General features: G+C 31.7%; 2 protein-coding genes across 5 annotated transcripts; one reads left to right on the top strand and one right to left on the bottom strand.

The window, feature by feature from the left end:
* The first annotated feature begins 21,316 nt into the window (after positions 1–21,316).
* Osi1 (Osiris 1) lies at positions 21,317–30,500 on the top strand. Its single transcript, XM_085954926.1, has 2 exons — positions 21,317–21,764; positions 30,040–30,500. The coding sequence occupies exons 1-2, from the start codon at positions 21,317–21,319 to the stop codon at positions 30,498–30,500; spliced, it is 909 nt and encodes a 302-aa protein (XP_085811052.1).
* A 6,922-nt stretch (positions 30,501–37,422) lies between these two features.
* Positions 37,423–48,083, bottom strand: LOC147067223 (uncharacterized). 4 transcript variants are annotated; one of them, XM_085953917.1, is made up of 7 exons: positions 47,983–48,083; positions 45,735–46,069; positions 43,911–44,553; positions 42,854–43,043; positions 41,426–41,636; positions 39,608–39,735; positions 37,423–38,135 (listed from the first exon to the last, which is right to left on the bottom strand). In XM_085953917.1, the coding sequence occupies exons 2-7, from the start codon at positions 46,042–46,044 to the stop codon at positions 38,055–38,057; spliced, it is 1,563 nt and encodes a 520-aa protein (XP_085810043.1). In that variant the 5' UTR covers positions 46,045–46,069; positions 47,983–48,083; the 3' UTR covers positions 37,423–38,054. The 4 variants fall into 4 exon arrangements, with proteins under 4 accessions (XP_085810043.1, XP_085810041.1, XP_085810042.1 ...); XM_085953915.1 differs by having other exon boundaries at positions 47,562–48,022; XM_085953916.1 differs by having other exon boundaries at positions 47,839–48,022.
* Positions 48,084–72,089: the final 24,006 nt, after the last annotated feature.

Here is a 72,089-nt window from a genome sequence, read left to right as displayed (position 1 = left end):
TCGGCATGGTGTAGGAAATTTAACATTGTGTCCATTTTGACGCCTAGATAGGTGACGATCTTCGACACTTTCACTCTCGTGTCACCGAATCGGACTGTGGGTAGTCTCGAACAGCTAAGTCGTCTCGGTCCTTTAAGGACAATGGCTTCTGTCTTGGAAGGTGCGAATGATAGTCTAGTTAATCTACCCCAAGCCTCAATTGATGCTAAAGCTTCGCCAACGGTGCTCTCAATCTTTGCCCTGCTGTCGGCCTCGACCAGCAGCAGCGCATCGTCTGCGTAGGCAATGACAGTACAGTCGGTTGGAAGCGGAATTCTAAGGAGATCGTCGAAGAGTACGTTCCAGAGAAGGGGCCCGAGGACTGAGCCCTGGGGACATCCCATGCTGGTTTTCCTCTCTATTGTTGTTGATCCAACACGAAACTCGATCGATCTATTCGTGAAATAACTTTGAATTGACGCGAACAAATTTCCTGGTAGTCTCTTCAGCCGGAGCTTTCGAAGTATAAGAGGCCAGGACACACTATCAAACGCACCTGCAATGTCCAGGAAAACTCCTAGGACGTATTTACGGCGAGAATTTTCAGCAATGGCAATCACGTTCCTAATGGCGTCGACTGTTGATTTGCCTCTTCTGAATCCAAATTGCTTATCGGAAAGCGGCGAGTGTGTCTCCAGGTGGGCTTCAATCCTGTGGCACAGTAGCTTCTCCAGCACTTTGCCCAGAGCGGGCAGAAGTGTTAGAGGGCAGTAGGCTTTAGGGCTAGACGGTTCTCGGCTGCCAGCTTTGGGGATTACCTTAAGTAAGCCCCTCTTCCAGCAGTCGGGGAACGTGCCGCTTCTGATGCAGTCACTGAAGAGGGCTGTAATCTCTGGCGTGGCGATGGCCCATGTGCGTTTGACAAGTAAATTGTCAATGCAGTCCGGGCCCGGGGCCTTGCCAGCAATCAACGAACGCACGATGTGGTTGATCTCCTGTTCGGAAGGCAACGATGAGTGATCCGTGTCGATGGGAAGAGAAGCCTCAAAGCGGGCCATCCTCATGGCGTCATCGTCCCTGGATTCATCATCCAGGGGGATGAGGGCCTCGAGTAGGACCGCAGCCGTTTCAGACTCGGTACTGGTGAATCCGCCACCCGGTTTCTCGATGCCGCACAAGAGGCTCGTCAGTCTGAGTCCCAGCCTCAGTGCGCGATATGGAGGACCCCAGGGGTCCGAACCTCCCTCAATGGTGACGAAATTACGCCAGTAGTCTTTCTTGGCTTGAGTGATCGCTTTCTTGTATTCCGTTCGAGTGGATTTGGCCATGGTTGCAAGGGGATCGATGGAGGCAGGTGGTTGCTTGCGCAGGCGTGCACGTTGATGGGCCTTACGCGCTTTTCTGAAAAGATCACGCAGGCGAGAAACATGCTGCGTTCACCACGGCGACTGGCTTGGTGGTTTGGGCTTGCAGCGTCCGAGTGAAGCTTCGGCTGATCAGGTGATGTCTGCAGTCAGTCGTGAGGCGGCCGAGTGTAGGTCCGGAAATCGGGTTCTGGATGTCCTGTCAAGCTTTTTGGAAAGCGCCTCTTCAAACTTTTCCCAATTCCCGTCGCGCGTTCTAAATCGCGAACAGTCATACTCGCGCTCCGATACTAGTAAGTAATTCCGATACAATTCCGCCACTTTTCTTCGCCACTGTATTCCACCACCCTCGCCGATTCGATTTTAATGCGATCCTGCGACCTTCATTGAAACGATTTCGCCATTTTCGCCGTTTCAACCTGCCACCTATAGACCGTTATTATCGCCCATCCGGAGGATTCCTGACGAACTTTTGCCGTCACTAATAGTCTTTTTTTAAGATAGTTATCGACGGTCGAATGATTTAGAACTCTTCTAAAGCCTTCATAGCGGGGAACAGACCCGTAGCACAACGCCAATAATCACATTCAGTTATTGTTACCGGTATTTGTGCATCAGTTCGTCAAAGCAAGCCAAGATGAGCAGGATCCCCTCGCTCACCGGTTTGCTGAACCAATCGCGAACCGGACGAAAAAAATACAGCCCTGTTAAACCGTTTATGATAATTAATAGGTACATTTTGTTTCCAACCAGTGAGCTGATTTTTTTAATGGAAAGATATTTCCGTTATTAGGGGGGCAGGGGGCCCTGGCACCCCCAAACATGAAAATTATCAGAATGATTGAAATTGAAAGCCGATAAACTATACCTTTGGGCTTAGACAAATAAAAACACGACAAAAAAATGATTTGTAATTCTCCAGCACCCTTTTTAGAAAAAATTCTTAAATTTTAATATCTAACACAAAAATTTCGAAACACTAATGTCAGGTTTTTTTAGAAACCCAATCCCTAATAGAACTGTAAAAATTTTTTTGGTATCCACCCGAATTCCGGAGTGGTGTTGGTTATGGCTGGGGAGGGCTGACAGGGCTCTAGCCTGGGGGCCCGGGCTGTGGGGGGCCCGGCGTGTCGGGTAGACCAGATAAGTGAGATAAACACACATCATAAATTAGCTTTAATAGTAAAAAAAGTCGCCTGTGGCGCTATTATACTTCATGGTCATGAACAATTTCAATTATATAATTGTGCTATATATTTTTTGATTATTTTGTGTCGATACTCGACAGCTCCAAGTAAAGTAGTAAGTAACCTTAATTTGAACTAAAACACAATTTGAAAAACGTTAATGTAGTGTTTCACACTGCCTTTAATCTTAGCGGTAGGTTAGGGGCCCACCAAATATCCTAGCCTGACGGCCCGTTTCAGGATGTGCGGACCATGGTGTAGGTACACCGAGAGCAATAGACAAAAGGCATATTCTCTCAGCCGGCACAATTTTCATTTGACTAGCATCAAGTAGAGTAGTTTGCGTGCCAAAGTCATTAAGAAACCTCGATAGTAATTGCGAGGTATCCATGAAGGCATCTAGGAAAAAAAAAATAGACAAAAGGCCGATAAACGAAAAATTAGGCTGTTAAGAAGAAAAAGAGCCTATGGGACTAATTTACATTCTCCTCCTTGGCCCCCGCCCCAATCTTAAATCCTGGGTGCGCTACTGTCCGTTATTACTAAGTTTAGGTAGGTACCTATTCCTATATATATTTATTGATTCTCTTCGATTTGCCGCCCTTCGAGTAACTGCTGCCCCCAAGCGACGCTCAATCTGCCTACCCCCACGGGACGTCACTGCCATTAGTATATATTTTATTAAATTAAACAAAAAATGCTGATTTATACGCGAGTGTATGTTTCTTCTCAATAGCAATTGTTTGGTCCATTTTGATCTGGAGGATTTATTTCTCTTTTATTAACAAGTAAACAGTAGAAAAACGATTATGAAAAAAACAAATCGTCACTTGACACGACATTGTTGCGATTCCGAAACACAGTATTTTCACGACGACGACTTCTGTTGTAAACGTAATGAGGTTTGCGCGGTTTTACCTGTGCCGTGTGGCCACGCGAGAGTGTTCCGTCTTTTTTGCACAGGCAAGACCGCGCAGGCAAGTCGCTGCCGTGTAGCCGGCGCATAAGAGGAAACTACGTAGAGAAATAAAAATATTTTTTCCCAAATTTTTTGTGTTTTCTTTATTAGGTCGGGTACTTATGGGACTACCGTCGTATTAACTGATTATTGTTTTTACGATAAATGAATGTTAGCAACTTCATCAACCTATTAAGTCCATACTCTGACTCCAAACACACATTGAAAAACAATTCGTGCATTTGCCAGACCCAGGATTCGAACCCGGGACCCATGAGCTATAATATATACCCTATTCTAAGAATTTATCAAACCTAACTATTATTGTCAACATTGCGGCACTGGGACAACTGGACGCTAGGACAAGTGGGCGCCGCACTGTGAAATAACTTTCATGAATGAAATAAATAGACGTTCGTTATGCTGGGTCCATACTGGCAACATGTCGCGCGACAACCTCGTTAAATTTTACGATAAATATGATAATTATCGTAAAATTTAACGAGGTTGTCGCGCGACATGTTGCCAGTGTGTACCCGGCATTAGGATTTGATACATAAAGTAGACGAGGAAGTTTAATAATGTAGGTATACCTATCTACTTTAAAATTGATTTTGCTCTTAAAATAATGTTTTTTTTATTACGGATTGACAATTATTATTGCCAGACGCTTCCTATAAAAATAAAAGAACTCTCTTCTTGTTGGAACTTAAACATTTGCACAATTATAATAAATAAATATTATTTATATGTGCATATTTAAATTTTTACCAGATATTAAAAAAACATAGAAGATTTAAATGTATATTTTAATTTATATTGTATATTTATATTCATTAATTCATTTTCGAATTTCATTCGATTGCGTAGCGCTCAGTTGTCCTGGCGCCGAATCGTGGTAGGCACATCAGTGCATTACCAACGATATGTTAGTTTTTTTTGCCTTGGGATAATATGCAAATGCTCCCGATTTCTTATATAATTAGGCACATTCAGACCAAGACTATAAAAAAGAATGGAAGAGTTCTAATTTATTACCTCGAATAAAGAGCATTCTTACAACATTATGTATAACAATTTAAAGAAGAACATAATAATATTACACCATTTTCCTTGTTTATTTTTTTAAATATAGAACATTAGTAAATTTTAGCTGGATTTTTTCAAAAATGATCAGCTGTTATAACAATTGTGTATAGTTTAGTTGGGTCTATTTTTAGTAGGCATTACCTTTGTTGCCTACCCTGATTTTACCCTGTTACCCTATTTTACATAATATTATCTACACTACACGCATTTGGATTCAACTTTCAAATTCGTTTACCTCAGAACATCCCATTTACATCATGTTAGAACTAGAGTGGCGATATGTAAGTAATTTTATCACACTTAGTAATTAAACATGTCGATGCTGCCGGCTGCAGAAATCCATTAAAACGAGTCAGGTTCTGCATGAATACGTCGTGGTTGCTTCAATTACACGGCGTATGTGATTATAATTAATCACAAAACAGGTAGCTACTTGAAGAGTTAATTTGATTATGTTTTGTTTTCTTTCTATTTTGTACTAATTAAAATTATCTTTATTGGAGTAGGAAAATTTACATTAAGACTATAATACACGGTTTTGCGGTCTGTTCAAGACGACCGCAATAAGCGGTTCCATCAGCTGTTAACGTGTCACAATTAATACTGGAAGCTTAAATTAAACCGCTACTACAGCGATAACGTCGACGCCGAATATACGTGTGTTGCGATTGTAGGTAAAATTCAAGGTGTGACGACTTTATACGGAAATGATAATGAGTATCATAACATATTATCGATACCTGAAAGCAACAATAAGATACATTGAAAAAAATTCGATTTTGAGATAAGTATGCCAATCGATCACTGAAAGCTATACCTTTATAAAAATGGAATACCCCATTTAAAAGAATATATACCAATGTTACATTTATTAAAAAAATGTCCTAAAACTTCAAAGTAACAGTAGGAGATCTGAAAAAATAACCTATTGTTAATAATATTATACAAAAAATCTTACCACTAAAATCTTTTATGAACCGCGGAAAAAACAATATAAACATAGGTAGGTACCATGGACCCCGCAAAGGGGGGGAGGGGGCTGACAGGGCTCTAGCCTGGGGGCCCGGTGTGGCAAGTCGACCGGTTAAAAACATACACCACAAATTTACTCTAATAGTAAAAAAAGTCGACTGCGGCGTTATTTTCCTTAATAGTTATTAACATTAAGAAATATGTGGTTGTGCAATGTAATTGATGTGATATGATGGTTGATATAATTAAATGATAATTCACGTGCAGAATTTTGTGTGTTTCCAATATGGCGAAGGGTTCCATGTTACTTGGGAACAACAAAAGAAGGTCTCGATCAATGCTTCATAATGTGCTTAGTGCCGACAACTCAATAAATCAACTGGATTTATTTAAAAATCGCTAAAAATACACGGAATGCCCTTAACCCTGGGAACCACTTAGGGAACACTACTGTAGAAAATCATACTATCCTTAACCTTAGCGATAGGTTGGGGGGACCGCTTCAGGATGTGGGGGCCATGGTAGGTACAGTTAAAGATTTGGCTTGTATGAAATAAATATTCAATTATTATCTCGAAACATGTATTTTTTACTTATCCTACTGTTGCGTTCATGTAGCATGTACACTTGGGTGAGAATAATTAAATGAACATGTACTCAAAGAGCTATTTTGATCTTTCAAGTGAATAATTCCAACATATTATGAATAACCGATATTTTTGTAAGTTTGTAGTTTAAGTTTGTAGAACTGTTTTCACATTTAAACGTATTCGAAAAATTATTATTAGGTACCAATAAATTTAGTTAGATTTTCTTAATCTTAATTTACTTTTATTATTGTTATGTTATTATCTAACAATCCATTCAATTAATTATTTTTTTTTTAATAACCCTTATTAATGTTGAGCAAACTTACTATATTACGTATATTAGTACGCTTTTTAAACACATATTTTAATTCCATCTAAATGCATCTTATGTAGTGCTGAAATTGTATTATTCAGTTCATGGTTTCAAAATGTATCGTGGATTATGTAGGTAGGTACGCAATTAAAATAATTTAATAATTACAAGTTTTAATTTTTTATTCAATAATTTCTGAGCATACACAAAATTTAAGAATGGTAAATATAGTTCAGATCACTGATAATACACAAACTTGAAATACCTCAGCGGAGCTTATTTTATGCACAAGGCGGCTATCGACGGTAGTTTATCATATCTATTAATTGAGGCGATTAATTTTAATAATGAGTTAACCGTCTAAACTGCAAAAAAATAATAAAATAGGTAGGTTTATAGGTAGGATAAGGTAATAAAGACGGCGTTCTACGTGTGCACAAGGGTGGCATTTTGTCTAAGGACCGATACTGGGTGACACAGATAGCCATCGAATCTATAGTCTATATAGTAGTCATATATAGTATATATAGTCTAAGCATCGAATCGTAGAGCCAATATCCAATAGCTTGATTGATTGATTGCTTATAATTAAACTTATTAGAGGGAATAAATACTTTATAATTAATACAGTGATTCTAATATCTACAATTCCTAATATATAGTGAATACACAGAAAAATATTGAATATTTACTTTTTGTTCTTTTTTAATTAAAAAAATCTAGAGGTTTACCGTACATAATATATTTCATTAAAGAAACGGCTATTGCACAATATTTAACAATAGGTATGTAAATAGAGTAGGTGGTATTAGACGTAGGCACATAAATAATTTACTTTATTCAAAAATTTTAGCAGATTAATATTAATTAGGCTGTTGGTATACTCATAAACACGAATCATTATTCTTATTGTATCAGCTGTTATGGTTAATTTTTATTTTGTTGATTAATTGTCATTTGCAAGTGATTTGGCACCCATCCAAAAATATATTGTATATTTGTGCTAATTATGCAAATCCTCTCATTTGATTTACACACGATAGTCGTAATAATACTAAAAAAACTATGTAGAATGATAATTTTAGTCAGACACCAAAATATTTTATTTAAAACACTTAAAACGGTGGGAAAGTGTATTAATTATATATTGTAATATGTATGTACCACATATTTTTGACGACTTTATCTTATTAATTCATAACCGGGTGGGGCTGTACAAGAATACTGAAAAATAATACATTTACTGTTTAATGCTTAATTGATTAAATTAATATTTTTAATTCATTTGTAAATCATGCATTTTTATAATATGTACAAATTCAGATAATAAATAATTTGGATAATCGAGGTTTACATACTAGAGCGGTGTTTCTCAACCAATTCAAGAGTCTAGTGTGCATCCTTGTCGATTTGGTGCATGGAAAGTTGATCGCCGCAGGCAATTGGGTGTAGACGAAAAAGCTATTTTCATATTTTACTTCCGGAATTATTTTACCTATTACTTATTGGTTGAGGCATTATTCATACCAATTAAAAGAAATAAATCCACACGTGTGAATCCTCTCGAACATGTGACTTAGTTATATTTTATTTTACAAGAAATTGATGCTAGCCAATTTGTTCAACCAATTAGGTACCACGAGTCTGAACACAAAAAAACATTATGTGAATTTTCCATTCCGGGATTTAAGCCCAAGACCCGCGACTTGGTAAGCCAGCATGATACTGCTTGGTAAGCGCGGTCATTATCATAAATTTTCATCGATATAAGTACATTTATAGCGGTGAGTAGGTAATAGTTTTTTTTAAGCTGGCTATGTTTGGAACCAGCGCGTTAAATTACCTTTAATTTTAATTAAATACACATACAACGTAACAAATAATTACCATCCGTTCCTCAGTCACAGCATATGGACATCAAGAATACCTGTCGCCCGTCAATCTTCCTGCATCTTCTGAGACCATGCTAACATCCTGTAGCGCCGGCGTGTAAATCATGTGGATGGTATAGGTAAATCACTCAACAGTGACACTATAGGTACGGCAAAAGCGATTCGAAGTGGTATTTGTAATGATCATTGAAAAATGCATTGCTGTTAATTGCCCACCAAACCATTCCACCCCGCACCACACCCGGTGTTAATCGGGCGTATCATGCAACACTACGTTTGGATGTAAAGCATCCGTATTTTTTATGACTAGGAATGTCTCAGGAGCAGTTACCCAAGACAGGTCACCATGCACTCAAGTATGCTCTAATGTACATAACTTTAAGTTAAAAGTGGCCATTGGAGATAGGAACATATAAATTAAGACGAATTTAATAAAAATGGGAAATACAAAAGCTATTACAAACTGCCGAATGATCTAAGTAAAGAGATCTTCACGTTGACAGAATGACGCCGAAAATATTTAAATACAACAAAATTGGCCTTTATGGTGATCAGGTCGGATGGTCCGATGGGTCCTACAGCTGGTTTAATTGACTTGAGCAACTCTTCCTTTTCCGTATACATTTTAGGATATTCCCAGAGGATGTGGTTTGCATTCAGTATTTCTCCACCACATTGACATGCAGAACGAGTAACAAGACTAAGGTCATGAAAAAGGCATTATAGGAAACAATATTAATAATATGCGAATCGCCCATGGTGCCACTGTATAATGATTTACCTATACTTAGCGTTCTTTTAGGGTTACCTTAAAGAAAAGACGGGACAAGTGTAAGTATAACTATTTAAAACTATGAACCGATAACTCAAGAGTTGTGTGAAATGCTTCTGACTAAAAAAAAATATTATGATACAAAACATTAACACGTGATATTATTTTAATTCTATAAAATTTTATCATAAAAGATTTTATAAATTGGCCATTCGTTCATCATTAAAAAAAGGTGTTTAAGTATGTAGGTTGTTTATCTGTGAACACTAAAAAAAGTATTTTCTTAGTGAAATCAGTAAAATGTTATCTAAAGAAAACTATCCTAACGTGAATTGCTAAAAACCATCATCGGTTTGAGGTCAAATTCCGTAAGGCACAAGTAGGGACGGATCGGCGGTCTTGGGCCGGACCGGAAAATTATTACTTATTATTATAAAAATACAACCAACCCTAAAATTAAATAATGTATACATAATTTACATAAGTAAATACATAAAGGTGAGTATTTTTAGTACGAACAGCACTGTAACAACGTTTCGCAATAATTGTTATGGTATTCTGCGGTAGTATTGAAATATAGTGTACATCTATAGGTATATGAATTACTATACATAAAATCATATGTTTAACCCTTTTTAAATCAATTTAATACACTCACATATTCATTCATGTAAAAATTTAAATACTCAGACAAAATTAAATATAATATAACAGGTAGCTACATAGTTAAGATCAATAGAATAAAGCTCCAGTTATGTAATGAATCAATTGCCGATAAAACAGTTTTATATAATTATGTAGATAGATAATATTATCATTTATCTTTTTGTTATTTTTTAATACTTGAGAAAGTAGGTACCTCTACTAATTATTATTTTATTATGTTTTCGTGACACAATCGAGAAAACTCCATAATTTATCCAGACTTCTTTAAAAATGCCATATATATTCATTTGACATTTCATTTTATTTTTGTAGTTACCTATGTAAGTATATATTGTGCCTACCTATACAGTTTTATTTTTGTGGATAAGTATTGTAATATGCAATACGACTTAAAGCGGACTTATTGCTTATGATTTAGTATAGAAAAACGTTTCGATAGTAAAAAATATTTACTTTTGGCTAAAATAGTTTTATTGTGGGATTTGATTTTAATAATAAAATTGTTAAAAATATTTAACTTGCTCACACTCCGTCTCTATTAGGGAATCCAATCCCGAGCTAAAATTCTGATCCCGGGATTTCGGAATTACAATTTGAAAATCCAGGGATTGGCATTTTTTTCCATTGTTAATATAAAAATTTTATATTTACAAAAATAAATCTAGTATAATTTATACTATTTAAGACATTTATTGTTAATATTGCATACATTCAATCTTGGAAATACATAAGTTTAATGGAGTAAATAATTTGTAATATAAATAATAATGTGAATTTAATATGAGATTGCAGTTTTTGATAGTAAAGCAAATCATGGTGTACTTGTGTACTTACGGCCTTTCCGCTTTATAAATCTAATTAGTCAGCCAAATATGAAACTGCCGTAAAACGTATGAGATCATGGTGAAATTATTTTGTTAATAGTGTGCAGCATTGTTTTTTTCCAATCTTTCTCATTTTTATTAATTTATGTGAAAAAATAAAATGAATCGGCAACTTACGGATGGGTATAAATCAAACTTCATTCAAACTCAGTTTATTTCTAATGTAATTATTTGTTATTAAAAGTATTTTTTCTGTTCTATTTTCGTTTTTATTTTATTTTCCATAAAAATTGATAAAACAATCCCGAAAATTTCGGGATTATGTTTATCAATTCCGGGATTCAAAGGTATCGAAAATAGCTCGGGATCCAGGGATTGGAATCCCTAGTCTTAACTATCCGCTAAACCAATTTAGGTAAGCTAATAATAGTAAATCTTGCTAATTGGAATTTATGGACATGATTATACATGTAAATAATACATACTACGCTCACGATGGCCAAGTAGTTACGAGTCAGGCTTATATTGTCATGGATCCCGGGTATGAATACCGGGTCTGGAATATTCACATATTGTTCTTCATCAATGTGTATTTAGATCCAAAGTATGGACATACTAGATTGAGCAAATGGCTAACATCGATTTCTCGTAAAAATAAAAATAATAAATCAGTCAAGATACAACCTCCACCCTGTGGAGGCTCATATGATTTTCTTAGGATAGTACCTACATAAAAAAAAAACTAATTCGTGATATCGAGTCGGATCGAAGGTTGAAGAGGGCGAGAAAGACTTCCTTTCAGATTTCCAGATCAAATCAAGAGTGCCGCAGGTTTCATAATATTGAAGAAGTCCCTGTGTGGTGCTGAATGTTGAGAAGGATAGAGGAAAGCCGTAGAGAAAATGGTAATTCTCAGACGAAGGAAGAGTAACAGTGGAGGATATCTTCCATCCTTGAGACATGGCCTACCTAACGAACTCATTACACTTTCTCTTGTGTATATTTCGTGATTGTACCATTTTCGTCACAAACTGCCATAAAGACCCTTTTCAATATTTTCCTTTCAAATGTATCCTGCTTCATTTCGTATTTTTTTGATAAGGTCCAGCATATTAATCTATTTATGTTGATGATAGTTGTGTAAAGTTTGATCTAAAGAAGTAAATCTTATATAGATCTCAGTAGAATTGTTTGCCTTCTAAGAAGAGTCGAAGAGTCTTCTACTAACTTCATAGTTCATGGTCATGTCGTTTTAATGAGTAATACGTAACCTCATACATTAACGCAAACACATTACACTTTAATAATAATTTTTATTTTCAACAATCAATATCCATCTAAGAACATTCATTTAAGTATATATTTTAGTTAAAGAATAAACCTACAATTTGAAAAAAAACTATATCAAAATGTGCGTTTTTTAAGTCAGATTTACTTCTTTAGGCGCGTTAGGAAAATCAGATCAAAGTGTAATTTTGGCGTGTGACATGTAACACATACTTAATTTATTTTTTCACACAAAAATAAACGAACTCGATTGGATTCTAACCACCGACTGTTGGTTATCAGCCGAACGCACTACCATTACGCCACAGTATGATACTCCAATCGTGACGATTATACCGTATAATATTATAGTTTACAATTGTTCCGTTGCCTAGGCAGTGAATTTATTATTGTCGGCCATTTGCAATTCCTTACGTAAACAAACTATTAAACGTCTTAGTGGCAGTTGTTACTTTAAAAATAAAAACAACGATAAATAATTATATAATTTGGTAATATAATTTAAAGTGTATAGAAATAAACCAACGGCATTCCAATAAGCGGTCCTTTTTCTTCAGTGTATAACAAGATAATTAAGAGCTAGTCGAAGAATCTAGGTTATCACAAGTTTTGTTACACCAAAGAAGTATAACTTCTTACGCGCGTCCATAAGTGCACACACCGATTTTTTTGTTTTATTAGTATTTCGTATTTTATAAACAATTTTATCAATTAAATGTAGTTTTGATAATAGTTCATAGTTTTAATTTAACGTAATTATGTTGTTTTTATAAATTGCAAGTTTTTTTTAATGTTTTTAGATAACTACGTATTGATTATTTAAAATGAAAAAAATAAACAACATGTAATCAATTTATCTTTTCAAAACCAATCGCAAAAGCATTACGACCACCCTTAAGCAGTTCAGGCTTGGTTGATCTGAAGTGTCTGTAAAATGTCTCATTTTGTATAAAACCCTAGATTGTTATTTGGGTTTATTGCCCGTTAAATCCATACACTAGCCATTAGGCTAGCAAAAAATAATTATACAAGATTGTTTGTTGTACCTACTCATTACATTAGAAATTAGCCACTCCGTATGTAAAATGTATGACGATTAGACGCCATAAAAGACGAATAAAATTATTATTGGCGGTAATTTGATTTGCGTTTCCACGGCAACGGTCAAGAAAAGTAAGTCGTATGCATTAGAATAATAACGCCTAACACTTCTTTCTCTCGTTATCGAGTAAGCGAATCCTTTTGATTAACAAGAAAGTCTCTTTGATTTTCACTCGTAATGCGATACGATGTAGCACTAATACGCATAGAGTAAGGCCGAGTAGAGCCATAATACAGTGGATTGCAGCTTTTGGTCCAAGAGCGTGAAGCTTTTCTTAGTCATATTATTTTTAAGTTATTTATATTTATTTTTGTATTAACGATATTTCTCAATATTTCTTAATTTTTCTTCTCATGTCATCCCTTATCGGAAGTCATCCACCATCAAGTCGATATTCTTTATCGTTTGCCACCCGAAATAGTTTGGTGGAACTGGATTTGTAGATATTACTGAGGATTTTAAGCAACGAATTGTATATGAATTGTATTACGTTCGCTGTTAATAAATACTACCCCGAAGAAAAGCCCTGAATAATGAGTAGAAAAATGCTGTACTTTTGACTTTATATACCTAATAAGTACTTCAATACTAATTGTCACCATGGCAGTCCAAACATTTTTGTCAATTAGATTTGTTTATACGGGTGCATCTCGAAAGCTTTATTTCTTTATGATATTTCCTTATTCAGTGGTCATATAAAAGGCTTGATAGGACATAAAAATGAACAAACGAACCATACGCAGTCTCTAGTATAGGTTTACACTTTGGTTATTTATTATTTGATCATCGAAATAACACAAAGTTTTATAAACGACTAGATAGAGAACACAGATGGCCGATCGGTTACCGCGTCAGCTTATAATGTCGAGAGTCACATCCCGGGTCTGGCATATTCACATGTTGTTTTTCGAAATTAATTTGGACTAGAGAATGGATTTACTAGGTTGAGAAAGTGGCTAACATCTATTTCTCGTAACTTTGGATCGGACATGGTAAAATAAAAATAGAGAATAAAATAATTTGACGATTCAAATCTTTTGTTGTATCAGTATAATGGCATGCTTATACAAAGTAGAGCACATCAAATTGCGCCTCCTCCGTGAGTAGACTGAAATTATATTAAATTGATTCCTTGTTCGTCGATCGTGCTATGGCTGAAATCGAGCCCTAGTCTCCTCAATCCTCCAACTCAGTGACATACGATCTTCCGCTCCTTTAATCCAGTCGCTCACTAGCAATATACTTTCCATTTTGACATTTAAAAGAATAAGCTTAAAAACCGTGAGATAACGAACTGGCACCACGGTGAGAAGTCGTATTTTCGTAGTATTAGGTACTCGACAGAGAGCTTTGGGTACATTGGATAAATCGAATTTAGTCCTTAAGATTCATAGCCTGATTTTTCCTTTTATAATTATGAAATATTATAATACGGTTATATCGAGATAATATCAGAATATAAGACAAGAATCATGTACATATATATAGTTAAATGAATCTTCAAAGACAATATGGTAAGATAAATAAAACATTATAATATTCATAACAATTGTATTAAACAATATAAAATTAAGTAAATCAGAATATACATTTTCATACCTATACATTTTCCAATAACAATAATGATATGCTAGGTATCCCTCAACATAATATAGAATATCTCCCCGACCCAAAACGGCCGTTGATTTCCATTTTAAGATTTCAATAACAATAATCACAAGTTTTTTCCCCTTGCCAATCAACGTCCAATTTCCAGTACTATTTTAAATACAAAGAGTCGCCATGGTTCAAAGTTTCGAATAATATACTTGGGCATTTGTATCTCGTATTCTTTTAAACGATTTTATTTACAATTAACCACCATACATAGTACCTAACTGTTATTATAAGATTTGATGTATCTGTTTATATTGTATAATAAATGATACAAATTGTTGGCGATCCGTTGCTAAAAATGTAAATCAATGAGTAATAGTTTCTCTGCCATTTCTCCGGAGATGCGGTGTCTCTCTGCCAAGCTTCTCAATGTCGCTATATAAATTCTATCAACTTTATCAAAAAGCAACAATACACGACAGTCATTCAGAGCATCAAGTTCACATTGCGTTTACTCACAGTTAACTAACTTCTCTTCAACAGTTTTCCAGTAAAATTCAGTTGACATTGAAACATTAGTTGGTGGACATCAGCGGTGTGTTTATTTCAAGAGAAATTGTGAAGTGTGGAAATATATCTTTTAAGGTTAGTGTAAATTTTTTTATCTGTTGTTTCCCGTGTTTATTATTATTAATTATTGTTTTACAATAACATTGGTTTAAATAACAAAAATAAGGATCAGTCTAGAGCGATAATGATCATCAGCATTTCCTCAATCATTACTAAATCAGTAGGGTATGTTATGATTCGTTAATTATTGCGACAATTTCTCTTGTAATAGATATACTGCATTTGTATAAATCCGATATTATATTATAATATTTTATAAATCCAGTAAACGCTTTAAAATAATTAAAAAAATGTATTATTAAATAGTAAAAATACCTCTTAACGCATTATAAAAATACATTTACATTATATTTCAAATAAATTGTTTCAAAAGTTATACAATTTAAAATCCAATTTGGTATTGTTAAAAAAAGTCCTGTACATCCAATACATGAGTAGAAGTGTCTAAAATATCATTTTATAAAACTAGTATCATTACAATTTTAAAATAAACTTCACATAACACTTGTTAGAAAGAGTATATTAATTACTCTCTTACTATATTAATTACTTACACATGTAAAGTTAAATATTTGCATAAACATGAGGAGTTTAGTCGCTATTTACATATCGTAGTTTGAATGAAGCTAGATAGTTTTTTTTAATTCTCCTTACAAGGATATTTTTACTAAAACTATGATAGTTAAAGGAACCATCTCGTTGGTGTCGTGATTGTTAAATAGTTTAATGCTATTCGTAATACTAAATGTGTAGTTATTTTGTCCAACTATGATAATAGAGTTAATGTAGCCATATAGTAGCTTTGAATGATACATTTTTTTTCTGGAATTATTTTATCTATTGAATATACTATATACATAACGATTATTGAACGTTATAAGTTTGTCCAATATAAAACACACGAATGTCATTATTGTGATATTATATCAAATATCAATATAAAGATGTATCATTGTCAGCTCAATACACGATTCAATTCAACTATGTATATTTTATATTTTGAATATTGATATATTCGCCTTGATCACATAATTATATTATTTTATGTTTCAAAACATAACAAGAGCCATACATTTAAATAATATATAGACGCGCAACGTTTAGGTCACAATGCCGTGTGTAGTAATACTATTGGGACAAAAAATCGTTTAATGTAATAATTAATGAAAATAATCCTTTATCCCTATTATGACGCCCACAGTGTCCGCGCGGTTTAAGCGTTGGACTATCACGCCGTGGGTCCCAGGTTCGAATCACGGGTCTGGCAAGTACACATATTGTTTTTCAATTTGTGTGTGAGTCAGGGTATGGACCTAATAGGTTGAGCAAGTGGCTGACATCCATTTCTCGTAAAAAACAAAATCTGTTAATACAAACCTCTACTCTGTGGAGGCCCATTTGATCCTATTGGGATCGGACATGGTCGAAAAAAAATCCTTTATAACCAACAAAACCAGATTTAAAGTTCGGTTATTTTCGGTAAAGTGACAACATTAATAAGATAATAATTTTGGTTATTGAGAACATGGGATACTTTTTTTCTATCTAAATAGACTTTTCTTGTTTTACACTCATGTAGTAGCAATGCAGAACATGTTATTAAAAGATTAATTGACCATTTTTTACTGTCATTGAGGTAGATAATTAATTTCAAATTGAATTCATTTTTTCTCCCAACATATTTTGACGTGTTAATGCGAATGTAATTGCCTGTTTATTTTTATCTATCTAAAACATCACTAACAATACAAAAATGTTAATAATTGCTAACATGTTACTTACAAGAGCTAAATTAAATTGAATTAATGCCTTAAGCTATTTATATTTTTGTTTGTAATTAAAAACGTACCTAATGGTAAAATGAAACGAAACAAAGTATAGCAAATATATACCAGTACGTACGGAGCTGATTAAGATCAATGGTAAAATAACTTTAAAACTGAAGTATAAGACATAACAAATAATATTTAAATTCACTTTAATATGAGTCAGACCTGTAATTATTAATATTCATTTTAGGTATCATCTTATTATGCGCGAATACCGATATAATTAGGTAATGCATTAAATAAGTAACGTTTAAATGTATAAAAATAGGTTCTATGTTAAAAAAGGTTCCAAGATTAGGACATAATTTGAATTCTAAATAGCCCACCCTCTACAGTCAATACGTCTTATCAAAAAATAACAACACAACGTGTTCATTTATTTCAAGTAATATTTCATTATAATGGTGATATTTTTTTGACTAATTCTTCATATCTATTATTTTCTACTTCCTGGAGCTTATAACTTTTTGCAGGTAGTACAGAATTATTACAGTTTATTTTTTAATTTCTTATAGGTATCCAAATTTTCCTTCTGACAGTCGTTTTTCGCACATTTTCGGGTCGCTCTCTTGCTCCTTTTTATCTGTGGTGCATGTTTTGGAGACTGCATATTTGCACCCTTTTTACGTTGCATGTCCATCTTTGATAAAAGTAAATTACAATAATATTATTGTTACCATGTGGATTATACTAACAAACTTTTTACGAGGAATTATTGTTTTTACATTTACATTTTAAAATATGTATATATTCTTCATAACACTACAACGGGCCAAGAGACCCAATAACAGTAGTGTAGTGAAAAGGTGGTGTATTTAGTAATAGAAGTGAAATAATTAAAAACGCCCAGGCTTTGAGAAAAATCACATAAATATGTTTGTGACCTCACCGGGAATCAAACCCAGAGCTCCCAGATGAAAGCCCTGCGCCTTACGCACTGCATCACGAGAACCGTTATTCACCAAACTCATTGAGATCTTGCATAGTTTCAAACACATCACATTGACTGCTGACTATATAATTCTTGTTAATTATCACATTTAAATAGCATGCTAATTATATCGAATGGCGACCTAGTCGTTACGCGCTAAGTGCGTCTTTAGCGTCCAACGTATTAAAAGAACAAATCTAATTTGTGCCAGACCCGGGATCGATCCCGTACCCACGGCAACAGAATCTGGTGTTCTAACAATTACACCACCAAGAGGAAGTGACGTGTTATTAAATTTAAATAAGTTATTATAGTTATATAATTAGCCATATCCTAGAGCTTGAAATTCTTTCAAATCTTGTAGCATAAAAGATTTTTTTGATGGACCCAAATAACTTTCTCGTGATAGAATTGTTTTAACTGGGAAGATTCATACCTATTTTTCATTTTGGACTACGCTCCAGATCTCACGTCTTGGTATATATTACGCATAATTTATATATTATGAGCATGTTTAGTACCTAATTGCTAACCATCGTAGATCCCAGGAAGTGCTTGAATATATGAAAAGACATGCTTCCGGCTATTCTAATACTCATAATGTTATACTAATAAATTCATATGAAATGGTTAAATAAAGTCATTTCATCGTGTATACAGCGAAATAAAAAAGATTAGATAGATAGGTACTCACAGAAACACAGAGAGAATTTCGTTTTTTATAGATCTAATGACTTTTTATGATTGCATACCGCAAGTTTTATAAATAAAGCTTGAATAAAAAATAAATAATAAAATGTTTCAGTTTGTTGTACAATAGGTTGAATACGTTTGAGTTTATTTTTATTTTTTTTATCAAGACAGGTAGATATTATACTTTCTGCAATACGCCATTCTACCGCAGAATCGTTAAATTTTATCACTTTAGTGGCTATTTTCAGAACCATTTACAGTACCGGATTGTCAGATATTATATCTAGTTAACTATTAATGTAATAAATTATATATTACTACATCAGCTTTAGCAACGGCAATTTGCGTAGGTACAGTGAGTATTAAACGTTTATGAATATTTACTGCATATGGGGTATAAACAGGCACTAACGTATAAATTCAATTAACTATTTCTTTTATTCAACTAATAATTCACAAGATTTAAGAATGTACCATTCTAATTATTGAACATACATAATTTTGAAAAACGCTTTTGAGAAAATATGTTATAACCAACAGAAAAAATCTTTTTGAAAAAAGTAAGACACCCGGCAGGAATCGAACCTGCATCTTTTGGGTTTACGCCCTAGTACGCGCATTATTTCACTATGCTACGAGGTGACATACTAATTACGACAAAATTTAACTATTGGCCTTTTAATACCTGCTCATCAGCGCTCCTCTAAATCGAGCTACTATTTGGCAATCGGTTTTTGTTTATTAAATCAAAGTAGGTACCTACTACTTCAATTAATAACCGACGTCACGGATTTCTCCAATATTATTATGATGTAGCTTACTTGAACTTGCTAATAATTTTTAATATTGGAGAAATACGTGACGTCGGCTACGGACGGACGTTATAAACGCACTAAAAACCATCACATTTAGGGACGTAAGTACTTTGATTTTTAACCTATCATCCACGATAAAATTAAAATAAAAACCATAAATTCCAACTACCAATGTACCTACTTAGTAAAAATATCGATGTTTCCTAGAATCACATCCATTACTTAGCTAAATATAATTATTGCTTAAAATTACAGTGATTACATACCTACATAATATTTTAGTAGTTTTATCTTATTTACAAGTACCTACGTATCGCTTTGAATGCATATGTTAGAGGCACTTTTGGTGTTAGTCGCTGGGATTTTGTTATTATTTTGGGAAATTCTGTATTCTCAATTTGATGGAAAACCGTAAGGTTTTTAAAAATTGTATGACTTGTTTGATCTGTTTTAAGGCCCCTTTTTGAATATGTCGATTAATAAATTGTATCACCTGCGTTAAATAAAATTGCTTTCGAATGTTAAAATCCTATTTTCTATCTTACTCTATTGAAAACGCAGTGACAATATAAAATGATTCGCCTTAAAACAATGTTCACTTAATCTATTTCGTAAGCAATAGTTATTGTTCAAACAGATCTTTGATTATCATAAACACTTAATACTAAGTAGTAATTGTATTAATATTATTAGTTGTGGATATCCATTCATTTATGTACTTTATCCTTGCGAAGTGACTGACATTCATTTCTCGTTAAAAAATCTGTCAAGAAACCTCTTTGGGAGGTTACCAAGATCCACTTCGGATTCACTTTAGTACCCTAGTCCAGTCCATGTCAGGCATGTTCACAAAAATGAGTCGGTAGCTCTGCCTATTGAAGAAGTTTCTTTGCGAGTTCTTTGTTTTTTGTAGTGATCATTTTTTTCCTTTCGATTGTTTAGGTATTCATCATAACATCTTCGAATGCTACTGCGAATCTAGACAGTTTTTTTTTGTGTCTAAGGAACTTTTAACCTACATATTTATACAGTAGAGAAAATGAATTGCATTGTCGACTCTATAAAAATAATATAACGCACCTTTTCATCGGACAATTACTTTTTATTGAAATCACCTATATACTTACTGGAGATTATTTTTTGCTATAAATATTACAAAAATGGTTTTTTACATTTTCAATGACGAATCAAAGACAAATCAAAATGTTTTATTTTTTACATCAATACTTTAAATTACCTAAGAAACATATTTACAAAAAAATACAACGCTGGGCGGAAATCGAACATGCATCTAATGTTTTTCGATTTGAACCATCTACCTACTTATAATACAACTGAAGCCCTTCTCAAATTGAGTTAATATTGGCAATAGGTTTTCGCATGTTCAATAAAGAATGTTACATTCTCAAATCCCGTGAATTCATTGAATATTAAAATAATATGTATTTTATGAGATATTAAGTTTATTTTACTCAAAAATAATTTAGTACTTATATGAAAATATTTTGAAAGAAATCTTTAAAACTAAAATGATAGAGGTACAATTTCTAATTGGAGTATTTTACCGGTTAAGACACTCAATATCAAAACATTTAATTAATCAAACAAAACGTTGATGATTTAAAATTGTTATACACGAAGAAATTTAATTTTCTCATTAAAACCTGTTTTCATTAACACAACAAATTATTCGTCCATGTTCCGCTTCAAGGGTCATTAATTTTAAAAATATTTTTTTTTCAGTTCCAACTCTACTTTGAAGCAACGAAAAAAATGCAAGTCACAATAAACTCGAGTAAACTTAGGATGATTTCGATTGTTGTTTTCATGGTAATTGCAATCAATTCTGCAAATGGCGGAACGGCAATCGAAGACGAGTATATTGCCGAATCACAAAAATCTTGCTTTAAATCGCATGACACTTTATCGTGCTTCAAGTACCGCGCATTGCGATATATGTCAGGAATGGCTGTCGGAGATGCGTGGGTGTTTCAGTCGGATGCGAAGAACGGTGGAAATACGTCTGCCCGCGCTTTCGCGTACGATGACGGCACTAGCATCCTGAAGTTGGTGAAAATTGAAAAGCCGTTCATCGGGCAGGACGGCGAAGAGTTCCTCGCGGAGTCCAGGCAGATGAGCAACGATTCAGAATTTGAAAAATTCGTTAAATTCGGGAAGAGACAGGCGAGAAATTTCTTGACGAGCCACGGCATCAGATTTGGACTTCCAGAAGGAGCTACTGTTGTTACTGAAGATGACCGGTCTATCGATAATGGTAAGATACTATTTTAATACTTTTTAAACAAGTTAATTATTTATTAACTTGTTACATTAAGCATACCCAATATTATGTTATAAAATTTCGACTTCTGGATATTCTGTAATATCTAGACATATACCAATATATAAAAATAAACACACTAGTATAATATTATAGTAGTTAATTAATGTAGATATAATTCCAAATAATTTCTTAACGATCAGAACCTGTGTTGTCCACATAGAAGCATAGGCGGTTTTCTATAAAGCATATGAGGTGGTAGTTTTGTCAGAAAGTATAAACATACTCGTATTTAAACGGGTCGTATTTTCACCACCAGAGTTAAAAAAATCAAATAAAAAATAAAATAATCAAACTGTAAAAAATCTCCACAACCTGCAAATGCTAAGGCCTCAAAATCTGTCAATTCCTTGAGCCCCTACGTACTACACAACTGCCATATTTCAAATTTATAACATTGATTTATTTTAATAAGTGTATGTGTTTTCAACATATTCCATCCACGTTTGATTTTTTTTTCGTAAATAGGACGTTTTACTTTACAATTTTATCTTCTTACAATGTTCGTGTTAATTAAGTTTATATTGTGGTAACTATCCATTGATTAAAAGTATACCTGATAGTTTAAGAAAGTAGCTAACATCAATTTCTTATAATAAAATGTTAATATACCCAAGTGGGCAATATTCACATCCGACTGTAGAGTCAATTAAAAAGAGCATTCATTGATTATAAGTAACTATATAATATGTAAGTATATGAATAGTTCTTTCAAACACCATTTTAAATAAACCATTTCGTCTTCTATTTTAATGTGTAATTTATTATATTACTAGCATAAATTTACTTTTTTCATAGTCTATTAGTAACGCAATGCTTTGGGCAAACTTTTTAGAATACATTTTATCGATCAGGCAGTTATTGTCAATTTTATTATGCACGAGTGGAAGCTTTTTGTTTTGAAACCGCAATGAGAATCAAAATATGTAAATATCACAAAATACGCCTTTGAACAATTGGATCAGTAGGCTTAGGCCTATCATTTTCGCTGTCACACATTTTTACTTCTCACGCATTGTAAAAAAAAAGTCAAATATTTATGTTAATTCAAACGTTGGAAAATAAAATTGAAAAATATACCTATTACAAAAATAGTATATACCAAATAAAGTCATCGTTCTTTCGATCATTCTTGATCAAATCATCAGTCGAATTCACGATAATTAAAATTTGTTATTGATATACAAACTCGTATGTATCTATTTGTAGTTGAACGATAAGGTAAAGCCAACATCTCATAAAAAAATACATACTAGTAAGCTACTGATCATGACTAAGTGCATAATACAATCTCAAATATTTTATCTTTGTATAATTATTTATATATATGTATGGACCTAATTGGTTGAGCTAGTGGCTAATATTCATTTCTTTTATTAAGAAAATTCTATTAATACAACCTCCAATCTGTGGGGCTCACATTATGATCCTCTTAGGATCGAACATGGTGACATAATGTAATGTAAATTTATATTATTGCAAATTAATTTCTCATTTGTAATGTCATTACTTAGAGTTGAACAATAAATCAATTTAAGAATGTATAGTTTCGAGTCTTTGCCATTCGGGAATATGTCAACATTTTCATTTGAAAATCACTCTACGCGTTATGGTATATATTATACATTATAGGATTTTATTTTAGCTGTGAAGTACAACTCGAGTGCTTAAAGTCAGACAACGTTATCTACAAAAAAGTGTTTTTTTTTTTTTTTTGAGATAACGTTATTTTACATTTACGGCTACATGATAATGAAACAACGTTATGTCAATCTTTTCTAATTTCTTATTAAATCGTCAGTAAAGTTTAACGCTCACTACATAAGTTACCCTTGTTTCCATATTTTTTTAAAAACTATCCCTATAAATTTTAACATCATCATAAGCAAGATAAATGTACAATACACAATAAATTATAAAATATTAACATTAGGTTTTAAATAAACATTTCCCTTGTTGAGTTACGAGAATCTAAAATAACGATTTTTGGCTCTCCTGTAAAGTTGCACTTTTGTAGATAGTGTTGTTTGACACTAAGCCCTCGAACTATGATGTATGTAAATTGCATGAAGTAGCTTTCTCTAGTGCAAAATATGCCTAATGATAAAATATAATGCAAGCAACAATACAATTCATGATGAAAGTGTAACAAAATCATTACCTATGATACAAATCATCATAGTAATGCATTTCGATCGATTTCCGCTCGATTGAACTTAACCCGAGATGTTGTTCTATATCTAATGGACTTATAATAACTTAATGTTTCTGAAAACCACAACATTCTCTACAAGAAACATTACCCGTGTTGGTTTCATGCATCACTGGACATTGGCCAGATAATCCTTTGAGAATCAGCATGGTTTTCTGTTCATTTATGATCTATTTCAGTAGGGCATGTAATACGGTTAGGTACTACTATATTTCTTATCATAACACTCATTGTTTATAATAATAACATAAATTTACCTATGAATATTATCATAAATTAATTTTATTCGGTGTTGCCACAATAAACCCAGTCCTAAATAATAATTGCAGCAATATGTTGTATGAATAGATATTTTATATACGAGTACCTAAGGTAATTTTTTTAATTGTACTTACTGATTAAATTGCATAATTGGGTGGACCAAAAGAAATGTATCATATTATAGTGTACCTACAGAATAATATAAACTATTTTATGGAGGCTATACAGCGGATTCACTTAAATGTTGAAAATGTAATTTTTTACAACTCATGTCAGTAGGTATTTATGTTAACTTAATTTTCGATTGGAACATTATTTGCTATTATTTGATGGTACTACATAAAAATAATCAAATTAAAAAATTTAAGATAATACATCTGTGCAAAAGTTAAAAATATTCTGATAGTATTTAGATATTAGTTAAGATATTTCACACTCACAAGGGTCGAGCGGTAACGTGTCGGCTTATAATGTATTGGGTCTCGTGTTAGAATTCCTGGTTTGACAGATTTCATATTGTTTAGACGTTTAGAGTCAGAGTATGGACCCGACAGGTTAAACGAGTCTATATATATATAACAATATTATAACTTCCACTCTGTGGAGGCCCATAATAATTATGAGCCTCGTAGGATCGAATTTTGGTAATGTAAGATATTTTCGCAAAAAAAAACTAGTGAAAAACAATGAGTGAAAAAACAGTGACAGTTTAAAATGTGGCAAGATATCTGACAGCCAAATTTGGAAGTTAAACACCACGATACAAAAAAATACAAAATAAGCTACCAAACGTTTTCGTGATACTAAAATGTAATTAAGAATATCGCTTGTATTAGATTTTTCAAAATTGCTGAGGATTTTAATTAAAATTCACAATGCAATAATATATCTCGATGAAACAAAAGCGACGCCCTCAATAATTTACAACTTCAGCCGTGTAACTAGTAATGGATGTGCAGTAGTGAGCTTTTTCTTACGCGTACACGTGAGATACCTATTAAAGCTCATTACCTTCAACACAATTATTTTAATATCACATCACATCACATCACACTGCAAACGCGTTTCCAATATGACATGAGTCATAATAATATGCTCCAACACATAATATACAGTCAAAGGTAAAATATCATATTATGGAACTATTCTATAATTATTGTGAGAATTTAGTGAAAAAAATAATAAAACATATAACGGTAGAAAGTCAAATTCTTCTGGCAGTATAGGCGAAGGTGTTGGTATCATTACCACTATTTTAAAGTAATTTTGTCGTGGCCGCAATGTCTGAAGAATCTGTCCTGCCTCTACGTTTTTAGATAATCACAAATATAATATTTCCTTTTACAAACATTTATTATTGTACAATAATTCGAAATACGAATACTTAATAAAAAAGAATGTTCTAGAACCGTTTCTATAAATTATTTTTTATTAGCAAAAATAAATGTTTCTATTGGTTAGAATTTAACTCAATTTAAGTTAAGGAATAATCCAGATTTTATATTCCACTATATATTACAACAATAAAAAGTAGAGGTAACTGACATTCTAAGTAATACACTCATAGTCTACTCAGTGGGTCTATTCTATACTTACCGACCGCTAAAGTGATAAAGTGATAAATATTATCAAACTTACGTTAGGTTTGTATCAAAGTATTAGCACTTATTGTAACAATTACAATAAGTTCTTTGTAATTGTTGCAATAAGTGCTATATTTTAACAGCACCTCTCTTGGGTGTGATACAATTTAGAGCGAAATAGACAGTTTTGACTGTTTAGACGGCTAACTTATTGTAACAATTATAATCCTCAATACAAATAATATGTAATAAATACTATCACTTTATTACTTTAGCGGTCGATAGTCACCTTGTGTATAGAATAGACCCGCAGAAGGTGTTTAACAAACTCATTTATTATAATCGATGTTTCGGTGTTTTGCCTTACTAAGTGATTGATATATAGGTACAATAAATTAATTTATGAATAACAACAATAAAAATGTTTAATTAAAAATCTAAATTTGAGAGATTGAGAAATAAGCATGATTATGTCGATTGAATATGCATGTATTTAAGAAAATACACTTATTAAATGTAATATCTTTACCTATATTATTTTCACAATCAAAGTGTAATTTATCTAAATCTACAATTATTGTATCACGCGATCCAATAAATTGTAGAAATTCCAGGTTATACTGGTATGACATAAATTTTATTGCTTTTGGTTTTCTATAAGCTGCATAATCCGTGTCATGAAAGCTTAAGTCTGAAAAAGAACACCAGTAATTTACTCTCAAGTAAATAATAGGTACACACACAACTCTCGCATTCACATAAGCAACAAAAAAAAACTATCAAATATAGGCTAAGCATTTTGAGATTAGCCTGAAAAGAAATTTATATTTCTAGAGAATATTCATTTTATATTTATCATTAATTTCTTTTTGTTGAAATGGATAGTTTTTTTGCACTGTGTATTCATTTGGAATTTTAGAAAAAGAATCACGACAGTATACTTTTTTAATATGACAGATAGGCGTGTTTGATTTTCGAGTCCAGCGTAGAAAATACAGTGACAGAATTGTTTTATTTTAAATTAAGATACCTACGCACTTAGCATGACTGTAAAAAATTAGACACTTACTTACATATTTAATTTTTTTATAGTATATTTATTGACAGAAGGGATTTCTTGTAAAACGATAAGTAACGAAAGTTTTAGTTTTTATTTATAACTTTGTCAATAATAAACCTACCATCCGATATTTCTTTTTATCATATTTTTAATATTATTCTTCTCACTTTGGTGGTTTATAAAATTTAGAAATTATTACATAAAATACAGTAGGTATTATTATTGTTTCGTTTGTAATGATCGTAATGAAAAACTACCAAAAATAATCTACTAAGTAAAAGCTCTTCTTAGTTATTAGTTTTTAGTACATAATAATAATTACTTTGGTACATACTATCTTAAAATTAATTATAATTTTATTTACGTACTTTTTACCCATCATATAGCAAGGGCTCTAGTATGCTTACGACCTGTGGCTCATGGGTTCGAAAGCCTCTGGTTGGTTCAAATTATAAAATTACTTTTCTCATTAATAAATATAGAATTTAATATGATGAAGGAAAGGTAAAATTTTTGATTTGACATAATTGAATCACAGATTGAAAAAACATTAATATGTACAGTAGATACTGTAGGTTAATAAATATCACTAACAAAATATTTTTTTATTTCAGTGTATAAAATCCAAAATAAATAAATATTCGAGCAATTAACATTACACTGTAAACCCAATTCAAATTGTGAACATAAATTTAATGACGTCAAAACGAGGAACTCTCTTGCTGATCTATAGGTTTGCTTGTAAATTCAAACGATTTCTAGATTAAATTTGATCTTGATAGAAAACAGATGATTGAATCCAGATTCACAAAAGTGTCTTATCTATCTCATTTCTGTGAAGATTAATTCTAATGCCCTGGCCTAGCCTGTAACCATATTCAATATCATCCAGAAAAACTTTGATGTCTTTCCACAGGTAGTAGAAGCGTGATAAAACTTGTCTTCGTGATAAGCAACGGACTTCTCCACGGTAGTTACATAGTATATATTTTCCCAATTTGTTGCATCTCCTGAAATGCCAAGTCACACCCCCTGGTACATTAGGTTGGGAACAACGGTATATAGAGACTATATTAAAATTAATTCTTATCCAATTGCTAGTATGCTTTACCAGTCAGTTAATAAAGTTGTCTTGATTGGCACACATTGTATTTATAAATAGATCACAAGTGTTAATATTCGTAATAATGTTGAGCCAGTTCCAAAAAATATCACTTTTATATTATAAGAATGTTTTTAATAATTGTATTCAAGTAGAGTAGGCATTCACTTTCATTCTTAATTATTTCATGACTTAAAATTAAAATTAAAATTCTTATAGGCTGTCTTTTCTGTTAGAAAATCACGCAGAAAAAGAATATCATTATTTTCATTAGTGTCTATAATAATAAACTAGAATTATTCTTATGATTAAAAAAAGCTAAAAATCGCCCAACGCGTCTGGGTCTAGTTAAATAATATTTTTTCTCGTCGAAATATTAGGTAGGTATTTGAAGCGTGGACGGCAGGTGAACTAGATTTTTTTACCTAGCGATTACTATAAATAATTGCAGTCAAAAGCCGTGTCTAAACGACTGTACAAATTTGATGTTTTTTAATCAATAACGATAGCCATAGCAAAATGTTTTGAACCATAGACATGATTATATAAAAAATAGATGAATAGCGATCGAAAATGAATCGATTTAAATTTAAAAAAAAAATTATTTGAATATTTGCATTTTTTGAATATACAATAACAATATCATTATAATATTAAAAAAAATTATTTATTTACCTTGTCAATACAGCAAGATTTATTTATAGTATTTTTTCAAACTTTTTGCGAAATGTTTGACAAGGCATGTCGAATACCAGAAATATTTTTTTAAATATTTACTTATACAGTATCCATTTATTATACCTACATATCAGAGCGTTGATGCGGAGCTTGGAGCTGGAGCGTGGAGTAGTGGAGTAATGGGTGTTTGTCTGGAGCACGGATTATTTTTACTGCTGTAGATTTTCTATTTTCTGTTTAATTATATTTGATAAATGGCAAATGATAAAAATTCACCGCAATCCTAGTTTATAAAATCTTATGTAATTATACATTTTCACAGTTCCAACTTTAAAAAATTTTTTGAAGTCGATGAACGAAACAAATGAAAATAACGTTTTTGACATTTGTATTACGTATACTATTAATACGGTTCCTTGAAATTATGGGGAACATTATTCAAATCATGAAAAATATTTAAGTATTTGAATATTTTAGAAGATATTCTGGCCATTTGGATGATTTAATTAATTATTATTAATTGCGGAAATAATAACTTTATAGATGCAAAACATTTTTATTAGCAGTGGTAAAAATTGATGACGAGATTTAGTACCTACCAAATTTATAAGATAATTTTACATGCAGGGCGTTACTAAATAATTATAGATGACGTCATTATAAAATTTCTAATTATTAACAACAATTTAGTTAGGTAGTTTCTTATCTACGTGGTTGGGTTTTCCATTCAGTTTACTATGATAATAAAGATGTGTGATATTTTAAACTTTTTTTCAAAGAAATCTCTTTTTTAATTTTTGAACATTGGTCATTTTGCTTAAACGTTTTACTTGTAACATGTAGTGGAGTCAGATAAATATTTTGATGATGATGGAATGGAGCGGTGAAAAATAATTGGTATACTCAAATTCTCTGGTACAAATCAATGTTAATATTATTATTTTGTAGTTTCGGTACGTTAATTTTTGAAACTACTGACAATATAATCTTTACCGTGCTCTCTTTTTTAACATAAATACGTCTTGTGGTTTTGATAATATTATTTTATCCAGATGATTTGTATCTAGTAATATTATGAGTAATGACTACATAATAGGGAATCAATTATTCTTGAAATCCTTGTACATAAAAAATCATAAGAGCGGACTTCACTCAATCGCAGTTAAAAACAATATTGTTCCTCTGTCCTTTGTACAGTATTGATCACCTAATTTTCGGACTAAGTATTTGCAGAAATATAGTATGCATATAATTCCTACTAACATATTTTTTATTTGTTTTTTATTAACTGAATGCATTTTTCTTCCACACAGAGGTTGTCGAATCATCTCGGAAAAATGACGGAAGGGGAAAGAAGAAGAAGCTCGCCATGCTGGTACCACTTCTGTCCCTCTTGTCACTCTTAAAAATCAAGTTGCTCCTCGTGCCGACCCTTCTAACCGTCCTCTTCATCAAAAAGATTTTAGTTCTAGCAGCCTTGTTCCTCCCGACTATTCTGTCAACGCTGAAGATCTGCAAAGCTCACCAGCAACACAGCCATCATAACCAATGGGCGGGAGCAGAACAGAGTGCTGAATATAGCAGTGGGTATGGAGGAGGAGGTTATTCCGGATATCCTGGTGCTGCCAGTCCAGGATACTCGAAGGACTGGGCAGCTAGCAGAGCATACAGTGCGTACAGGCCAGCCTTTGAAGCTAAACAGATGAAGGGTTCAGACTATTTACCGAGTGGTCCAAACATAATCTATCCAGCTACCGCTAACAGCCAAACGTAGATCGTATAAATATATATGTTTTATCACATTCTTCTTCGACGTTTCTCACATAGATCATGAATAGTTCTTCGATTAATGATGTAATTCAGTTTTGTGAATAGGTGACAGGATATTGCAGGTGTAATGCCTAAAAATATCAATATTAAAATATATATACAAGGAAATAACAAAAAATGATAAGATGATTGTAAAATATTATAAACTGGACACGCGTGGACAACGTTTTGTATAAAATACTATTTCAGATTAATTACCCATTGATAACGATGATTTCTCTGACAGATGCCTCAAGGTCCCAGGAAAATTCTAAATGTAAATATATTTTTTTTATTAATGAGACCTGAAAAGAATTAATCACATAAATATATCAGATCAAATAAATCAGATAAAAAATGTCAATAATGTGATCTCACAATTTAATGTTGAATGAATGAGCTCATCTTTCTACTATTGATAGGAGTTATTATCTTATTTTTATTCTCATGACTATGTATTTAATTGCTAAGTATTTTCAAAAACCATCATCATAATAGATTATGAAAATGTTTGAATTTATCGTCATTATATGAAATTAAAGTACCTAGATTCAGTAGATTTCCTCCCCATTTACTTATGAGTAAAATACATACAACCGTTTAAACATTAGAATGTTATTTGTACATTAATGAATCTCATAAATTTGATTGATTTAAGTTTTTCCTCTGTAGTTATGTACTTTTATAACTATGTTTAATTTTTTAATCTTATCTTTCTTTGTTATTATGTACCTACTTACGTACTTTAGAACCTACTTTTTACTGTAGCCATTTAACATAATTTATTTGTATTTAATACCCAATAATATTAAATATTTATTTATTTATGAAAATACGATAAAAGTATCTTAAAATAAGGAAGTATTCAACAAATTATGTTTAATAAATTATTATTATTCAAGTATCAAAATAATGTGTTTCATTGATGTATGTTCCTTTGATAAGATGATGAGATGGTAAACATGGAAAAAATCAATTAGTAGAGTTGAAAATTTGGTTGGCAAAGAAATATCACAAAAAACTGTCCCTAAAGCCTAGCTGCCCTAGCTAATCACTCCGTGAACACGAATATCATTACCGCTTTCCCTCCACGGATTGTTTAAAACAATATTTTTTGGACAACAAAAAATATTTTCTTCATTATTTGAAAGCACTGATAGTATTGTATTGTTTATAGATGTTTTCATCATAAACCAGACAGAGAACCAGAGAACATTCCTATCGGCATGTGACATGCTATAAAAAGTTGACTACTTACAGAACACCTAATTTTTTTTTTAAGATTCCGGGTTAAGTTCCAATTTAAAAAAAAAAATAGATACTTACGTACCTATATACTAAATATTCCTTTTCTAGCTCTTGTGTCTACGTAACTCCATCGATGTTTTAGCATTTTTGGAAAGTAGGTACCAGCAGCGAAGAGTTGAGGTAGGCTGTTAAAATCCGATATAAATAGTGCACATTAAACTTTGTTAGTCATATGATGTGTTTGTTTTTTTTGAACTAATACTAGAATTTACATTTGGTATTAGTTAGTTTTTAAAAATCCATTAAATCCTGCCTAAACAAAACCATTAAGTATAGTTTTGGTCTTAGACTATAGATAGGTTTTGGTATATTTTGGGCGACACGACAAAATTGTGCACATTTTTTCATTCATACTTTGTTTTCGTTGGATTAAGAATATTACACATATTGATAGTTCATTTTTTTTAATTCACCAGCCTTGCATAAACCAAACTACGAGGGTGGGTCAATAAGTCCTTAGAAAAGCCGACAGGTGGCGCGACTAGTACTGTAAGCGGTTTGTTTTCATGCAGCGGCACTACCGATTCAGTATGCTGCGAAGTTTCAATCAGATTGGTCGGGTTGTTGTGTGTTTTTCGTACATTTAAAAAAAAAAAGCTTGTGGAAAATGGAAAAATGGAAAATGGAGAAAATTGAGTTTAGAGCTGTTATTAAACATTTTAATATAAAAGGGTTAACAGCAAACGAAATAAAAAATGAGTTGGATTTAGTTCACGGCATATCTGCTCCTTCACTTGCAACTATTTATAACTGGTTAAATGAATTTAAACGTGGTCGTACATCAACAAAGGATGAACCACGCTCAGGACGTCCTGTAGAGGTGACTACACCAGAAATGATCAATAAAATCCACGATATGGTGTTAAGTGACCGAAGATTAAAGTTGAGTGAGATAATTGAGGTTACAGGGATCTCAAAAGGTAGCGTCATTTCTATTTTACATGACAAATCGGGCATGAAAAATATTTCTTCAAGATGGGTGCCGCGTTTGCTCACAGTCGACAATAAACGCAATAGGGTGGTGGCCTCTAAAGCCCTGTTGTCGCTCATGCAACGCAATCCGGATGATTTTTTTCGACGCTTTGTGACTGTAGATGAAACATGGATACACCACTATACTCCCGAGACGAAAGAACAGTCAAAGCAGTGGATTGCGAAGGCAAACCATGTCCAAAGAAGGCGAAAACCGTAAAATCAGCTGGTAAGGTTATGGCTACTGTATTTTGGGATGCACGTGAAATTATTTTCGTTGACTATTTGGAAAAAGGAAAAACAATAACAGGGGATTATTATGCATCTTTATTGGACCAGCTAAAAAACAAAATTGAAGAAAAACGGCCTCATTTAAACAGGAAAAAAATCCTCTTTCATCAGGACAATGCCCGTGTTCACACATATTTACGATCAATGGCTAAAATTGAAGAATTGAAGTTCGAATTGGTCGACCACCCACCGTATTCGCCAGATTTAGCCCCCAGTGACTTTTTCCTTTTCCCAAACTTAAAAAAATGGCTAAGTGGACAACGTTTTTTTTCAAATGAAGAAGTCATCGATCGGACAAATGCTTATTTTGAGGACCTTCGCATAATAGAAAAAAGTAACACAACAATAAAAATAATAATATCCTAACCCCCCCACATTCGAAGGGGTCCAGTTCAAGGATATCGGTCCCAAATCCGATGTCAAAATAATTAAGGGGTTCTTATGGTTTGGTTTCGATTCCATTTCTAGCTGGTGTGCAAAAACACGTCGAAAAAAAAATGTGAGACCATAGACTATAGATACATGAGACGAAATCTAAACCTGTGACCTACAAGCCATAAAAAGGGATACTTCACCATCCAAAGATAAATGGAATAATATTTTACTTTTTAAATTAAAATAAATCGAATGTTTCTTGAAAATAAAAATGTATACTTACAGCTTTAAATCCTTTTTATTTATTTCGAATAGATCTTTGGTTATTAAAATATTACATTGCAATATTATTAAAAATAATATGTAATAATAACATGAATTTATTTGTTGATTGAACGCTCATTTTATAAGATTTTTTTAAAATTGTAAGTTTTATAATATATAAGTAATATTTTTTAAATTTTATTTAAATTTATTTTTTAATACGTCGTCTTGATTATTTTATCAGCAAAATATATTCAATTTCAGGTTTCGTATTCTGTTGATTTTGAAGAGTATTGCGAAGTTGAGGTGTAAACTAAATAACCACATGGGGGCGGCACAAATAACCCGCTCTTTATTTTGAAAGGTTGCGTAATGAATATATTTTTTTTTATCAAATTTATATTTTACTTATTTCGCACTATGTACCTGTTTTTACGTACGTCGATAAGTAATTTTGTTAAGGAATTGGTCTGCCTACTAAAGACACCTGGTGGAAAAATATAAAGTTGTTCTCATCCTACGCCTACACATTTCATTACAAGCAATTTATTGCTAAATTGTGTTATAAGTAACTGAACAAACGCCAAGAATAGTTTTGCCAGATTTCGATAATTTAATTAATTATTCAACGGCTTTTGGTGGTATTTTAAAGAATATAAAAAAAAGTATCACATTCTTAGTAAAGTTAAGTCTATCGCAAATTCATACATTGATGACACTATATTATTAGCACATCTGTACACCGGATTGCATGTACTTTAAAAATAAGAGGGTAAATATTTCTCTTTGTTTTCTTTCGAATAAAATTGGTCATGTCGTCACATAATATTATTATATTATTATTTGTTTAATTAAATAAAACACAATTTATAGTACTTATTACACTTTTTTAATTAAATTTTGGACCGGTTTCGTCCTCCTTAAGGGGGAGACGCATGCCAGCAGAGAACCTAGCGGAAATATACGAAGCTTGCAATTTGAGATTTTTTTTTGATAATTTACAATTTCAACTGTATTATTTAATAAAAATGCATCCGAAAACATTAAAAAGATTTTTTATTTTTTTTAAACTTAAAGATAAACTTACAATTGTAAAAAAATGTAATAAAATGTGAATTCGTTGCAGGGTCTAATCTTATTATTGCATCATATTTTATGGTCATAAGTATCATTAAAATTTAGTTTATTAAGTTTTAGATTTTATGTGGTGTAGATTTTTGAGTAATTCATCGTTTTAATATTTTTATATATATTTTAAAAAACATCGATATTTATAAAAATATAAATGTGTATAACTTGAAATCCTTTTTATTTATATCAACTCGAGCTTTAATATTGTGACCATGCTTAAAATAAAATTTGATATAAATAAAAAGGATTTCAAGTTATACACATTTATATTTTTTTTAAATCGATGTTTTTTAAAATACATATAAAAATATTAAAACGATGAATTAGTCAAAAATCTACACCACATAAAATCTAAAACTTAATAAACTAAATTTTAATAATAAGTATGGCCATAAAATATAATGTAATAATAAGATTTGACCCTGCAACGAATTCACATTTTATTACATTTTTTTAACATTGCCAGTTTATCTTTAAATTAAAAAAAAATAAAAAATCTTTTTAGTGTTTTCAGATACATATTTATTAATTACTACAGTTGAAATTGTAAAATATCAAAAAAAATCTCAAATTGCAAGCTTCGTATTTTTCCGTTAGGTGCCTCTTTTCGCCTCTGATAGTATAAGCATCCCCCTTAAAGGGACATTATCCTTTGTTTAGGGCAGGGGTCGGCAAACTCTTCGACCAAAAGAGCCAAATATGAGTATCACAACGCTTAAATTTTTTTTCAAGACCCATACATATATTTTTATAAATATGATTTATTTCAGTGAATGTTATTGTTTATTTATCAAGTGTAAGTTTTTTTATTGTTGACATTATAGATATAATTTTTACAGAAAATGAGTTGTATACAATTTTCATGCATTCCTTAAAACTAATGTGAACAATGACCTTCCTTGCATTTCTTTGGAGAGTGTCTGGTATGTATGGCTTCTCTAAATGCTATTTATATTGTTCATCGTAGTATCTACCTAATTATGTAGATCTTTTAGAGCGTTCCGCTGTGTTGTGAAATTAAATTGCATTTTTATCTCTCAAATCCTCAATGTTGATGGCAAGACCTACAAATTTGGAGCTACATAACTCTTTGCTTGTTAAATCCACAAAAAAAAATATTTCAAATCGTGTCAATATGAAATGGAGAAAAATTTAATTTGTCGACTTTTCCAATCGGCGGGTTTAAAACGACAAAAATCATACCTTTTTTGTAAAAAATGTGAAATGGGAATTTGGCAAAGAGCCGCACGCCAATACCCAAAGAGCCGCATGTGGCTCGCGAGCCACGGTTTGCCGACCCCTGGTTTAGGGAGTTGATAATGTAAGTACATACTATAAAATTGTGTTTTATTTAATGCATTTCCACCATGAATAATTGACAGTTAATAATATAAAAGAAATATTATATTATTGTCATCATCATCAATAAATTATTATCTTTACTTATACAGAAAAAATGAGAATATATTTTTTTTCTTATTGAAAAAAATCATATTAAAATACCTCAGATAACGTAATAATTCAATATATTTATCATCATCAGCCTGAATCTATCCACTGCTGGGTGAAAGCCTCTCCAGGCTGATTCCACTTATCTCGGTCCTGTGCGTTGCATTGCCGCGTACTTCCACAGAACTTACCCATTTCAATGATCCAACGGCTTCTAGGTCTACTCTGCGGATGCTTTGTACCTCTTGGGTACGCCTGGATGACTAGTTTTGTCCCTTCTTCGAGCCATGTATCCAATTCATTTCCGTTTGAGGTTTTTATTATATTGTATTAGAAAAAATCCTAGGAAAGAGGGTAGATAAAGTGGGATTCCTCACAGTATTATTCACTTTCTGGGTTATGTGCTCTTTTATGTTATTTATGGGAGATGCTTCTCCTACCAGAGGCACCTAGCGGAAAAATACGAAGCTTGCAATTTGAGACATTTTTTTGAAAATTTACAATTTAAACTGTAATAATTAATGAATATGTGTCTGAAAACATTCAAAAAAATATTTTTTGTTTTAAGTCAAAGATAAACTCACAATTATTGTAAAAAAATGTGAATTTGTCATAATATTGGGCTTTATTTTATTTATTACACTGTCTTTCTATCATTGTGGTCCTGTGACAAATTCACATTTTATAACATTTTTTTACAATTTATTATAAGTTTATCTTTGACTTAAAACAAATTTTTTTTTAATGTTTTGTAACCCAGAAAGTGATTAATGCTGTGAGGATTGAATCCCACAATATAATAAAAACCTTAAACGAAAATGAATTGGATAGTAGGTACTTATTCCACATAATTAAATAGAAATAATTACAACAATAAAGTTATTTTAACAAAGAATATGTCAGAATTAAATTTATTTTTGTACATAATATTAAGTATCTTCAATAAATAATTTTGTTTTATTTAATTTAATACAATGTCTTTCCACCGTAATTTACAGTTAATACTGTTAATACCATTCAAGAAATATTAAGTTTCATAATTTTATTTGGTATGGGAATATTTAGAAATGCATTTGTTTTTTTTTCATATTTTTATTATAAATAAACATTATTTATATTTGCACATTTTTATAGTTAAATGCTAACATGAAAACAGCTTTCGACAATCTAACTTTAGAAGACTACTAGAATACACGAATAACATACAACGCATATATGCACAGTTTAAAGCTCTATTAGTAATTAATAATCTCTATAGTGTTTTGTTTTTACAGATATAGTAAAAATTTCAATACCTCATCACAATTAGCGTAACTTGCAGAGCATCGATAATAATCAACAATTATTATTGTTCTTGCTACATAATAATAAAAGTATTATTGTTTAATTGATTGAAAAATGCATATGTGAAAAATTTATCGGCAAGTATTTTGTGTCTATGATTACAATTTTGAAAATCGAACAATATAGTGTGTCATCATTTTCTGGATTACAATCTTTTTAAATATGTTCCAATCTGCATACAAATTTTCAATTATGAATCCAGTAGGATAAATTTAGATTTTTCTTTAAATATAAATAATTGCATGTGACCCTGATTCCCATTAAAATTTTTGCAAGGAAGTAAGTAGGTATTTTGTAACAATCGTATTATCTTTTTTACGCCTAAATGGATGTACATTTTGTTATTAAAATAAACCCTAAAAATTGGTAATAATAATAATAGTAACTACAGCTCGTTGTGGTAATATTCTGTAGTAACTTTGATTTCATCTTCATGGAATTCGTCGCAATCAGCTGGATACCTTGCCTGAAAATCGATAATTAATATATAAGTACAGTTAATATGTAATAATATGTATATATATATATATATATATATATATATATATATATGAGTCCCTAAATTGTCCTCGGAAAAAAATGCATGGGACTCGATTCTGTCAATTTGAAAATCGGGACCCGGTTCTTTGAAAAGGCAATTCGCTTATTCGTCTATAGAATCGAAAAATAATTGCAAAAAACATGGTATCAATTTTCAAAAGATATGTATGCTTAATTGACGTTAAAAAAACTATGTAACCCTCCGGAATCACAACATATTAAGTGGTTCCGATTCGGAGATCTTATGGGTTTGAATAAAAAATTCCAAAATACGTACAATATGGTTTGGTTTTAGTTCCAAATCCATCCCTGATTTTAATGCATCAACATAGACATATTATAAACAGACGAATGCGTGGATTCATACAACTTAGAGAGTTTTTAATTAAGCGTCATTGTACTGACCCCATACATAATATTATTATGTAAGAAATACAAAAATTGAATTATGTGTAGATATCTGTTTCGGGAAAAGTCGCTTGATCTATTGAGTGTAGAACCGATGCATGCTCAATTTGGGTACTTTTTAGAGCAGTAAGAATTAAAGAAGTTGTATAGGTACTTATATACTTATAAAATATACTATAATAAACCTTTTAGCTTAGAAACAGATGCCAGAATTATTTCGGCATGGTCTGATTGATAATTATTTTAGAAAAAATAATATTCTCTGCATTGGTAATATTGTTTTTAAAACTAAAAGAAATGGCAACCTATCATGAAGTATTTTGCGTTGGTGATTTACCTACTATTTGCGATTTTACGTGATTGTTCATTATTTTAATAATAATTGTTTACTGACAATAGATAAAAACTTTACAATACGTTTTTATTTCGGAGCTGTATTGTAAAATGCATAATAATGAAGCTTGCAACAGATGAACATGCAACGTGAAAATGACCCGCAGCTAAGTTCATCATTAGTGTTAATAACAATTTATAGCCTCATAATCACATATTATCTTAAATCTAAGAAAGTTTTTCAAAATCTTTGGTTATAATATAATTTGTAATGTAAATTAACCAGCCGTCTATATAAATTAAGTTAAGTCATTAATTAATTTATTAAGTTAAGTTCAATAAAAGGTTTAGCATAAGTGATATTATAATGTAAGTAAGTAACTAGATTAGATGTTATATAGTCAGTTTACAATACATATATAAATATTGTCTGACAGTGATGTCCCGTGGGCTTTGTCAGGTCATACGTTGCTTAGGGTCGGTAAATTATACAAGGTGGCAAACTAAGTAACGAATACAACCATTATAATTTTTGAAAGCCGTGGCGATTTTCCATGAAGCGGACGATACGGTCGCATCATCGCTCGTACGGCACTTTGCCTAGGTATGTCACTGTTGTAATAATAGCTTATATATTATTTAGGTATGCATATTTACCCTGCAATTGCTGTCATCCTGTATCGCTGTGTATAAATCTAAAAATCCATGTCCCCCTTGATAACTCAATGCCGCTGATGCTACAAAGCTGCTAAGTTTCGTCAGGCCTACTTTGAAACCTGGTAATCCTGAAAAAATGGCATTTAAAATATGTATTAAAGTATTAACACGAAATATTTGAAATTACATCTAACCTACATTATTCTATTTTTTTAATATTATCTTATTTTGCATAGTTTTGATGCAAAGGAACTACGAAATATTTTTAACACAGAAAATTTTTTATTTATTAATTGCCTAAAATATGTATATAAGCTAAAAGATAATTATTATTAAGAAAAAGATTATAAAACTAAGTAAAAAATATATGAAGTAATTATAAGCGCATCGTGTACTAATTGCTTTTTTGTAAGCTTATCACAACGTGAAAAGAAGATTAAGGTTAAAAAGCATTATTAAATTTGATGTAGCCCACCCCGGAAATGCCCGTGCAATACTGGATATTCTTGATCCACAAGTATGCCAAATTTCTTTACCTATTTATTTTGATCATGGGACCAAAGAGTTTTCTTTACTAACCTGTAATACAGTATGATTGAGTTGGAATGCAATTTAAACAGGGTGCTTAGAACATTTTTTGTCCACAATTCTTATCCCACATTTTTTCGACAGCAAAATTCTTCGCCACAAATTGAAAAACAATTTTTGATAAATGTAACTGTTTTTATTTATAAGTCTGTTTTATCTATATTCAAAACTTTTTGTATCCATTTCTTTTCGAATGATGAATATTATATTATTACATTTATAAGATGCGTTTCTCTATGTACTTACCTAACTAAATATGCTCTTGTTGAAAGGGGTTATGTGATTCGAAAGTGGATACTAATTTGTAGATAACACTCTAATAGAATGGTCTCTACATTACCCCTACAGAAGACATCTCAAACAGGTATTAGTCAATTAATGCATCGTCCATATTATGTAATTTTTTTGTTAATTCACGGTTTTATTCCGTTAGTTAATGGTAGTATTGAGTTGTGAAACTAAGTTTACAAGTCCATAATACGTAGATGTAGAGATAATATATTATGTAGGTAGGTACTTATTAAATAAAAACATGTATTTTACAACGTTTTTATTAGCTCGTATTCTTGTTTGTCCGGTGGTTGTTTGTCCAGTACAAATCTTGCAATCGATTTTTAATTAACTTCCCGACTAGCTAGACATTTGTAACTTTTAGAATATATCAGAACACGATGCCAATGCATTCTTTTAATAGCATTTAGCCATCTTTAAGCAGAATTGAATTCATTTTCAGTTAATTCTGTCTTGCATGAAGTTATTTCGGAAGAAATCCTTAATCCAATCCACTACTTTTGGTTGCTAAGTGGGTGGTCCTAGCAACTAAATTATTAATATATACGTGCGTTACTATGGAAATCAAAATGACATTTCAGTATTCTATATTTGTTTGTTTGTTTGTTTTTTATTTACTTCATAATATCAAGTACAAGTTTGAGAATATTGAGCATAAAAATTTAACAGAAAATTTAATAACGTTGTATATAAAAAGTTCTTTTTATCTTGTAATTATTTCAATATAAGAACGAAGATTTGTGGGGTAAAAATTATGATGGACGAAGAATGTTTCTATACCATTCAAACACACATAATACGTCACTCTATCTCATTATTTGAACATATTATGATGATTTTAAACCAACATTGAATAAATATCTGATACAGTAGCATCATATTCTCTAAATAAAATTAAGTTTTCTATTTTTCTTATAATATTTAATAATTAATATTTACCAAGTTTTTCACTGGGGTCATGCCTGTTGATTGTGCACAAGACATGCGTTTGGCAATGAGGGTTTTTGTGAGCAAATCTGTATGCTCTGTATACTCTTAGAATAGGTTCAATAATTTCTAAGTTTAGAGTGTCTGTCAACTTATCACTCAATTCGTTTTGATTTACTTTGGTTAGATATGAACCCGTCGTCTGCGCAGTTTTCAAGATGTCCTGAAAAAATGACAGTAATTTAGGATTCTACTATCGCACATAGGTGTCGCCCCAAAAGCAAAAGGGCACTTGTGACATTTTGATGGATTTTAGTTATGGATGTAGTTTTGTTCGTATTTTTTTCTTTAAGATCACAATATACGACAGACAACAGAGGTCACATGTGTATTGTAAACTTTACTAATCTTCATTTAACATATAAAAAAAACGTAACATGTACACGACTTTGGCAGTCTGTGCAGTGGTTACAAAAATAATGTAAGAAAAAGGTACTATGTGAAATTATTTTAAAATATGCCTTTGTACAAAAAAAAAAAAATTGTGTTGCAGAAAAAGGGCACTTGTGACGAGAATCTTCACAATATATGAAAAATAAAAATAAATTATAAATTGTATTTCAATCTTTGAATAATAAATAAATAACATGTGCTCTGAATTTCATTTCAAATTATTAAGAAATAACCTCCACAGGATTTTTTTCACAAAAAAAAACTTAAAATGCGTTTTTGCTTTTGCCAATAAAATTGCTTTTGGCGCGACGATATATTTAACACTAGTTCAACATGCCACAATATTATTACGGTAATGTAGAAGTAGTTGTTTGTTATCAGTGAAACAATCACATAAATACCCAAGCTTGATAAATCCATACAGATATAAGTGTTATAACTTCATCGGGAATCGAACTCGGAACTCCTTATGTGAGCCTGATTTGAGTAACCCCATCTCCACCCGCAATTTGTGTATGGTCGTAATTCATGACGCAATACACGTACAAGAAAGAGTTTAGAAAATTAAAAAAAAATCTTGATTTTCTTTGCCGTCATTTATTTTTAGTGACAATAAAAGTGTTCTCTGTACCCGTGTACTGAAACTCTGCCGAAGCAGAGAAGTCATGAGTTGATAGTGATGAATCTCAAGATGGATTGGAATTATTTTATCCTCCATACGATACAGCAAACTTTTCAAATGCCTCAACGTTGGACCAGGTTTATATCGAGCCCTGGTGTAAGCTGGAGGTACCTTCCGCATTTGACTACGAATGGCTCCGCACATACACACATCGCATTTTCCATACACTTCCGTCCACAGTGGAGTAATGGCAGAGCTACAGCTTCTAAAATTGGGAGCTAGAATCTTGCGTCTAGCAAAATTTCCAGAATAAAACCTTATTGGTTGTTTTTTTTTAATAAAATATCTAAGATCCTTTCACTTACTCTGACATAATTGACTGCAGGTTTTACATAAATGCTGACATCTGATGGAGTATTGAGGTATTTCTTCGATACATAGTTGGCAATACTCGAAACGGATTCAGAAAATTTTGCTGGCTGGAACATTGCATGTTTAGGGAAACCTTGACTCTTTAGAAATCCATTAACAACAAATTGTCCAGACGAGAGATATCTGAAACAATACCAAATAGTATTAGGTATGCATTATAATAAGCTGATGTATTTGTACCTGTTATACAAGACTAATTATTATGGAATTATGTTATGGAAGCATTCTAATTTGCCCATATTATGAGACATTTCATCATCTACATTTTAAATTATTAAACACTTTTGCCTGTTATCGCGAGGGATGGTTTCCAATCCTGGTGTCCTAATGAATTTGAATTTCCATGCGCCTGTCAATTACCTACGTGGTCGCAGCCATGATTTATTCTGAATTGGAACCGTTTCCTCGTGTCAAGCCTATCAGGCACCATTAGCGAGGGGGGCAAGACTAATAAATGCGCTCCCTAAAGACATAGACATTTTCAATGATGTACTTTGCATTTTATTTTTGAAACTGTATTTTTCTGTATAAAATTGTATATTTTTCGTTCTCAAAAATTATATTTTTCTGTATTAAATTGTACTTAAGTATGTTTTGATTTTTTTTTTTTTGTTATTATATATATATATATTTTTCTATATTCTCTTCTCTCTTGTAAGGATAATGTTTGACATATAATGTAAATCTCATGTTGTGTACGTCTTGAATTTAGATTTGTTATGTCCACAATGTTTTGTATTCTTAAATAAATAAATAAAAATAAATAAATAAATAATTAATATGGAAAATATTTTTCACAATTTAATTTCTCAGGAGCAATTTTGCATGAAGCAGGCACGAGTTAAGTAGGCACCCTATCACGGATCCAGAAAATGAACTAAAATGTGTTGTGGTGTTACTTAATGATTAAAGAAGACCTCTCAAATTCCTAATTGTAGACGATAAACAATCTGAGGTGACAAACTATAACTAATATTAAAAATTTATTACCTTTGTTGAACTTCAGGATTGGCCACGTGCACCGCCCATTCAGCCAAGTAATTTGTCGCTGACTTAATCCACCTCCTTCTGAACGAGTGATTCTCCAAAGACTTCAAAATAACCTCAAAATCAAGCTTGCCCTCCTTGTCCATGAATGTCTTTGTTAATTCACTTAAACCAGCATTTTCCCAAAGAGTTTTACCAAGATCAGAACTGATGAAATGATCCCAGAAGACATGGACTTTTTCGAATAGGGGTGGCAAGAACCAAGCATGATCAGCATGCTTATGAGCTCTCTCTTCAGCCTCCGGTCCACTGAAAGAATTGAAGGTATTCAACAGTAACGGAAGGGCAGCAGCTATGTCTTCCATTGGATTTGACTCTGATCCTTTCGGTTTTTGGTTTCCAAGGAAGGCTGAAGCTAGAGATAGAATATTATTCATGTCAAGACCACCGTCTTGTTGTCTCTGTTGTTTTTGTTGCTGATTGTTTTTTGGTCTTGCTTGATTTGATGATGCTACATGTTTTTTAGCTTGTTTAGGTTCTTCATCTTCGTTTTGTTTCATTGCTGATTCTGCGAATACGCTAATCATAGATCCCAATAGGTTTGGGTCCAAGTTTCCATCTTTATTAGTGAATAACGATCCAATGTCTGAAAATAATATAAGACATGATTATTTTACAACGATGTTCTAAAAATTGTGTTGTTTTTTTTTTACGACGTAATATGTTTTAGGTGTTATTGTCACCATTATAGACTTTTATTATTTTATAATAACACCTTTGTAACTAATATTATTAATTTATAACAGAAAATTGATCGAAATGCATTAATTTTGACCCAGGTATCGCGGAAGGTTCCGTACACCTACTGGTAAGTATATATAATATTATATAACTTATTATGTTGTCCGTTAAGTGAGGGCACACTACATGCTGACATTTAGCATTATTTTATCATTCGGTATTTTTTATACTCTGATTAATTCCATATTAAAACAGCGGATGATTTATTATCTAGTATCAGAACCAGCTGGAGTAGCCAGTTGTATTCATTAAATATTTAATCCGGATCGCACTCCAACCACATAGTGGTAGGTTTTAATATAATAATGAAATACATCTAATAATAATGATATGCATTGACACAATATGCTTGTATTCAATAATTAATTCATATACCTAGTAATTAATTTATCATTAATTGTTTTTAACATTATGCTCGTCATGCAATTTATACGCATTGCCATATGAATTGGAAATAAACAAATATAATTATAAGTTTATCCATACCTCAAAGTTTTATACTGATTAAAATCTGTAGTTAATTAATAAATTATAATCGTTTTATGCAGGTATTTCTGCTTTATTTATACAAAATAGGCAATAACTGCTTCTATGTTCATATTATTATTATTAAATTATAATTTTTCAAGTACCTACCCCTCCCCTCCCTTGGTCGATAGTATTAATTTTATTGTTATTAATTGCGTCATAATAATAAAGCCTGATTTTTTTGTAGGACAATGGTTTAATAAGTGCAATTTAAAATCAAGTGTTATATTAAAATTTTAAGACTTAATTAATTATGAAACAGTGTATTACATTAGTATCGCAATGCTCACCCGCACCGCTAGATGCCACAGAATGCCACGCCATGCCTCTAGTTTCAACTGTGGCGTATGTAGGCTTCTTATAATATTACAATGTATACAGATATTTTGACCATAACCATCTAGTAGGTGTATTGAAAATTTGCCACAGTTTTGGTAATGCATTTCTTCTTTCATATTTCATAATATTATTTAACCGTCCATTAATAAAAATACTTACTAGCCAAAACGTCTCCTGCGGCGCTATTTTTCCCACTCTGCATCCCCACTAACATATCTCCGATATTCTTGGCTCCACTTCCGTCTCCTTGCATTAGGTTTCCAAGGATACCCCCTAGAGCAGCAAGACCACCACCTCCACCACCATTGCCACCTTCCAGAGATCCCTGAAGAATCGAAGACGCTATATCCATGAAGGGATTCGGGCCTTCATCATCCACTTCGTTGGTATCGAGACTCTGTGCAGTGAAACTGGCCGATGACACCAAAAGTAAGATGGTTGCCAACGGGTATAATTTTCTGTGTAGCATCGTATCAAATGTGTAGGTTCAATATCTGTAACATAAAAAGTTTACATTCAATTTTTTTTTTTTTTGAAAAACAGAAAAATGTTAGTACGTAGATTGAATTTTGTAAGTATTCTTAGACATTATAAAATAATTCAATTTTACACAAAAAACAATTCTATCAAAGGCTACTTAGGCTTATGACAGTAATTTACCACATGTAATGGAAGTGGTTAGGCAAGTTGCTATAATCTGATAGAAATGATGAAAACTTTGTATGGCGCCAAGTTGATAATGGGAAAAATTGTGACAAAAATACGACCTAACACAAAGTCATATCAGTTAATAAAAAAGAGGAATTGGATAGAAGAAGGACCTAAGTAAAATTAGGACGCTCTGCTATGACATTGTTTTTAGAACTCTCGATTCCTCCAAAATCACTTTGATTCGGCAACTATGTCCATTATAATATACTTTTATGTAGCATCAAAATGTTTAACCATGTTTTTTTTATCAAAACTCCAGTTGATCACTTCCACCCCTCTTCCACCCAAGACGTAGTAGACATTTATTATAACTTTGTTTGGTAGAGACACTGACAGTATATTTCAAGTATAGAATATTATTTCAATTTAGACAGCCGGATCCTATAATAATGGACAATACTTCAATGAATAAGTAATACCTACATGGCATTTAGAAATGTAACATCCTTTATTGAATATATATAATCTGGAACAACCCCAGAAGACACATATATTTTTTTTTATTGAGTACTTACAAGGTTTGTCAGATTTTTTTAAATTTGTATTTCTAAGATTATTCCGAATGATGTCAATATGATTATTATTGTTTGTTATTTGATATAAATTTACACTTATTTAAAAATGCGTGAAACTGAAAATAGTAAATAGATAAAAACATGCGTATTGTGTGCCAAGAAATGCTCATAATATGGTCTCCAAAACACTGTGAGTTAAGGCACCCCAGAAGAAAAACCAATTAATGTCAGTTACAAGACGTTCATTAGACCCATGCGTGGGTCATGCCGTAAGGATGGAGGACGAAAATTAGAAGACCCAAGTTTAGATGATTGACTGCGGTAATTAAAATGCCACCACACTCAGCGTGTATCTTCTGTGACGCAGACGATGCAATTGACTCGTCATAATATTTAAAAAGGGGGCTCGAAATACTTCGAACCAGTCAAACAATTATTAAACTATACCAAAATATATAAAAATGTATATTCCTAACAAGTTGAGTCACAATTATTAATATCACACTGGCCTATAATATAACCATTCCATTAGATACGAAATTGTACACAAAAAATACACAACTTATATTACTAAGTGCCATCACTGTCAATTCACTTCAATAATATTTATTTTTAATTACAGGATTTGATTATAGAAAAGAGAATATACATTAATATTTTTCACTAAATACGTTGGTAGTAGATAATATTAGTTTTAATTTTATGTTGTATAGTAAGGGCCTAAAACCATTCATTGCCTTGGGCCTCCGAGTCCACATACCCGACACTGTGTTTCGAAGACGTTGAGGAGTTGATGGTCTTCAAAACTGGAGAAATACAGCTCAGAATAGGCAGGTGTGACAAGAAATCCCGAAGGCGAGCAAGGTACACACATAATTCCAATGATGCCAATGATGGTGATAATATATCATACTAGTTACATGAATATTGTTATTAACAAAGTACCACCATTTTGAGATTAACAATTTAAAAATCATATGACAGCCTTATGTACTAGTTATCGTTACAGCTTTTAATAGGTAACTATAAAAACATACGTTTACCATTTTATCATGTAACTATTGAATATATTTTTTAGAACAAGACTTTATTTGCAATTAAATGCATGCATCGAAATGATGTAGAAATAGATTGATGCACTAAAAATAATCTTTAACACCTGTAATATAAAATAACCTCACTTAATTCCGAGCGATAGACTACTGTATACAAGACGTGTGATTTTTTATAGATAACAAAGATAAAATTATCAGACATCGTATTTCATTGCCGAAAAAACATATGATAATAAATAAATATTAATATTTTTTCCTCGTCGAATGTAATACTGAAACACAGTGGCGAATATGTACTGCCTGTTGGACAGTGATCTACTATTATATTATAGTAAACGAAAAGAATAACAATACATACTGACGACAGTGATTAATGTATTATTAACCATTTATAAGAATAATATATATCACCTAAATACTGTTTCTTAATAATGAACAAACATTGTATAACAATGCACACTAAACTTTATCAGTAAGACTACAAATTATTGTTTATAGTGTTAGTTAGTTTTTAAAATTCAATGAAACCCTGCGTAATTCAAGCTATCATAGGTAATAGTAAAAAAATATTCATCTATCTATAAAATATCAAAAAAATTATGTATTACATCATATATAATTTTTGATATTTTATGGATATAAGAATATTTTGGTACAAGTCGGTTTACAGGAAGCCAGGCGGGAACCGCTCTAATTCTCATAGACGACTATGGCAAAATTCATTAATTATTCAAGAATGAAAACCTAACCTAACCTAACAAATTATCGAATATACCTATCGGCTATTTTCAAAAATTGTTTGCCACTGGCTTCCTGTAAACCGACAAGGGGTAATCAAACGGGTTGAATGAATCTGTAATAATAATATTATGTATTGTTAATTCAACGAAAACAAATAAATATGACTGAAAAAGTGTGCACTATGTTTGTAGGATTGCCCATAGCATACTTAAACTAATATGGTTTAGTTTAGACAGGGTTTAATTAAATTTAAAAAAAATAATCAGCACACCCTGCAATTTGTATTCTTAGTTAAATGAAAACAAATAAATATGGCTGACAAAGTTTAGTGTGCACTATTTATGTCGGATCTTAACAGCCTACCTCCACCCCTCGCTACTGCTAGGTGAATATGTATATATTACGTTATATTTTAATTAGTAAAATGTAGTAGGGACATTGACATTTTAGTGCGATATAAAATTCGCTAATGTAAGTAAAGACAGAAGCTTACTGTAAATATTAGAGAATATTAAAATAAACAGTTACAAATACCTACACGTGAATTGCATACTATGACGTTGCGCTACAAGTCAACACATTTGTCTTGAGAATCTTGAGATACGTAGCTGCAAAGTAACACCAAAATTAGGGCTCGAAATGGAACGCAGCGCAGCTGTATGGCTCCGTCTCGTAGAAAAAAATAATATTGCGTTCCGGTTATTATTTAAAAAACTAATGATTTTTTCTAATATTATATAATATATATTTAAAGTTAAATACGAATCTTGCCAAACTTTATACCGCGTCGTAAGCCCCGTTTTCGCGCGCTTCACCGAAAACATTTCTATACCCCCGCTAGCAAAGCACCGAACTGTTATTTAAATTCAAAATTCTAATGTATTTATTCCATTTAACTGTATGAGCTCGGTAGGTACATATTTAACAAAAAAAATACACTTTTATAGAAATAAATATGATGACAACTTTATAAAATTATCAAGTGCACAATCTAAAATTGCACACATCATAAATCGGGAAGTAATTTTCCAAAGTGGTCAATTCCATTTTTTACTCTCCTAACCTAACCTAACTCTCTTGAGCGTGGTAGACATTATGTTATTTTCAGAACTTGCCAAATTAAACATCAAACTGTTTTTAAGCCAACTAGATAATTATGCGGCTAATTTTTTGATAGACAACCCCAGGAATGTTTATTTTCAAACAACGTCAAATCCATTTCAACTAACACGTCATCGCAAAGGCATAAAATAGCTTACTGAATGCGATAAATTATGCCCGTGAACAGAGAGACGAAGTGGTTATTTTATTTATTGCTAGAAAACACAAAATTTGTAGAAAGCAGGAATGAAAATATCGCATTTTCTCAATGTTATATTATAAGTGCGAAGTGTCTTCAATTTGTAATATGCAATAATAATATATGTAAAATAAATTTTAATTTGAGCAATGACACGTATGGAACGAGATGAGAGAAAATGCATGCTGGACATAACGCGCACGCACAAAACAAAATAAGAGGACAAAGAAGGGTGTGCGATGTAATAGGGTTTGATAAAAACCATAATACAAAAGGATGGACATAAATAGCTGAATGAAGACATAATCGCTGGAAAAAAAATGTCATTCAGTGGTACCCGAAAGGTTGAAAAACATTCTAAAAATAGATGTACTTACCTAGAGCTCAATAAAATAGTTAAATACTGAGGATGTAGGCGCCTAAATGTGGCAACTCACAGAGGTGGATAGACCCAGGATGATAATGTTCAACAATATATCAATGGTTTCTAGAAGAATTATGATAATTGCAAAATTGTTAATTTCGATATAGGTATAGGTACAGTTTTACTGAGCTTTTTTCATGGGCTCTAGAATCAGGTGTGGATTTTGACCGCATCATGAAAAGGTTTCGTAATATTTTTAACGTGGAATGGATGTTAGCCACTTTGGGTTCAAAAACACATTCAAAAACAACATGTGAATCTTTCCATACCCGAGACTTGAACCCGAAACCCTCGACTTACCAAGCAGATACGGTACCACTACTTGTCTATCGCTAGTGTCTGCATCATCACGCATTTGGTCAATCATAATTATCGAAATAATGATAGAAGTTTCATATAATTTACCGTTTCATGTTCTTTTCAAGAGTTAAAGAGTAAAATTTAAGGTTCAAACTCTTCTAATAAAAATTATCAGTTTTTCCTTATACAAAAATTAAGCAATTAAAATTTATTGTTTTAAACTACATTGTGTCTAGCAATAAAATTTCTCAATCATTACCTATTATACTGTCGTTTACCTATTGGTAAATATATAATGTCTGCATCAGATACAAAAAGCTTCAAATGTAGGTATTTGAATTAATACCAACATTATTATGAAAAGGGTAAAACTTCATAATATAGGTACAATAATATTATTAACTATTAATTATTTCTCGTTGAGTTTCGATAAGATTCCGAAGTTTGACCCGGCAGCTTTATTATGTTAAGGTCATTTCATTATAATATATCGTGATGCGCGAATGATAGTGCCTGAATAAATTCAGCATACTTAAATTCATAACGGTTTAATTGTGCAGGTATCTACATATGGCACGACATGTGGAAAATACGTCTCCGATTGCGATACAGCTACGAACAACCAGAGACAATATAAAATAAATAACTGCTAAAGGTGTTGCAGTCATTCAAGTACCTACTGACTTATTAAAAAAAATCGGTGTGTGTACTTATGTACGCGCGTTTGAAGTTATACTTCTTTGGCGTAACAAAACAAAATAAGCCGTTACCTGAGTCTATTAATATTACAGTGGATGAGGTTGATGAAAACGTACGCGATTCATCTGTGTCTCATATAGCACATGATAATTGTAATTTAATTATTGTATTGGACCAAAACTCATCTTTTCCATACAGCGGTTATAATCGATTCAGAAGTGCCCATGATGATTTAATAAAAAATCAAATTTTAATATATTTTTTTGAATTATTTACCAACTCAACATTCACAAAATGTATTTATTTATTGATATATAATTTTACTCATAACTAATACTTACATAAATATAGTTTCAAATCTTGATACACAATCTTTACAATGAAAAATAAATATAGACTCCAATATAAATAAAGTTTTATGAATATAAATTAACAGTGTAGAAATATTGGTTATGTTTACAACACATGCTGTTTACTTGGTTGTATTGAACGACTAACTAAATGACACTGTGTGTATGCGCATGTGCCCTCGAGACCGAAATGAATATAATCATAATAATAAAATGTATTGCATCGGCGCGTGTAACTTCCGTCACACGCCAAACGTGTTACATCGGCGCGCGCAACTTCGGCACACGCCAAAAATACACTCTGATCAATGCTTGGTTAATTGGACCCGGAATCTTAAAACTATAGCATGGTTGCAGAGTTTCCCCTGTAATTGTATCAAATACTAAGCAATGCAAGTTTCAGTAAAACGCATTATTAATTTAAGTAGGTATGCATGCTTAAAACATAATTATAGACGAGCACAGAAATGCCAAAAACTTCAGCCATATTTTACGTTGTGAAAAAAATGTATGTTCACAATGCAGATAAGGGTAGAGTACAATATAAGCACGGGCGTAAGAAGATTTTATTGAGTATAATAGAATACGTTAGTGATTCCATACGACTGGTTTAGAATAAAGAAATGTAGACACCAAAAAGGGAGAAAAAGAAAACACAAAATTCTATAGGACAACATCATTAGTAGGTAGCCTGACAATCTAGGGCGAGTCCTTCGTCCCATCTCACCTTACTCTGAGGCACTCTGAGCTAGTGTCCTCCAAGTGTCTACACTGGCCGTTATATAATCCTTGTTGACACCGCTCAACCAGCAGAGTCAGGACATATCAATAATTGACCTCTGGTGGAGCGCGACAACCTATTCCAAGAAAAATGCATTATACCACCGCCATCTTTAGATTATAAAGCCTGAGCATAACTTTTTGCACAAGTAACGGGTGGTCCACTCCCATACTATTTATTGATAACGTACTTGCAAGCAGAGTTTGGTATTCTATAATGACTGAAGAGTATAATAATAAGTTATTAGTTATTGTCGTTTAGAATGGACTGTCACATTGACAAACGTCCTAGTGTATTATTATATTATTATACACAAGTTTACTTATTTTGATCGTCACTTCCAATTATTAATAACACTGTAACACATAACCACTAAATCAGATGAGCTCCAAGGTATCCAAGATACGTTAAAATAATCTGAAAGAAATCTGAAACTAATACTCCGACAAGTGAACACGACAAACGCGTCAGTATGAGCACTCTATAGACAATGACAGGCAATGACAGGTCATCCATAGACAACGAGAGGGGCGAAAAGTAGGACCAGTCGTGTAATGTATCGGCTTCCTTCTTCAGTGGGCAATGATTGTACGCATCTTTAAACTTCGTAGACTCATATGAGCCTCGTAGCAAGAAATTTAAAGGATACGGTGCATCGTAGCAATAAGGGTGGAAAAGATTATATTGTGTTATCTTCAGAAGAAAAGAGTCACCGAAGCATAAAAATACATCATTATGTTTGTGCATTGGTCTATTGAATTAAGATTATATTTTTTTCGACCGGATTACGGCAGACGAGGGCGCCACCCCACACACTTACAATATCAATGTCAAAGAAAAGAGATCTAACTATGCTTGCCATGCGACATTTAAAACATAATAATTAATATAACATTACAGATTAACCAATTCATGATTACTGATCTACGATTACAACAAATGTTTATTTACCTATATTAGAACAGGTTTTTTGATAATTACAATACGATTGCTTATACTAACAGGAATATATATTGTCTAATCATTTTTGATTTAACAAAAAAACACGCATATACCGTGTTCATGAATCACTCACTACCCACGGCAAACAACTACAGTCTCATTCGATTATGTAAATGTAAATAATATGATCATTCTTACATCCATATAATAAATAATATTTTTCGTTAATGATATTTTTAAATCTACGTCTTTATAAAAATATTATATCTTACACTTTTATACGGGAAAGATAAACGCTTAGTAATCTTGAAAAGAAATCCATTTTGCGGTAATAGTTTTACAGTTTTAACCAGCTTGCTGACGAATTATTACGATCGTTGCTTTGCGTTAGTTTTCCGTTAGAAAAATAATAGTTCCTAAGTAGGTAGCTAGGTATAAAAATCGTATGACAATGAAAAAAAAATACTGATCATTATAAACTATCTTATGCAAAGCATAACAATTATTTTTTAACATCTCGGTCATGCCTAACAACTTCGTACCATGTAATAAATTAATAAAATTACTCAAAATAAACTATCTACTAAGTATTTTATAGCAATCATAATAGATTTTTGGATTGTTATTTTTGTGTTCTTTCGTCGACGTTTTGGGCTTGTTGATCAATGGAGTGTTCTCAAGAAATCTCTCGTTAGAATGGCCTCTGCAATGAACCCGAAACGTAGAGGAAAAAAAACACACGGTGGCTACCAAAAAATATATTGCGACATCATATTTTAAGTATAACAAATGTATAATAAGAATCATAGATATATTTTGAGAAAGTATATGAAAAATTATAAATACCTAGGTAGGTACCTACATACCAGTGGCGTGCGGTTCATAGATACTGTAGATGCGGAGTATCCGCAGTAATAATCAATAATGTTATATATTATAAGTGTTATGAAATTATGTGGTAAATTTTACCGACCTTTAGTTCTTTAAAGATTCTATTTTGTTTATATTAGGTACGTAAATATTTTTGAAACGTAACAAATTTAGAGCTGCAAGCTGCAATATTATAGACTTTACTATGTACTTCATTAGTAATAAAACCTTAAGTATTATAATATGTGACAAAAACATCCCTACAAGGATAAGTCACCGCATACCACTGCTACATTTACCAAGGTACATTTACAAAAAGACTCCTATTCCAGCAGCTATCTGTTCTGATTTTACAATACAATACGATGGAAAAAAGAGACAAACGTTGAAACTAGTAATAAGCTTGATACACGAAAAACGTCGTTTACCACAAACATTGATATGTTGACTAATCAGTTTTTTTTAAAATATACCTCTCATAGGTATATTAAGTCTAAACTATTAGATTATTATTAAATGATATATTAGAGCGGGACTAATTATTACACAATACGCATAATTTACTTTACATTTACCCAGGCTTCAAGAGTAAAACCGGCACTAGAATCATAGACGTTGACATCCCAAACATTAGCATCTAATAAGATAACAGTAAAATGTGAAAACGTGTTTTTATAAAAGGTAATTACTTATATTATCTAGGTAATTAATTTGTATTTAACGTCCAGACCACAGAACGGATTAATAAATAAAAATGTGAATCCAGGCGCCATTTTGTTTACCTGACAAACTTTAATGCACATTATCAATTTTATGATACAGATGTAACTGCATATTTAAAATAATAACGTACTTAAGTTTAGCCCATATTTATCCACACTCGAGTATTCAACATAGTTTGAAGGTAACATATTTTCCATTAAATTCAGACCCTCAATAAGATTCGATGGGTAGTTTCTAATGCCAATTTTGATGATTGTGTGAGGTATTATTTTAACTCTAAACCCGTTTTCATTTTTATTTTTTCGACTATAGTGTGTATCTACTAAAATGCATATGAAATCGATGAAATGTTAAAATCCTACATACACAATATAACTATGTCTGTATGTATGTTTTAAATAAATATATGTGCGGAATATACTTAAACCCCAAAATTAAGTACCCATCGGTTCGCTATTGTTTTTTTAGTTTACCACTCTGGACAGCGCTAGCGTATTTGTACGTTGTACATACAGTCATGCTTAGGATCGAAAAATAATAATATGATATATAATATAATATTAGGATACATAAATAATATTAATAATAAATAGCGCTAGTTTATTTGGGATGTGGATAATTTAAATATCGACAAATAAAATAATTTTTCCAAAAATTTGTTGTAGGTCACTCACTGTATAATATTATAATAATAAATAATCGTAAATAAAATATTTATCTTCACATTGATAATTTATTGTTTCTTTATGTATTGATTCTTCGCCACTGGATAAAATTAATAATAGTAGTAATATACCTGCACTGAGATACCTGAATGGAATTTCGTAGTATTATTCTCATGTACACCTTGGCATTGTACATTTTTTGCAATAACTGAGCTGAATTTCTGCGAACCACTTGCGATAGAATAATATTATACTTAGATATTTATCATTCATCAGTCTCGAAGAAAGTAGGTGAGTAAGAATTAGTTTCGATGTATGATACATTATCAATTAGTTTTTGAAATACGATGCGTCATTCTACTGCATTTGTACACAGATTTTGACATTTGGAAGCAAACAATTGGCTACGTATAGGATATAGATGATTTCTCGAGAATTCAAACTAAATTTTTGATTTCTAGAGAAATCGACATTATTATGAAATTACATTTTATTGTGGAAAATTATCAATTCCAGAAATTCCATTCAAAATTATGGTCTTTTTTATAGCCATCCCAGTAATTATTTTTTTGCGGTCGGCAACTGGTAATTGAATTGTAAGAACTAACCAGTGCCTACTGCAATTTCTTTTCTTAGTTTCATGAAAACAAATAAGTATTACTGATAAAGTTGTGCACTATGTATTTCGGATCTTAAGGGGGAGAGGCACGCCAGCAGAAAACCTAGCGGAAAAATTCGAAGCTTGCAATTTGAGTTTTTTTTTGATAATTTACAATATCAACTGTAAATATTAATTAATATGTAAGTATCTGAAAACATTAAAAAGATTATTTATTATTTTTTAAATTTAAAGATAAACTTACAATTTAAAAAAAATGTTATAAAATTTGAATTCGTTGCAGGGCATTCATATTTTTATAAAAATCGATGTTTTTAAAATAAATATAAAAAATATTAAAACGATGAATTAGTCAAAAATCTTAATTGAAAACTTAATAAACTAAATTTTAATAATAAATATGACCATAAAATATAATGTAATAATAAGATGTGACCCTGCAAGGAAATCACATTTTTTTTACAATAGTAGGTTTATTTTTAAATTAAAAAAAAAAAAAATCTTTTTAATGTTTTCAGATACATATTTATTAATTAATTAATACAGTTCAAAAAAAATTCTCAAATTAGTATTTTTCCGCTAGGTTCTCTGTTGGCGTGCCTCTCTCCAGTCTACCTCCATCCTTTGGCACTGGAAAATAATATGGATACCAAAATTTACATTCGAGTATACACGCACTACCGGCACTACCATCTACCCTCACTACACAGTAGCGACAATATTTTTATTATATTCCTAAAAACTCAAATGAAAATTTCCTATACGGCATACCGCACTCTGTGAACGAAACAAAATATTGTGTCCTAGAAACAGTATTACTTAAACATATTGTGATGATTACCAAGTGACAATCCTTTTTATATGCAAAATTATCATGATTTTTATTACCACTGAGTGAACGCGAGTCTTTTATTTTGAAAATATGTTTTTTTTGTAGCTCAGAGTCATTGCGAATTATGTCATACCTAAGTAACTGATACACCCCTGTTACAGGCGGGCTTCTCCCGGTGTAAAATAATCATTTAGTAGCTATTAGTCGAAACGTAACCCTGACCTCTAGAAACGGCTTCATAAAACATCTAATCTGATTCCTTGCTCAACCACGTAAGTATTTTTTATTCATAGGTAAAGGCCTTCGTCCGGTGTGTGAAAATCGCATATTGGGCGGAGGTGTAAGATAAATTTAATTTAATTTAAAAAGTAAAAATGATGATGGATGAAAGAGATAATTTTAAGACTAAATATAAGGATTCAAAAATAATAAATTTTGCCGCGCTTGTCGGCAACGTCCAAATTTCGACGCGCCTGCGCCAGGGTGGTCCTCGTGATTCGTGAAATCAAAAAACATCACGCGATAAAATTTGGCCAATCACGAGAGTCCTTTTTGTGGAATGGCGTGGGTACGCGAAGTTTAAAAAAGAAAAAAAAAGTTAGTGAGCGTCCTTTTTCCAACATGTACGGATCTGCGAAACTTATTGTTAAAACAAAATATGTAAACGTTTAAAGAAAATGTAAAATATAAGAAGACCACGTTACGAGCACGAAAGAACGTGTTTTATTTACACTCCAATCGTTTATATCTCATCTTCTTCTTTTTTGTGAATCCGGGGTTCGACGGACACCTGAGCTAGCCGCTGAAACCCCGGGTACCTCATAACCTAAGTAACATACTCGTACCTTTCAGAACCAATTCACTTTTTAAGTCTATTCATATCATGTTAGACACTAAATTGCTCAACCTAGGTATTAGGTCCATACACGGTCCAAGCACAGATTGAAAAAAAACATGTGACTTTTTTCCAGACCCGGGATTCGAACCCGAAACCCACGACACTATAGGCCGACACGTTATCCGGTCGCCTGTCGTGGTCATTATAACAATAAAGTGCTAATAATAATCAGGTGAAAGAACTCATTCAAAAACCTATAGCGTGAGGTTCAAGACCTGTAGAAGACACAGTAGGTACCAAGTATAAATTTATTATTCCTGCAGTATTCTAGTGTGGTCGAGAACCTTAATAGTTATGAAGAGGAAAATGTAGTCTCTGCGTAACTATCATATATTTTTGAAATTTAATATGATAGCAATTATGAAAAAGTATAAAAAACATTTAAACAAATAAATTTATTTTCCCTTTATTTTAAAATATTCATGAAATTTTGAATAAACCTACACTTTACATAGATCAAAATATTACTAGATAGGTAAGTAGGTACTAGTTTTATATGGCTTATGTAAATAGGATTATTTTATAATTTTAGTGATAACATCCATGCAATTTAAGCAACGATTATATAACTATCATAGTCTTAATAAGGAAACAGTGCACCGCCAAATGATAATAACAGCTTTATCGTTGGCGGTGATGTTTTTGAGACAATGGAGTCATTTGTTTAATTCGAATTATCCGGATTCTTACTTCTTTGGACTCAATTAAAACCAAACAACCCTATGAAAAACATATGTATCAGTATGCTGGGCACTCAGAAAAAAGGATGATAGAATGTAGATATATCTGATGGTAAAGTCTTGACAAGAATCTTTGGTGCTGTTCAAATGAGGTCGAGGTATAATGAGGAACTGTACATGCTTTATGGGAGCGAAAATATTACGTGACATATTAAAATGCCGAGATTCCGCTGGATTGGCGAGCATATAATGCCGCAGAAATTACCTGTAAGGAGGACTATGTACGCATCCTCAGAGGGCATGAGAAAACCCGGACAGCTAAAAGTGAGATGGCTGGATGAGATTTAAGAATGCTCGGTTAAAGCAGATAGAGAGATTGGAAGAACTTTTTAAATGGAGCCGAGACCCACCTAGGATTTTAGTCTTGCAGTCTTGATGGCGTAAATCGAAGTTTTATAAACTACTATAAACTTATAATAATGTATCTGCCAGTATACCTATCTATGCATACAATTATTTTACGTGAGTTTTATTGTGAGTTTATCAAGCATTATAGTATAATACGATGAATAAAACAAAGTAATAAATACAATTAAACTAATTCTGAAACACTAAATAGACGCCACATTTTTTGTAACAGCCGACTTACAACGATTTGTTTATATAATTTGATAAACAAAGTATCCGGAGAAAATATTAAATAGAATAACTAAATAATAGAGAATATAGCACCCCATGTGGCTACCATTAATTAACCGACAACTTCCTATATATTTTACAGTAACGCAGCCAAATGGTGTCAGAGCGTGGAGTATTTGACAATCAATAATTAAGTAGGTGAGTGGGCAGGCAAGGCAAGGCAAGGTATCGCGCAACGCATTGGATACCTGATTCTCCGCCTCGGAGTATAGGAGTACAGTTATTTTGATACTGAATACAATATAACGGTTTCGGTCAAGGACATTCAGGACTTGATGTTGTCTCGATAAATTTGTATTATGCGCGTCATGTTTTGTTCGAACGCTCTTTACATAAGAGTTAAATGCTTGGTCGCGTACACAAGGGCTCTCAAGGGGCCAGATCCACCTCTGAGATACAATAAATATAATATATATGTACTTAATATAGGTTTAAAAACTGTAGGTTAGACAAAAATCCTTGAAATTAAATAAAGCTTCTGAGGCTCCATAAATTAATGTTTGTTAAAAATAATTTAATCAACAAATAGAAGTTCTTTAATAAAAAAAAAACTATTCTATCTTTATTCACATACTCGGAGATTACTCCATTTGTAGATTAACGTTAAATTATTTAAACATAAATATACTTACTTTAAAAAGTTGGTACTTGTGTATATTAGAATGGGCACCATGTACGATTCGCAGGTGTATTCTTTATTGTTTGCTACGATGAATATTTCCAGGTTCTGTTTTCTGTTGTATGTATATTGCAATACTTGCAAATAATACCAATTCAACCACAAATAGCTTTTGCCGTACCCCATGGTGCCACTGTAGAATAATTTCAGTCTACTAAATCTTAATCAACAATTCAGAAATAAGTATAATAGTTGTTCTACAGTAGTACATTAGTCTTATCTACATATACCAAATACTCACAAGGGATATATAGCCTAGGTAGCGCCCTACAATTATATATTATGATATAAATATTTGTAATATTTTTCCTGGCAATGCTTTGACATACCTATACTATAATCGACACATCCCAATCATTATGATATGGGTATATTCTGATATTATTGGGTTTTTGTTTTTTAATGGGTTTGAATAAGACAATAGTGTTCAATCGTATTCAATATATAAATACCTACCTACCCAAAGAAAGTTTTAATAAGAAATCTTATTCGATAAGTATATTTATTCAAACAGTGCCGTGCACATATATTTCAATTAATGTTAAATAGGTATATGTATAATGTTTTGAGGATTAATTATTAATTGTCATTTTCTCGACCTCAATAATTCATACTATGACGTGACGAAGGTGGAATATAACAAACATCATTGATTTAGTTAAATCATAATTCAATTAAATAAGTATGTTTTGGAATCACTGGAATACCAATTGGAATAAAAAAAAGACTGCGATGGTGCAGCGTCTTCTGCGTTGCCGTGTGTCTTGGCCATAGACTCCTGCTGAATTTATAATACAAAATATTGTATTCAAGTGGCGAATTTACTATTTATATCAGTTTGTGTGTAATTAAAATTTAATGAGCAGTAATTTATAATAATAATTATGGGTAATACTTTATTGAAGACATCGTATGCACCTTTGTAATGCGTTATGATCTGCTACAGTCGATATAATATACGCCTCTATAAATTCTATCCTATGATGAAGTAAGAAGTAAGTAAAACACCTACGTCTGGCGAAAAAATTAGGTTGTTTTTCAATGTGTGTTGTATCCAGAGCAAGGATCTAATGAGTTGAGAGAATATGTAACAAACATCCCAGTAAAAGATCTATTAATTTAGCATCCCACCTGTGGAGGGCCAGATAAAAAATCCAATTGATTATAGGTACAATATTTGTTTATATATTTAAAAAACAGAAATATGAAACATAAAAGAATAGAAAAAATTAAAAATATCAATTAATTATTATGTATAAAAAGTGATAAGTAGGTACTATCTATTTATTCAAATATAAAATACGCACACCACTTTAGTCAACGACATGAAGATATTGCTACTCTATAATAGGTTGGATTGAAAATATTTTAGGTTTGTATCACATACCTTCTGCAAATTACTTAAGTAGTTAACTTTCTAAAATATATTATTATTTACCTGCGTAAGGGTGCAGGTGACTACTAGAAATAGGTACAATTGCATCAATGCAATTACACCCCACTCAAGCCTTATACTATTTTAATGACGGTAATTCTATTCTTGATTGCTCCCAGGTATAATAAATAAAATCACTTAACTTTACATTGATGTACCTACCAATTATGTACGATATTTTAATATTATATTTTCGTACGAATAATTCATGTTTAATTATTATTATCGGTTGAAATGAAAGCCTTTTTAAATTATAAAATTAATTTCTAAAGATTGTGAGAAAATAGTTAAGTACGTAATTGGGTGCCTATCTATTTAATATATTTTCGAAAATTCCGTTTTCAATTTTAATGCTCGGTCGGATGGTTAACTCGACAACAATGTCTGTTTTCTATTAACTACAATGGAAGCATTGTTTGGATTGAAATTATTTTTATTCTTAAAAATTCTTACCTGTAAATTAAAATAGCCTGAGGTATTTTGCCAAAAACTTCCATTTACTTATATTTTTATGACAGGCGCCTGCGTCACATTCTCGGAAGTTTTAAAGATAATTAAAAGACTAAGCCACTTTTGTCATCCGGAATGGTGAAGTCATCGACATTTCAAACACATCTAACGGGTATCAACGAATTAACAAATACATTGATAAATCAAATTTTATTCTATTTTTTTAAGTAAATAAATGCTTTGATTCTTTCATATTAATATTTCGTTGTCAACGTTTGAAACAATAATTATACATACTGCCGTTTCGAGACGGTCTACCTGCGTTACCTGTATCGACTGTCTGGACGTAAGCAATAATTAATAGATTCCACATAGCAACGATTCGTTTTTATTATTCCTCTTATAACGGTGAAAATCTCAAATAAATTCCGCAAAAATGAAATCTCGTATAGGTTGGAACCTACTTATAATTTGTTTAAAAAAACTATGTCCTTAATTAATAGGTAACATACACAACTTTACACAATAATAACATAATTTTGATACCTTTTTAACATCATAAATAATATGTATATAATCATTATAGCTTACTTACGTAATTTTGCGTCACTAATGTAAGTATGTAGGTAAAACCTACAATTTTTCGTTAACGGGGCAGGTTGAATTAACAGTAAATCAAAAATAATAATTACGGCAACATTTAAAAAACTGTACCATATTAATAATATACTTTTTAATATGGTTTTTGTGAATGGTATCAGGAAAAAATGAAATTCAAAAAAATAAAGTTTTATTTAAGTATGTTTTTGTCTTCCTATAGTAAAGACTAAAATACTATACTATTATAATTCATAGTACCTACCTACCAAAAAACTTGGCACCTATAGCAATTAATATTTCCCAATTTATCATTCAAACTGCCGCAATACGCCGAATACACGCGACAGCTTGCAGTAGGCTGCAGTAAAGATAGAAAATTTGCACTGGGTTTTGGTAGGGTATTTGTTGCAAGCTACTGCGTGTATGCGGTTATGTGATATCCGATCGTCTTTTTTCAATTCAATTCTTTATTATACAACGATGTTAAGCACATACAACGTTTCAATACACCAGTTTGATTTATTAAATATTTTTTTGCCTGTTATTATGAAGATGAACTACTAGTGAAGCCGGAAATGCGTTGCTTAAGGGTGGTTTCTTTGTTATTTATTTATAAATTGATAAACACGAATATTACAACTTTGAGGCAAGGTGTTGTGGTAATGAATGGCTCTAAATATGTATGCTTACTGCGTATGTATCCAATGGGTTTGTATAAGATAAGTAGGTACCTATAAATATTTGTATTACCTACCAAGAAGAATTAGTGAAATATAGTAGGTAAGTAATAAATATACCTACATACAATTATAAACTAAATGTTATGAAAGGGACGATTTTGAATTTGTCTAGGAACGTCACTGACTATTTCTATATATTAAAAACACGATTCTAGGCAGGTGTTCTTAATAATATTATAAGTGATGTTATTATGAGGGTTTTCGGTAGGGAATTCAATTGATTTGATATAAAATACCGAACACAATTTCCTTCATTATTTATTTTTTATTTTTATTATTTATCATTATTACGCCATAAATTTGAGCGTAAAGATTCAATCCAACACCTCCCATGACACATTTAATGATACACTACCAACATTTAGCCCTTCGTTGATGAATTGCTAGATTTTCCTTAATAATGAAGACATACCTATATGTACCCATAACAATATTATTATAAAAAAGTCGTTATAAATTTATGGTATAGGTATATTACCAGATAATAGGTATGATGTTGAGTTCTCCTAGGTAAAGCGATCATATTAAACATTGTTTATAAAAACACTTATGATCTGCCATATAGGTACCATACCAACACACGAATCTCGTGCCTCATTATATTTTCGCGGTCTGTTGAATTTATTAACTCTAGTTATTTTTAATTAAACATGGTCAAATTTATATTATCTTACATATTTTATCATAGGAAAATTAATAAGGTAAGCGGCTTAGGATTAATTTAATAGTGTATTGACACTATTGATAGGCTTATGATACAACGTTGATGAATAGCATACTACGTAGGACAATAAGACAATACCAATAGTACGTAGTAGCTACCTACAAGGGAAAATTTAGTGATACCCCACCCTGAAACTAAAGTTCGGTACATAAGATCTAGTTATAGCTATTGATATCTTTATTTTGTACACAAAATACGGCAAGTTACTTCACGTGACAATAATTATTAAACCAAGGAATTAAACGTTGTAATTAAAAATTAATAACTTAACTTAAAAGGAATTATTTCGACGCATTTAATTTATTTGTAAATATTTGAGTAGGCACCTAAGTGGCAAGTGGCAACTACCCTTAGCAGAGATATACCAAGATGCATATTGTTTATAAACAATTTGTTTATAATCCAACAGATCTGGATTTATCATAAAGAGTATATTAGCCAAGAGTCCCGTAAATGGCAAGGCCTCAAAATAAATTAATCAATACGGAGAAAATCTTGGTACTGTTCGGTTAAAGCTGATACCGCGGAAAACGCATTTTGAAAATAGCCGATAAACTGGATTATTTGTTAGGTTAACCTAACCAAACCTAACCTAACCCAACCTAACCTAACCTAAACTAACCCAAACTAACAAATAATCCAGTTTATCGGCTATTTTCAAAATACGTTTTCCGCTGTATCCGCTTTAACCGAACAGTACCAAAATCTTTTTTGTAGATAGATAAGAATGAAATTAAAATACGAAACACCATTTGCAAATTTTTTTTTTAGAAATATGGTATCTACTTAACTAAGTTACATTTAATAATAGATAAAACGTGCCCTCGATACGCATTGGTTTTAAGGGTTACTTTTAATGTAAAAAAATATTTATAATATAATATAAATCCATACGAAATGAATCAAAATATACACCAAAATCAAGTAAGTATTATTTCAATAAACATTAATTTACGTCTTTTGTTAGTTGTTTGTTAGGTAATTAAGTAAGTATATTTATTTGATTTATGACTTACATCATGTTTCATAATACATGGTAGGTACATTTTTCTTTGAGGATATTTTAAAAAAATCAGTCATTAATATGAATTTGTTGTGCTTTGTTAGATTCCCTTTAATTGTTGAAACAAGTAAGTTAAATCTATACCTACCTAGTTGAAAATTAAAATAACAATTTAAACTCTAAAGAGAAACAACTGAAATAAATTAATACAACAGATAACTTACGGTTAATTCTCAATGTCGTCGCATTCGTCAAGCGTATATGTATGTAATATAATATTATTTTTATCCTGTAACGATTTTTCACACTTCACTCAATGCGATCCCCCAATAAAAAAATGAATACGTCTTCAGGCGTAGCACGTATTAAATCAAAATAATAATAAAAAAACTGCTTGAATTGCGTATTTCAAAACGCCATTCGATGAAAATAAAAATTAAAAATAAAATTGTTTCGTGTGAAGACCGATATAGTTTTCGTTCTTGACCTGGCACTCAAGTCTAAAATGGAACTGAAGCGCTAAGCAGTAATGGTGAACTTGCTACGAATATACCATCAACTGTTATTTTTCTTGCACGGTGTTCATAGTGTCACTGAGCCCTACCCCGCTTAGTTAAAAGAGAATATATCCGATTTCAGGAAAAATCCTAATTTTCCGTCCACACTCAAAATGTATAAAATATTATGTACCTTTTACCGAATTTTAAAATGATAAGATCCTATCATTGAGAAATAAATACAGTGCGAATTTTTTTTTACTTAGTAGGCATGTGTTTTAAAGTAATATATTATGTAATATTTAATTCGGTTTAATAATGTATTCTTTTTGACCGGTCGTTCTGAACTAGCCGTCATCACAGAATAGACTATTAATATATAAATGTAAAGCCATCGCCGTGTACCTAGGTTTTGAAGCAGGATATTTTATGGCGGTCAGGCCATAAAACCCAAATAAAACAAAATGCGTTGACTGCCCTCAAATAATGAATGAACGTTACATTTACGAGACGAACTTTAATAATTTAATATTTAAATCATTTTTTTTTATTTCGACCATTTCCGATCCTAATAGAACCATATGGGCCTCACAGAGTGGAAGTTTGTATTAACAAATTTTGTTTTTACGAGAAATGTATGTCAGCCACTTGCTCAACCTATTGGGTCCATACTTTGACTCATACACAAATTGAAAAACAATATGTGTACTTGCCAGACCCAGTATTCGAACATGGGACATACGACGCTATAGTCCGACGCTTAAGCCGCGCGGCCATCGTTGGAGTGAGTTAAATCATTTATCACGTTTTTATGTTTATCCTATCATTTTACAAGCTTAAGATCTGTATCCTGTTACAACATACCCTGTAGGGTAAACCAGTTCCCATTATTTTGTGTTCCCGCTCGTCATAATCTGAATCCGAAACTCCCGTAATTCCGTTTAGGCTGAATACCCACTGTGGTACGTTTTTTATTATGTATGATCAATGGTAAGTCGACTGCCTACATTAATTATTGTAAATAATATGTATTAGAAATCATGTATTGTTTATCGTTTGTATTTCCAAAAACTGATAAGTTCATAGATGATCAAAATCTAATAAAAAATACATACATATTTGTACTTTCGCACAATACAATATTGTAATGCATTGAACAAATTGTAGGAAAAAAATGATTGAAATACCAAAACATTGTTTATCAGTAATATTTTAAATATGGACTTATCGGTATTTGGAAATATACCTATGTGCAAGTTGCTATTAAATATTTGCTAGTTACCTATTATACTTACATATTATTAATATTATAATAGTCCTCCAAAAAATCTTTATTGTAGTGGATTAGAATGGTTTACATTGTGATCTTAATTTAATGTATTCTTTTATTCTAAATTTAAGACATAACATGGTATGGAATTATAAAATGGGTCACTGTTTATATTCATTTCAATAGAAAATAGGTGTCTCTTGTTTATTGCTTGTTTAGTGAAAACCATGAAAGTCTGTAATTTTATTCTTTAGAGCGCGTCAATTTGCCAATATCAAAAATAACAATATAGTAACTACATATTACAATAGTATGTCAATTAAAGTTTTCTTGGAACTTTGAAGTTAGTCTGTGGTGGATATCTTGTGAGATGATTCCCGTGACATACTATTTTCGCATGTCATTACTGTATTATTAGATAAAAAATCATTGAAAGCATGTCTTTTCTAATATTAAATTAATATCGATGTAAAATAAACTGAAACTAAAAATTAGTTTTTAAATAGGTACTCTAAAACTAGTTTATAGAATATTATTGGCGCTATCGATGTAGGATTGTAGGAAATCGAAGTAAATTTTCAATATTTTAAATGATATCATAATCCCTGTCACTCACTCGTCACCCTGTAGGCACACCATCACTAGTCCATGATAAAATGTAAAATGTACCGTTGCATTTTACTCTTTTGTCCCTTTCACACGGTGAAACGTTTGCTTGCTTGCGAGGAATACGGCTATAATTTTGTTTATACCTATTGATATAATATTTTGAATATTCAGGTAATCTTTGAGATCACTGACCCTCTCACGCCGAGTCATCTAAGTGTGGGCAACTGACAACGAGTAATCGCTGACGTACATTATAAAAAAACGCAGTTTTTTTAGAAATTCGTCAAGTTAAATGCGCCATGGCCCCCGCGTGTGAACTTTTTTGTTTATTGCGATTGTCAATGTAATTTGATCAGCGTTTCCGTTGTGGTTATGCTATTATAAATTTAAATCTCACTTCAAAATGTACTCGCGAAAAGAAAAATTATCACGTATAAAATTATTTTTTCAGTTCCATATTTTCCAGTGAGCGGTAATCAATTTCAATCATCCAAATATGGAGTAGTATGTAGAAAATCTAATATATGGAGTGACGGATACTTGCTCCAAAAGCACTTGAACCCAGGGCTCGAAATGGACCGGAGCGCCGTCCCTGTTCGTGAATATCGCTCCGCCTCGCGGAAAAAATAATTTTACCGTCTGAGCTAGATAGGCCATATAATAGAAAATCTAACACACTTATTTTTTATGAAATGCACATCAAATTTGATAACTATGTCTTCTACCTATGATAGATATCATTGTTTCTTAGTATTCTTCTTCAGAAAACTGTCGAGCGCTCCGGTTCGTAAACTTTTCCATTTCGAGCGCTGCTTGAACCACAACTTGAAGTAGAATAAAATTGTAATACTTATAAGTAAGTAGTCAAATATCGGATGTATATTGTATAGATATATTAATATGTTGGATTTTTCACCAAGCCATTACTTATTGAATATTATGTTTTAACAAAAAAACTATACCTACACGTGAAAATGGTAAACATGTAGAGTAAACATGTAAAAATGGTAGAGGAAACACCTACTTTTAAATATTATTTAGGTTTAAAAAAAAATCAATCCGTAGTGTACGACACTAAATTGACAGAACACGAGACATAGATAGGTTTTTAAATTTTACGGTAAGTTTAACGATTTTATTAGGTATGTTATAGTTTGTATTGTGTGAATTTTCAAATTGTCCAACTTTCAGTGGCGAGTTGAGGATGTGGATGTCCGAAGCATTGTTTTTGAGCCCCACCCCCATGATAAAAAAAATAACGGTTTTGAAATATTCAAACATACAAAACAGCCGTTTCGAGCTATGAACCCATCTTCGGAACGGTCGAAAAGTTAATTTGCATTATTCAGAATAGGCAATAGGCCTAGATACTTATATCAGTTGGTATTTAAAACATGCCAATAAGCGTCGATTGTCAAACACGAAACACTGTCAGTATGACGATCATTACTTGTGAATTGTCTAAATATACGTGTTGATATACGAGTGGCCAATAATATTTCTTATTTATATTTTTGATTAGAGTGAAAAAATAGCATCTACTTACATGTTTTCAATATTAATACCTGCTTACTAATCATTATGAGTTACGCAATGACCAGTTTCCTTCGACTTCAGGTGATGCCACAGATTCCGGCCTTTGCAATACCAATGTAGATACCTACTCCCTTAATGAAGTAATGAAATGCAAAACATTGCAATGCATTTCATTACATTTATAATTATGTGGTAATATTAGATGACTTTGTATATTTTAATATTCAATATACTTACCTTTGATTTTTGTACTTATTTGAAAAAAAATATATAAAAATTGTTTCTGAACGAGGGAAAATAATAGTAAATTAAACTATTTTTAAATTCAATGAATAATACACAATATTTAGACATGCAGTATTCTTTATCTAACATACATATATAATTTGCAACACTTCAGAAACATTCTAATTACACTGTGTTATTAGTTACCGAATGGGACTTGAACGCACAACATTATTATGTATTCGTCACAATCGGTTTTGGGTATATAGTGAATGTATAACTTTGTCTTATAGAATAGGTATTAATAATTAGTATTATTAATAATAAGTATTAAATTGATGAAATGTGTGAAGAATAATATTACACATTACCGCATACACTCTAATCTGCCAGAATCCCGTCTTACAAATATGATTCTTTCCTTAATAATACAGTCACTAATAAATATAGATGGAAGTGATGGAAAAATCATTTCTATTTTTATTGTTATAACGCCAATTTGCAAACTGCATTAGGTAGTTGTATTTCAATACGTCATATTGGTTTTTTCTCCCCGACACGACTGTGGCCGAACATACCTAATAATAATATAATTATCTATCTTATTAATACATATTGTACTAATAAGATAGATAACCTACTTAAAATTAAACTTTGGGTAGAGTGAAGTCATACCACCATATTTCAATGCTGCTCTGCCAATTAACACTATGTAGAGTAGCCGTCACGTAACCTTGCCATTTGGAAAATAATTTTTTGAATTAAAACGTGATGAAACCAATCAAGTGCTTGAAATTTACTAATGCAATTATACGGCGTACGTGAGTAAACCAATCGAGTGCCTGGCTTTTACTAATACAATTATACGGTTGCGTATACACACAAATCCTTGTCACTGTGTACAATGGCAAGGATACGTGGAAGATACTGTACTTTTCTCTGGCTACCGAATCAACCATACTAAAAACATTCCAGAAATGCCATCAAGTGTTTTAATGTCACCATTTCATAAGTCAACCTCTTGTTGTAAGTCAAACTCTTTTCACCTCATATTGTCAAGTAACATAGTAACAAAGTAATAGATACTGTGAAATAAAATAATTTGAGAGAAGTAAATGATATCTACTGTAAGGCCAAACTGGCGTATTGAATTTTGGCATACTTTGTACTTCAAATTGGTTCACTTGTTTTCTAAGAAGCCCAATTATTCGAGTTCAGGAGTAATTAGAGCATCTGATTTTTCGACTTTTTTTGATTGTCGTGATTGCATTAACGAATATTTATTTTCTTTCTTCAGAATTCGTATTTTTTTTTTTACAAATTCTGTTCAAAATGAAAGTGGAAACCTTTTTAGGTCGACGAGGAAGCATTTCTACCATCAAATTATTTAATGAATTCCGCCCAAAATCAAAATCGAGACCTTTTGTATATTTCGTATTTCGACGATAGTTGATACCGGCACAGTAACATGTTTAATGTTGACAGCAGAGAATATTAATTTATCGCTTCAAACTTCTCGCAAAATTTGGCATGCTAAACTTACAAGGGGGACTAAAAAAGCAAACATTCCTAGATACTTAAAAGAAATCAATTAAAAAAAAAATAGGTACTACCCTTCTTGATTCTTTCTTCAATAAGACTTATTTTATCAAAATCAATAAATTTATCATTTCTTATTGAAACATAAACATTAAAATTTAAGAAAACATTTTTTTATTTTATAAAATAATTGGTGGTGGCACGGTCTGTAAATTTTTAGCCATAAAATCTTTCGACTTATTCTCGATATTATTATTTATAAAATCTAGGCTTTGCAACCATTGCCATCTGGTGAATGTAACGGGTAACGAATAATTTGGACCACAGCTTTTGGTTTGAGTCTAGGATAGTATTGGCACTACAATTTGTGAGAGCTTTGGTAAGATTTCTAAACTAAGCATCGCTAGAGTTCGCCCACTTGAACTTTAGGGAAAGGAACTTTTAGGAAATTTTATATCGAAAGGTAGGTACTTATATTTATTTTTCAAATAAGTTTTCTCATGCACGGAGTCATTTTCATTCCTCGTCATTGGGGAATGAACATATTTTTATAATTTCCAATAGGTACCGCAGATAACGCTATCGATTCGTCGGAAGATTTTAAAGGGGACCTCGAAAATATCCAAACTAGTCATACAATTATTATTTAATTTAAAAGATGCGTCTTTCTCACAAATTGAGTAGGTACTCGTACCTAAAAGGTATTACATATTAACAAGAAATGCAACAAAAGTAAATTTTATATAACTAATAAAAAATAGTTTTAATTTATGGTTTTTATCGTATTTTTTATAGTAGGAGGACTTTAAAATCATTCTGAACGTCGGGCCTGCACTTCCTTGAACCCTCCAATGTTAGTCATAGGTTATATTTATAATATTATTACATGTTATTTCGAAGGTATGGACTCAATGGGAATGGCCCTACCACCACATTGAAAGCGATGGATTATTATTTTTATCAATAACATGGTGTAAAATTTAAGCATTTTATATCATTGACAAAAAAAAATTAAATACATAGAAATTTAAAAAAATCACACACAGAGAGAGAGAGAGAGAGATTTAAGTGTGTAAAGAATCTGCTCTCAATAAAGAGGTACCTAGTTTACCAAATAATATATTTATCTAGTTTGAATAGATGCAATTTGGCTACTTCTCCAAGATATTTTTGTAAATGAGGAATGATGTTTATTTAAAATGATTTGATTGGTATTAGGCGATGACGGACTAACTACGCTATTACCTGAAATATTTACATCTTCCTTCAAGTTCGACTATCTCATCAAGTAATATAATTATGTAAACTTACGCTTTCCTCTTGTGCATAGTATATAGTGATTTAAAAAAAAAATACACAGAGGATAAGAGTGAATTTTTCTTATTTTTCGTCAGAACCTCATA

Source organism: Rhyacophila brunnea, unplaced genomic scaffold (genome assembly GCF_057557595.1).
Source record: "Rhyacophila brunnea isolate RB1 unplaced genomic scaffold, BYU_Rbru_1.0 scaffold_4, whole genome shotgun sequence".
In the NCBI taxonomy this organism is placed as follows: Eukaryota; Metazoa; Arthropoda; class Insecta; order Trichoptera; family Rhyacophilidae; genus Rhyacophila; species Rhyacophila brunnea.
Note: the sequence above shows the minus strand (reverse complement) of the source record. Positions and strands in the feature narration are given on the sequence as shown.

What these genes read in the sequence shown, in the direction of transcription:
- Osi1 (XM_085954926.1), top strand. Translation starts at nt 21,317, where the DNA reads ATGGTAATTGCAATCAATTCTGCAAATGGCGGAACGGCAATCGAAGAC. An exon ending in TGACCGGTCTATCGATAATG is followed by an intron (nt 21,765 to 30,039) that starts GTAAGATACTAT and finishes TCTTCCACACAG; the next exon opens with AGGTTGTCGAATCATCTCGG.
- LOC147067223 (XM_085953917.1), bottom strand. Translation starts at nt 46,044, where the DNA reads ATGCTACACAGAAAATTATACCCGTTGGCAACCATCTTACTTTTGGTG. An exon ending in CTGCAGTCAATTATGTCAGA is followed by an intron (nt 41,637 to 42,853) that starts GTAAGTGAAAGG and finishes TCATTTTTTCAG; the next exon opens with GACATCTTGAAAACTGCGCA. An exon ending in TGACCCCAGTGAAAAACTTG is followed by an intron (nt 39,736 to 41,425) that starts GTAAATATTAAT and finishes CCATTTTTTCAG; the next exon opens with GATTACCAGGTTTCAAAGTA.